Here is a 70893-nt window from a genome sequence, read left to right on the forward strand (position 1 = left end):
AGCACTCTTCTACACGGCAAGAGGAATCCATTGATGGATTGTTTAAGCTCTATTCCAGGCCTTCATATCGATGAGATTACTGGAACAGTTGGCCAGTCTCCCCGCCTGTGCCACAATCTCATACCTGCAGATCTGTATTGTTCCTATATTATTTATTATTGGCTATATCTATATATGATTGTACTGCATTTTGTGCCTTAATCTAGCTGATGTTCTGTGTTTTTTCTTTAAGAATTGCCCATATTACAAGAGTTAAGATTTTACCTCTTCATCAGGTCAAGCAGCAAGAGAATTTGCATGGGGAAGCACATCCTCCGTGTTTCAGATGTGCGCGGCAGTTTCTCCTCTCCTTGTTTGACAGAGGGTGATGCAACAATGGGACACATTTGAAAAATGTGACCAGACATTTCTCAAACTGATGAAATAAATACCACCGGTAAAATGCTTGTTCGAAAATAACCATTGTAATAATGAATATTGCAAATCAGTAACGGGTATCAAGGACCCCTTCTGACAAAATGAAATGTAAACTATTTTCATTCTTCTTCTCCCTCCGCAGGTCTCTGTCTGTGTCTGAATTCTCCATGTCTCCGTGCGCTGGCTGTCTGTCTGAATTCTCCCTGTCTCCGTGCGCTGGCTGTCTGTGTCTGAATTCTCCCTGTCTCCGTGCGCTGGCTGTCTGTGGATGACAGCTCACACTGAGCTCCAGACAGCGCTGCTAATCTCCTGCACCGCCCGGGGCATCACTGCTTCTCACCTCTACAGGTCTGAGCTCACGCTCTCTCATCATCTGGAGACAGTTACTATTCACCCCCTGTGGCCACTCACCCGAAAGCGCCCGTATATCATTACTGCACTGTGTGGAGAAGTGACCAAACCACAACTACCAGAGCTGCAAACATCTCTAAAAGCAAAACAGACCCAGGTCCTTATTCATAAAGAATCTGTGTGCTAATCTGTGATAGGGTTTCCTCTGACTCTATGCTGTGCCTATCCATAATTAATTAAAACCTAGACTTAGATTCCAACTGAGACTGTATAAATACAGTCCTACGCACTATAACCTGGGCCCTTATCAGCCTAGCACCCAATTACCCCACACTAGTGAGTGAACACTGATCTTGTGTAATGTTGCTCTTACATCCATTATGGGTATTGACCATGAGTAGATAACAATCATGTAAGGTAATATTGCTCACGGATCATTGCTTGCCACTGTGTGAACATTAATACCCAAAGAGCTAATATAATGCCATATATAGATCTAAATGAGATAATGTGCACATTTATACGATAAACATACTTTTCCATTCAGGATAATGGCAGTAATATACTATACTGGAACAATTACTGTTGTTTGCTAAAATTTTATACCTGTCTTTTTCAGTTTAATGCACAACCACTGTATAATTGCCTGTGTTATGTCTTCTTCCACTATACATTGTATTAAATGCATTTTACCAGGATGGCCCTGCATGTGCTCTGGTCTGTCTGCTAATTAAAAAACAACAATTAGGCTGTCTGTGCATTGTGGGTGTAAAGATGTTACGAAAAATAGGTCATGAAAAATCCCATTATGCAAGCAGCGACATTAAACCACCCAGTTCATTAGCTTAATTATGGCTTGTTGGCCTTCTCCTCCCCCCCCACACAAACACATCATAATCAGGCAGACCATCTGGATTGATCCCTGACTCAGTCCATGAACCCCCTACTTGCCGGGAACAATAAATCTCTCATTGATCAATGAAACAACCAACTGCATTGTTGCTTACATATTTAATTTGACATCATTCAGTTTAACGTGCAGCACGGACATCGATTAACATCAGCGAGAGCTCAGAACTTATGGGGCCTTTTTTGCTGCGCAATCAAATGGAAAACCGCCCACCACTCGCAGAGGAAAAGCGGTCCAAGCGTTCCCACCTTGTCACAGCGACGGATTCGGGTGCCCGGCCCGATCCTGCTGAAACAACCCACACAGCACCCAGGTCCAGTTTATCTTTGCAAGGCACCAAAAACTGTCTGCCTCTTAAAACAACAGCCAAGCAGGGGCACAGAAGGAAAAAGTAATCACACAGCCATCCATGAAATTGAAAAGCTCTGGGTCTATTGTTTAGGCTTTATTCCTCTCAAGTGGAATGTGTGCATCTTTTTTCCCTTATAGAGGAAGGAATGCTTTTAAAAAAACACGGCCAAAGCACACAGCAGTCTCAGTGCATTACATGGCTGGTAGTTCTGTTGTGACCTTGTCGACCTCGCTCTCTTCACAGGAAGGATGAGCGTCCTCTCCACGTCAACGATAAAATCATTTACGATGTTGCCGTGGGACTACTTCATGTTCTGGAATTTTCAACTCGCGATCAATGAGAAGTAACCGATACCTATAAAATATGCACATGATTTAGTTTTATCACTGTTGTGTTTGTGGGTGCGCGTGCTCGTGCTGGCCTGGCCTCAAGATGGCTGATCTGAGGATGAGGCATACTCTGGCCTGCAGTCTGTTTTCCTCTTCAACCTTCCTGGCCTCATCAGCAAGGTCACTTATCTGCATCAGTTAAAACCAAAATGGCAGCTTTCGTCAAATGGCCAACAAAGTTCTCACAAAGCTCCCGGAATTCCTTCTCCATATGTCTGCCAGTTGTGGAATTTCAGGAACAAGAAATTCATTTGAAAAATAAATTCATATGGCCTCAAATGTAGAGCTGAACATATGAAATTCCCCTCATTTGCAATGTCTACAAATATCTGCAGTTGCAGCCATGTTCATGCCAATTCAGCAAAGTGTAGAGATCCACCGTTCTCCTCCAAAACATACAATGTTGTCAGCTAACGTCTGCCTTGTATGCACACGGTTGACAATTCGATCCCAGGTGTTCGATGTCCCGAAGAACCAAACCAGTCACCTCTTTCAAAAGCCTAAAATGCACACGTGAATTCCAACAGGTTACTTTCCTGAAGATGTAACCAATCTTCAACACTCCAAAGAAACTGTCGACAAATAAATTCTATCTCCAGACACTTTTTTAATTTGAATAAATTTCCAGCTCTGTTTAGGTTTACAGGTTACATATTACAGAAGGGTGCCTGTTGTGCCCATTAACAGATACAAAATTAATTTGTATCTGTTAATGGAGCTTCTGTGACAGGGTGTTATGAATTCTGCAAATGTTCTACCCATCCCTGTACATGTGATTCCTTTTGTTTATTTCCCTTGAAAGGTTCCCAGGGATTTTATTTCAGAAATATAAGCAATTCCTGGAAATCTGAAGAATTTACTTAAACAAACTTACAAAAATAAAATAAAGCTACATTTCCACTTAACCAGACGCTATCTATCCATCCAGACAGTTTCTAAATATCCACCCTGATATAGATGACAGCAATAGTGCCAACATTTGTGGGCCTCAAAATGCCAAAAAGTCACATTTGAAAAGCTCAACAGCAATGCCTCTTTCCAAATGTAGTAATAATACTCACAAAAGTCCACAGACCTTGTTATGCGTAGTTTCATCAGAAAATACTTTATAGTACGCCAACTGTGTATATCCTTGCACAGTCTCAACCAAAGCATGCAGTGGCAACATTTTTAAGACAATGTTTTAAAACAATGAATTTTTGGTGCTTTGCTCATCAGGGTGATCTGTAGTGGATATAGAGAAAACTCATTTACTCTCTGCAAAACTATCTGGATGGCTAGATAGAAATCCGGGTAAGTGGAAATATTGCTTTATTTTATTTCTGTAGGAACTGTCCCTTTAAATATTGATGCCAGTTGAAGGACAATAAAATGTTCTCTTTATAATTCAGAGCAGGGATATGCATTATAGCGATCGCATTCATCAGGCAGGGTGACGTTGCTAGGAGGTGTCCCGCAGCCGTATCCATGAGCCTCACCCTTTAATGATGAGGTAATAGCATTGCTTTGTGGATTGGGAGACCGGGGCTTGGTTGCATCATCTGGCACATCGGTGTCAGAGCGGGCTGTGCTGGTGTGAGTTAGAGCACAGGGGAGCACTCAGTCAGAGGGGAGGGCAGTGGAGCAACCAGACGGGGTGATGTCACAAGGAAGAACACAGCAGGCTCATTTTCCACCTCTCCAAGGTGACTGGCCTTTGGGCAACGAGGGAACATTACAGTGCTGCAGTGTAAACTCTTCAGCTGCTCGAGAATTCCCTCCTCGCCACTCTGCTGCATATGAACCTTTCCTCACTTTCCAGGTTTGCAAAGTAGGCCTAAATCATTTATATTATTTATATAAGCTTCGTATGTGGCATAGTGCATTGCCACTTTTTGAATTATCTTCACTGAGGAACTGTACAATCAATTTTTTTTTTCAGCTTAAATAATTTTTAAAGGCCACAATATAACAATTGTATTTTCTCAAATTTACAAGAAATTTATTTGAAAAATAATATGAGTAATTTGGATGCAAAGCAGCCTATGTGCTTTATAAATATGATAGAGGAGGAGTTCTGACTGGCATATCTGCTGGATGTTAATTTCAGCCCACAGGGTAATCACACTACTGCTTGAGTAAAATGTAAATGCCATGGTCCTTGCGCAAGAGACATCGTGGTATACAAAGGACCAATGTGAAATCCTCCTGTAATGCAGGAAAAACTTAAAATCTCTTAAAAATGTTATTTGTTTTCTTTGGTTGTTTATGTAAAACATAATTATTTAAAAATATGATTTTTATTGCATGGGGTCTCAAATGTTGTGTAAAGATTTAAGACCTGCATTGTGACCGAAGATGTTTTTATGCAGATTTTTAGCTGCAACTGCACACTCCCATTAAAAGGTCCCTATATGCAACAATTATACATATTATAATATATTGTCTACAGAAAACGCGGATAAATTTGATATATTTGCACAGTACGCTGTGCAGAGCACTGTGCGTAGCAATTTTAAGTTCAAAGCTGCAAGTTATAACTGGCTATTTCTCGCATCAATCACAGCATCCTCACGAATAAATGTTCAGCGATAAAGAAAAGGCAGCTGAAAATCGATTGGTCGCTGTGTCTCTCGCCGAGCCCTCTAACTGGTTCGTTCAGCCTCCCCCGTCTCGCACTGTCTCGCGGTAGCGGAGTGCTTCAGGAGGCACGGCTGTGCTCGATGCGCTGTGTTGTTTCTGTCTGAAGTTGAGCAGTGCATTTCTTGAGGTGGCTGTAAGATAGCTAACGTTAGGGAATAAACGCATATACTGTGTCCCAAGGCCTCGCAGTATCCCAGAATATTCCTCGTAGAATCCGAAGAGGACATCATCTGTTTGCTATACAGGTGGGTGGAAGGCATTGGTTTTTTAAAATGACAAATATCATTTAATTACCCCTTCTCACAGCAAGGGCTCGCTAGCTAGCTAACAGGCTAACTACAGTGTATTGCATTGGACAGGGCTAGAACATTAATAGCTAGCAAGCTAGCCAGTCAACATTGTGTCCAAACGCTTATATTTGACACGTAGCTAGCTTGCAGACTGTCTTTCTACGGAATCAGTTAGGCTAGCGACTTTCTTGGCAAGCCATCAAGTTGAAGACATTAAACGGGTGCTCGTTCGTTGAATCATTCTAGTTTGCTTGCTCGCTAGCTTCGTGTCTCTGGGATGATGTGCCACGAAGCTAACCAGCTATTTAGCTAACTTAGCTAGCTCACCGTTATATTTCATGCTGTGTAGCAAGCGAGCGTGATGTTTACATTTACTTAGAGTGGCTTGTTAGATAGCTGGCTGTGCACCTCCAGAGAACTGCTTTTCTGCTCAGTGTAGAATTCCCGTGCATTAATTTCGCAAGCGGCAGACCAACCAACCGGGTAGTTTTGTACTCCTACTAACATCGAGGTGCTCGTGTTCACCCAACCTTCTCCTGCCTCTGTAACTGGACTTTTATTGCAACCACAGAAGTAAGTGTCTTGTACCTACCTCGTGCGATCCACAATTCAGTGAGTTCGTCAGTATTGTTTTTGCATTCTTCTTCAGTGAGTGTTTGCTGTGTGCATCATGGGATTTGGGTAGTTAGCTGACAGTATTGGCACAGCATGATTCTGAATTCCAATCCAGCACTGCTACGCACAGGTACTGTTGATCTGACCTCCAGTAGAGACGGATCGGCGTTGTCCTTGTTTTTATCGCTGAATGTGATTCGTGTATGAAATATTTTGGCCTCATCTTTTCTATTTTGATGTACCGGCGTAGGTGTAATAAACGTATTGTGTAAATTCTTATCCTCACGTAGGTCCTGCGGCACGAATTGGTCCGAGTGATCGCTTGTACACGAACCTTAAATCCGCACAGATGTTACTTGCTACGTTACCACATCATGTATTCGGGGTGATGCATGGTTTTGATTGGCGGTGGTCTGGCATGATTGTACTTTTTATATCCTCATAATCTGTTTCTGTTGTCATTATTTGCCAAGTTTATCCATTCTGCCCAATAACTCTTGAACACCGGGAATGCCATATATGGGCTCGTTTCTTCAGCCGTCCATGGAGGAATTTTACTAATCTAGGTAAAGTACAGGTTGTCTTTTGCAAGCTTTACTTACCCAAGTCGCGCACGCCAAGCTGCAGTGGTTCAGTTCCTTTCCGGGAATAGTGCAGTGGCCTGTGTGCTGTGTTGATTTTTAATGTAAAAAAAAAAGCTATGATCCGGCTTTGGCAATCTGCTATCGAAGTGAAAGTTATTTATGCGTGTCCTTCCAAACCCTATTTACCCCCCACACCCCACACTTTAATGAACATCCTTTTTATTATCCCATGTATTTTATTACTCCCTCACAAAAATAGATCCTCTTTTTCCAGTGGCAGATATTTTGTGCGTATACTATAATCGAAGATAGAGGAGAGAAATTGATCAGTTGGTTTGGTCTTGCTTGAATGACAAAGATCAATAAGCGTCTCAATAAAACAATCAATTCCTTCTAAATAGTCTTTGAACAAAACCTTCAGAGTGCAGCTTTTAATGCTAAAATGGACTCCGATAACGACCTGAAATTCCAGCCCTGTGAGCGAGCGTGCCCGTGAGTGCGCGCTCGCTTTCCAGCTGTAGCCTTGACTGTCTGGCTGTGTCTTCTGTTCCAATAAAGCCTGCCTGTGTTCTGCACATTAAACAGTGCAAGCCGTGACTGGTTTGCCCTTCATTTGTGCATGGTTCGCATAGTTTCATTTCTTTTTTTCGGCAGGTTAAATTATGTGTCTAAGAAATTGAAAAGGTTACGTCTGACTGTTCGCAGTGTGGGCTCTGCTTTGTTCGCGCAATCTCGCCCTGGCTCCGGGGGCAGCGCCGCGCCTCGCGTAGGTGGGCAAAGCTGGCTCTCGTCCTGCCCGCTCTGAGCGGGTTTTATCTCCGGGCTTTAGCGCGGATCAGCCACATCTGGTCGGCAGCGTTTACCAGCGCCGGAGCCTGCTTTTCAGCTGGCAACAGCCGCAGCGGAGCGACAAACTCGCGTCAGAAGGAGGGGTTCAGAGCGGCTCGGCCAGTGAAAAGCTTCCTCAACACCAGCGACTTGTTATATCACCTATTCATACCTATCTGCTGTTGCCTGTAATGTGTACCAGTTACCAAAAAACCCCCCCAAAAACATGAAAGAAAATCGGTGGTGTGTCAGTGCAAGGTCCTGTTTCAGATAAGCCTATGGGGACAGATAAGGAATTGAGATTGTCCTCATGATCTCTTAAGCAGTGTATTATTAGTTTAAGCACCCTGTTGAGACTTTAATTATCTAGGAAGCACGCTAAATGTCAGGGGGTTCATAACATTTAAATAATGGTTCAGGCAGGCTTTCTTTCTCTTTTTGGCTCACTTCATTGGCAAACACAGACATTGTTATACAATTAAAACTGGCAATGTCAAATGGCCGCAATGTTGTAGTTGTATCATGTCTCTAACACAGGCAAGGCTGTAATATGATATTAAAATATACAGTACAAATTGACCAGAGTATTTTTCAAAAAGTGCTAAGTATCAACAAGACTGCTTTCTTGGGTCCTTCATAATGTGAATGTGTGTTAACCCACGGCAAAGACCCCATGCTGTACCAAGGCCAGCTCTTTCTGTTGCCATCAGCAACACTGAGGCACACTGGGTATGGTAAATGGTTGGCATTTATATAGCGCCTTTATCTAAAGCGCTGTACAATTGATGCTTCTCATTCACCCATTCATACACACACTCACACACCGACGGCGATTGGCTGCCATGCAAGGCGCCGACCAGCTCGTCAGGAGCATTTGGGAGTTAGGTGTCTTGCTCAGGGACACTTCAACACAGCCCGGGTGGGGGATTGAACCGGCAACCCTCCGACTGCCAGACGACTGCTCTTACTGCCTGAGCCATGTCGCCCCATATGTCTCCCAGCCCTTCCTTCATGATGACATTAAATTCTCGGGTTTATTTCTGGCTTCATATGTTGTAAAACTTTTGAATCGGCTCCCCCTTCCTCCCTCAGAAATGAATAACAAGCGCTGCTTTCATGTGAAAGAGTGTCTCATAACTATGAGTAATATGTCAGTTAAGGAGCAGGCTTTTTAAATATGAGTGATTATTTAAGTCCCACTGCTAATTAGAAGCAGGCGGTTGCTTCTGTGCGCATGAAAGTGCTTCCTAAGGATTAATTAGTTAATTTTATGAGTTTTAGCACATAGATAAAGTTACATGAGTCAGTAGGTGTTGCTTGCTTTTTGAGTGGTTGTTGAGTGCTCTGCGGTTTCTTCCCCCAGTGAGTCACTTGAGGCATTCAGGATAGTTCCTCTAGGGGCTACGCTACTAAACAAACTATCTGCATTATTTAATGTGTGACCTGATTTATCTCTAGAGCTTATATATACCCCCTTCTCTCTCTCTCTCTCTCTCTCTCTCTCTCTCCCGCTCTCTCCCTCTCTCTCCCTCTCTCCCTCCCTCCCTCCCTCTCTCTCTCTCTCTCTCCCTCCTTCTCTCCCTCTCTCTCTCTTTCTCTCTCTCTCTCTCTCCCCCTCTCTCTCTCCCTCTCTCCCTCCCTCTCTCTCGTCTCAGGAGCCCTCGTGTCCCTCCGCTCCCCGTCCTCACTTGGGCAGCGCACGCCCCCCGTTAGCGACAGCTCCCGTTGCCTTGGCGATGGGCTTTAAGTCGAGGTGGCCTTAAATTCTCACCTCAGACACGTTCGGGTATTGTCTGGCTGAAATCTCCCGGCCGGTATCCGGGGAGAAGATCAGCCGGCTCGGTGACTGTGGCGCGGCCCTTCCTCCGCATCGGCTGGGCCGCAGCGCGGTTAGCGGGATCCGCTGCGGATTACCGTCGCCCGCCCCTCTGGGACCGGCGGCCAGCGGGGGCCAGCGGGGGCGCTTGTGTCTCTCCCGGCGCAGGTCTGTCAGCCTCCTCCAGCCCTACGCTCAGGGCCCGGGCGGCTCGGTGTTATCTCCCCCCGTGCGCTCCCTGGGGCGGGGGTCCCCGTGCGGCGGGGCGTGACCACGCCGGGGCGCACGCGGAGCGAGAGTGCGTCAGCGTGGAGCTCCGTCCTCCAGGGTCGCCCCCTCAGACGCGCGGGGAGAGCGGGCCCCGTCTCCCAAAAGTGACCGCGAATCCCGGCTCTGCTGCCCGTCAGAATATCTTTTCATTGTGAATAACATCTTAAACTTTAATGTGAATGTGTTTTTGGGGAACTGCAGTGTTATTAAAATGGAGGATTTGAATTAAGTGATATATTTGAAAGTTGCAGCGTATAAGCACAGATTGTACTGAATGTTTTTGAGGCTGCATTCATACAGCTTTTAAATATTACAGTGGAGGGTTACCTTGGGAGCCCTTCAGAGCTCAGTGAAACGATGGCCTTGCAGCTCTGCTGACTGCGTTCGGTCACTGTTTCCTGTTTTTAATTGTGAGTCTGGAGAGGGAATGTGAGCTGGGCTCCGGCCACAGAGTTCCTGCTTATAGTTTCTGCACTCGTGGAGCAGAGGGAGGGCGTGAACTTCCTGTTTGAACCGTGCGAAGAAGTCCCATCACTGCAGTTCAAAGACAACTCTGGGTACTCTGGAATTCATGCAGTACATATTCCCACAATCACTGTCAGCGCACTCCAGGGAGGCGCAGGGGAAAGGCCCCAAAGTGTTTGTCTTGTCTTGTTATTTGTTGGTTGGTTGTTGGTTGAAATTACAGTACACATTCCCACAATCAGTGTCGTACCACTCCACAGAGGCACAGGGGGAAGGCCCCAAAGTGTTTGTCTTGTCTTATTTGTTTGTTGTGTGGATATATTTCCACAACCACAGTGTTTATTTTACTTCTGTATTCTTTTATCTACAATGTGTTGTCGTTATAATTCTTTGTAATTGGCTCAGTGTAAAGTACTCTGAGCTACATTCTGTCTATTAAAGGTGCTATCTAAATAAGGCTTATTATTATTATTATTATTTTCTCACTTTGTGCCTTTACGTCTTTTGATGGAAAGGCCGTTAAACCTGGGTGTGTTTTTAATGACTTTCTTCGCGGTGGCCCCTGCTTTGGCTCCGCTACAGGCCGGTCAGTGTGGTGGCAGCAGCGGGATTATGGGAAGTGCCTCGGCCGTGGCCCAGGAGGCAGATGGTCCGCTCCGTGCTGCTTATCCCCCGCCTCTGACCAGGAAATCCTCTTTAAATTGCTTTTTACCTCGCCCCTGAACCTGGCGCTGGAGTGGCCGTGCGGCCCCTCGGCCCTGATAGACTGCCTGTGGAAGTGGACAGGTGTCCAACGCTCCGGCCACCGCACCAGGCTGGGGAGCCGTGTCAGGTTTTTTTGGACGGCCGTCGAACACCGCCCGCCGCGTTCTCCGCATCCCCGGCACACGACGGAGTGGGAGTCTCGTGAGATTGGTACTGAACAACAGCAGTTCCATTGGTCATAACATAACATAGCATAGCATAACATAACGGCGAGAACAGGCTAGTCAACCAAGCAGTGCTCGCCTTTTCCTACCCCTACCCACACACAATGGCATGACGTGAAGAATACTCGACGTTTTCCGACCACTAAAGTGTACCAAGTACTTGGGTGTTCCAAGTTGGCCTCGATGGATGCTGGACATAGGATGCCTGTTCTGTTTCTTAAATGTTTGTTTGAGATGCTGGGCCGTCTCATGTGGTCATTTCATTCCTCTAGACTGTCTGCTGTCTGCTGTTATCACGTCTGTGTGCCAGCGTAATGAATCGTGCTGCACATTCGGTGGTAATAGTGTGTATTTCGTTTGATAGCGATGCCACATCTGAAGTTCCTTTGGGACAGATGAAGTGATTATATTCTAATGAATGTTAAACGGTAGGTTAACTGAGCAGGGAGTTTTTGATCTAAATGCAACTGCTTTTGTGCCACAAAGAGAGGCCGTTTTCTTCTAATCATTTTTAATAACCTCCTTCTGTATTCTGTTACATGGTAACACAAGGCACACGCAATCATAAGCTGTCATGAGTATTTGGGAGGAAAATGGAATGTGCATTTTTAAAACCGTTTTAACACTTGAGTGATCCGCATTTGATATTAATGAGGGTATTGTGCATAGTCGGATGGAAAATTGTTCAGGGAAGCGACAGTTTTAAAAAGGTGCATGGGCGCCACCATTGGTGACTAGACCAAGTCTACGGTACATGGGTGAATCCACTCTGGGTTAGAAAAGGGGAATATTCACACATTATGCATGGAAGGAGTGTACAAGTCACCATTCTAGGTGTGTTACTTGTACACTTGTCCAAATTTCGGTGTCTTATTTTTGGTTTTCTCAATAATGTTTATAAATTAAATTGTGACATCTATAGACCGGATGTAACTTCACCAGGTTTGTGACATGCAATATGACTTCAGCCCAAAATGATTTTATAGAATCATTAGGAATGCTGGTTAGGTTCTGTGCAGGCAAGCTGGAATTGTAAATGGACTGTGTCGTATCCCTTATGAGCACCAATAATCAGTATTGCAGACACCTGTGTGATGAGAGGGTGTTTTTGGCACATTAAGAATTTTTGCTGCATCATCTTCAGCTTTGAGCTTCACGTGCTGCAACAGACAAAAATCTAGTCTCTTACATAACGTCTCCAGCAAGAACTCCCTTTCTCCTGGCTCTTTTCATTAGACCAAGAGCACAGGAGAGAGAGGGAAAGAAAGAGAGAGGGAGGGCGAGAGAGCTGTGGAAGACAATGGGAAAACAGGCTATTGACGGAGCTAAAAATACGGACAAATGGCGAAAATGAAAAAGCTTATTGAGGCGTGGCGGGAACATGAGCGCCTATTCCGTTTGGCTGCTGGCGGAAACGCAAACGCAGGAAACGGGCGACGGCGCGGGTATGGGAGCCGGCCGTCAGCCTGACGGAAGCGCGCTGGCCTCGGGTCCCGGGGCTGTGCAGGGCCGCAGCGCTGACCGGTACCCGCCGCCATATGGCTCTTATTATTGCCAAGTCCTGAGGTGGTCACACGCTGCGACCCCCGACTGCTGGGCTCCTGCCGTTCCAGCCCCGCGCTCACTCCGCCGCATGCTCCGCCATTTTAATGTCCCGCGCTTCCGCCCGAGAGACCCGCGGGGTTTAATTCCACCCTCGTTCCTCCCCGTTTCTCCCGGCCGCGTTCGTAATCTCGCTGCCGCGGCCCCCGGTCTGCGAGCGACGCGCGCTCTCGTCCGGGAAACGGCTGCTCCTGTCGGCCATTGCGGCTCTCCCCTCCGCGGCCCTCCATTTCGGCTCAGACTGCCACGCGTTGGAGGACTGCGCTCCGCGCGGAGGCCGGCGCACGGGCGGGAGCTGGCAGTGTCGTCCTCCTGTCCTTGTGCCTGGTTTGGCAGGATGGGGTATCTGTTGGGCGCCGCGTCCCACTGACTGGGTTTAATTATTTGCGCAGCACTTATAATGAATGTCAGGCTGTTCATGGAGGGCCGTGTGAGTGCCGGCTTTCTGTCCAACTCTCTAATTGGCCCGAGTCAACTATTCATGTAGATGCACGGTACATCGTGTCCCCGAATGCACCGCGGCGAAATACTGACTGTGAAACCCTTTAAGAAAGTGCTGGAAGAAGTACTCATTTCACAAAGCAAAGGCAGAGACTGGGAGCGAAACCCAGCATGCACGTCTCCCTCTGGGGTTTGAGTTTTACATTCCTGAAATGAAACGTGGCTCGCTCATCTGCCTGGGCTAATATAGTACAGACCGATATCTCAATGAAACGTAGCGCACTCATCTGCCTGGGCTAATGTAGTACAGACCGATATCTCAATGAAACGTAGCGCACTCATCTGCCTGGGCTAATATAGTACAGACCGATATCTCAATGAAACTTAGCTCACTCATCTGCTCTGGGCTAATGTAGGACAGACCGATATCTCAATGAAACTTAGCTCACTCATCTGCTCTGGGCTCATTTAGTACAGACCAATATCTCAATTAAACTTAGTATCCAATGCATACAAGTGAGCTAATAGACTAGTATCAAAGTGAAACATAGCTCACTTGTATGCATTGGGTAATATACTAACAGACTAATTTCTCAGTGAAATGTAGCTCACTTGAATGCATTGGGTAATACACTAACAGACTAAAATCGAATGAAAGATAGATCACTTGTATGCACTGGGTAATACACTAACAGACTGATATCTGAATGAGAGATAGATCACTTGTATGCACTGGGTAATACACTAACAGATAAGCAGTAGCTTGGCAGAAAGTGACCCAGGGGTGACATAATCCTGTCTTGACCACTGATGCGGAACACACTTGCTAACCGAGAATCCATGCATGTATTTTAATTGGCTGGCACGGCCGGGTCTGTGCCAGTCTGTCGATTCCCGGTGTAATGAGGTCAGCCTCGTGCCGCGTACGCAGACACCACGCAACACGTGCTGAAACCCGCGCTGTTTTAGCACAATAAGGCCCGTTTGTGTAGCCGGCTGTAATTTGAGAACGCATCACCATAAACAGTGATGGATATGCCTGCTGGAGCACATGTGGTTCCCCCCCCCCGCCCCCTCCGCCTTCGTCTGCTCATCCTCTCCCTGTTTTTCCTGGCAGGCCGGCGGAGCAGAACCGGGCCGGCTCGGAGGATCCGAACGGACGTTTTCAGGAGCCCATTCCCACCGCCGGCCTGGTGTTGTTGAAGGTGAGGGCTTGCTAAATGTGTTTTTCCAGACGAGCACCTGGTGCTCTGGGTCAGCCTGCGAAGGGGGGACCCTCACGGGGAATACAGACCTTTCCCCCGCGCCAGCGCCAGGCAGGAGCCAAATGGCAGCAGAGTGATTAGCTGCCTCGCTCCCCGCTCTGAGAAAATGAATTAATTGCCTCGCAGGAAATGATTGCGTGTTGTTTGCTTGGCGCCCCGGCGCCCGTCTTCTCAGCTGTCTGTTTTTTTCAGTTTATTTCTTTGTCTGAAAAACGCGGAGAGGAGACAATGCGCCGTGAGATTTAGGAAAGGCTGCGGAGGATATTCTCTTCAAAGCTCGAACGCGCCGTTTCCAATCCTGTCCAAGTCCCCCGGTGGGTTGCCAGCTCTGCTCCCGCCGCCTCTCCTCTCATCCTGAAGCGTCTCCGCCGCCCGTCTCCCACGGCGACTCGCTCCGGGCCTGCTCCACGCCCCCTCGCTGCGATTGGCCGCGGAGGAAGGCCCGCGTCTTCAGCGGTTGAAATCGGATCGCCGGCTTTCTGGTCATCTGGTATTTTATTACGAGCTAGCCGCTGAAGAAGAACCGGCGTTAGCTGATAGCTACCGTTATTGGACCGAAGGCTGAAACGAATACGAGCAGACGCTCTAAAAACGTCCGAGCCGCTTCCATTCGCCGATTCTTTGAAAAGAATCCCGGTCGTATAAGTGCGTAATTATTCATTTCGTTTTTTTTAACCGCAGAAGGAAAAAGCTGAATACTGTTGCCGGCTGAAAAGAACAACAAAATGACCTATTCCTTGTTTGGTGCCGTTTCAAATTATTATGGAGAGTGTTTATTTTAATTTTAATGTGATGCAGCAGCCCTGCCGAGGCTGTGAAGACGCCTCCCTTTCATGTTCGGGCCCGATAAGGGCGGCATTAGTCTGAAGATGAGGCAGCACTTTTCACGGACCGCGCTTTGCATCGAAAACCCGAAAGCAGCTCAAGGATTCGCTCCGGGTGAAGGCCGTATGAAAATCTGATTGAAACGCCTCATTTGAATTCCGGCCGGATTTTGGATAAAACCCAACCCGCCATCCCTCTCTCACACAGACACAGGCACAGGCGCAGACACACACACACGCTAAAATGAACAAATTAAACGCTGTCAAATGATAATTAGGAGGTCAGCTCTGATGCGTGCGTATTAAAAAGAGTGAATCTCGCACCTGTGATGTTTTTGAAGACTCTCCTCTGGTGTTAGCTGTTGTTACAGCGTTGGGGACCGTGGAGAGGGCAGAGCGGAGCTTTAATTAAGATGTGTGTGATATTTCTGAGGGCTAATTACAGCGCAGGGTGCCGGGGAGCAGGGGGAGATCTGACTCTGATCTCCGGTGAGGAGAGGTGTCGAGCGCGAAGCGGAGAGAGCGGGATCTGGAGAGTAAATTAGCCCTCCCCGCTCTCTGATGGCGAGGCCTATTTTTAATACGGCGATGGTGGCGGTAATGAGCATCTAAAGCCCCGTTAGAGAGGGGAAGCGCTGGGGGGGGGGGTTAGCGGCTGGCTGGTTGGCGTGGTAACGCAGGCTGGCTGTCGTCCCTGCGGTCCTGGTCTTTGATAGCCCCCTGACCCCCGCGCCGACCCCTGCCGAATCGCTCCCAAATCTCTGGAGCTGACTGCTGTTCTCCTTTTATCTCTCTCTGTCTCCCGCTCCTTTCCTCCTCCTCCCCCCCTCTCTCTCTCTCTCTCTCTCTCCATTTGTCTTTCTCTTCCTCCCTCTCTCCCCCACCCCTGCATCTCCCTCTCTCTGTTTCTCTGGGTTGGAGGCTCATCTTCGCTTGGGCCTCCCTCTCACTCCACCTGTGTCCCTCCTGCAAGGGCCGGGCCCCGGCCCCTAAAGAGAGAGAGGTTACCAGCGGCCCAGTCCGGTCGCCCGCGGGGGTCCAAACGGGCACGAGCGCGCGGTAACATTCCTCAGTTTTTCGCGGGAGTGCCGAACAGGCGCCGCAGACAGAAGGCTCTAATGGATGGGAGGCATGCGGGATCGATACAGCACAGCAGCCGGTCGAGGTTTATGGTGCCCGTCACACCACTAATCAATGCACAGCCAGTGTAGCGGGGCTCTGCTGGGCAGCGGGGGGGGGTTCAGCCCGGCTTTGTGGAGTTCAACAGTTTCATCACGCAGGTTTTGTAGGTTGACTTGAGGTCAGGGAGTTTAAGTGCGGTGTCACTCCCTTTGTTGTGCAGATTTAGGGGTGTGCTGGGGCTTGTTTAATTGCGCATCTGCCTCGCACGCTCTTCCGCGGGGACAGATGGAGCCAGCGCCGTGGCTGGCTCTGAGTGACTGTCTCAGTCACTCCGTTTCAGCAGCGGAGGCCTGGAGTCTCTCACGGACATGAAGGGCCGGGGACTCGCCGCGGGTTTTGAGCCGCCGCGATTACCTCGCCGAGCCGAAGGCCTCTCTCTCTCGCTCAAAGCACCCGGCTCCACTATATACCCCCCCGTGAGCTCCCCTAGCAACCACAGCTGGCCAATCGGCAGCCCTGCAGGCCGGCTCCCCGTCCCCGCTGCGGGGTGCGGAGGTTTATCCCGGCTGATTCTGGAGCCGGCTTCTCTCCGTCTGCGCGGCGCGGTAGCTTAGGAGACTAACACCGCCCGCGTTCTGGGGCTGGGATGTGTCGGCTTCTGTAAGAGACGCCTGTATTACGACCCAGCCGTCTGGCTGTGGAATGCACGGCGCCGTCGGCGGTATCGGAAAGCCTGCCGATTTGGCCCGGGCGCCCGTCTTTACCTGGGGGGCCCGCGGAGGCCTCCCCTCAGCTCCCGGGGTGCGCGCCGCGGGGGCGGTCGGGCTGCGGTCTCGGCCTCCGCTCTCCCACGCTGGGCTCTGCTGAAAGAGCGGGGCGGCCTGCGAGTCAAACGGAGCCCGGAGCCGCGGCGATGAGTAATCTCCACAGCCCCCTCTTCCCTGCTCTCCATTCATGTCTGCCTGCCTTTCTGACGGCTGCTCGCACCGCGGCGCGGCCTGCCGCAGTGCTGGGGAGGCTCGTCTGCACGGGGGCGCCTGGCGGAGGTCTGTGGGGCCTGGGCTGTCTGCCGTAAAGACCCGCGCGTTTGCATATGGAAAAGACACGTCTGCTGCCGACAGGCTCTTTCAGTTTCGCATTGATGTGGCTCTCTGTGTCTCTCCCTCTGTGTCTCTCCCTCTGTGTCTCTCCCTCTGTGTCTCTCCATTTGTGTCTCTCTGTGTGTCTCTCTCTCTGTCTGTCTCTCACTCTCTATCTCAGTGTCTCTGTCTCTCTATCTCAGTGTCTCTGTCTCTCTATCTCAGTGTCTCTGTCTCTCTATCTCAGTGTCTCTGTCTCTCTCTGTGTTTCTCTCTTTCTGTCTCTCTCTCTCTCTCTGTCTCTCACCCTCTCACCCTCTCACCCTCTCACCCTCTCACCCTCTCACCCTCTCTCCCTCCCTCCCTCCCTCTCTCTCTCCCTCCCTCCCTCTCTCTCTCTCTCTCTCTCCCCCTCTCTCCCTCCCTCCCTCTCTCTCCCCCTCTCTCCCCCTCTCTCCCTCCCTCTCTCTCCCTCTCCCTCTCCCTCTCTCCCTCTCCCTCTCCCTCTCTCCCTCTCCCTCTCCCTCTCCCTCTCCCTCTCCCTCTCTCTCTCTCTCTCTCTCTCTCTCTCTCTCTCTCTCTCTCTCTCTGAGAGTACCATCGCTCCTCACAGCAGAACGTCTGGGGAGGGAGGGGTGGATGTGTGGACAAAAATCCTCCTAATTGCTGTGTCTACAAATGTTTATCTGGTGATTAAACACTCCGCTTTCTCCGATTCAATAAATATACGCTGTAATAATAATCCTTTAACACCGTGCCGATTCAACAGCGAGGCTGCGTCAGTGTAGGAACCGGGCATCTGTCCGTGCGGCCCCGCAGAACGCGTAAAGAACGAGGTCACGTGGCGTTCACAGCCCTCCCTCTCGCTCGATCACCTCAGCGCTGCGCACCTTCAGCACCGCGGGGCCCATGCCAGGTGCGAACCCTCGCAGCAGACAGTCACCGTTGTGTCACTTCCTGTTAGTCAGGGCTTGGGTCTGATAGCCTGCAGTGTCTGACTGCAGGGGATCGGGGTCTGTGGCTATTCATAGGGCTGTGTGACTGTGTGTGTGACTGTGTGTGTGTGTGTGTGTGTGTGTGTGACTGTGTGCGTGTGCTTGCTGTGTCATTCGGAGTGCTGTGTGGTTGGAGCGGACACGTGCGAGCGCACTTTGGCACATGTACACATTGGCGCGTATACACACATTCAGATAAACACATGCACTATTGCATGCATGTACACGTACACATATACACGTGCACGCCGACACACACAAATGCACACACACACACGCATTCAAACACACACACACACACACGCATTGAAACACACACAAATACACACATGCTCGTACACACACGTATACACACACACACACACACACACATGCACACACACACACACACACATTCAGACATGCACACATGCACACACACATTCTCACACGGGGCGGTTGGGTTGTGGCTGGGTTGCGGTCTTTCAGACATGTGCACACACATGCACACACACACACACACACACACACACACACACAAAGGGCTCTTCAGATAAGCCTGAAAACAGAGTCTGTATTTGTCCACAGCACTTGGTGACAAAGGCACATTCTCTGCATGTCATCATCATCCTGAGCCCTTCAGTAGAAACACAATAACAGAGTCTGTGAGAGATGTGCTAACAGAAGCTTGCCAAGGCTCTCTGATGCACAACAGGCCTTCCACAGCACAGCCACAGACTGGCTGGGCATGCAGTGTGCGATACAGACACCGACATCTTCAGCACTGAAAGTGTGAGGTAGCTAGCTGATGGGGTAATGGAAGTGATGTGGTTCAGTTCATATGTATGCAGGTACATGTCCTCTGTGTGTTGAGTGCAGATGTTTCATAACTTTAGGTCTCTCACACATTTATTGTGTGTTTGTGGGGTGGAGGGGGGGGGTAATGGAGTCAGCCCCCCCCCCCCCCTTTTACCCGCACACTTTGTCTGAAGCCCACCTGTCGAGCTCCAGGGCTCTCCTCTCCTCTCGTCTCTTTTCCCCTCTCCTCCTCTCCTCCTCTCCTGGAGCTGCAGCCAGGGACGGATGTTGTTTAAAAACAGCCCGGCTGTCCCCTGGATGGATTGGCAGTGTTTGGGGCGAGCGAGGGGAAAACAAACGCGCACCAGGCCCGCCGGCGCTGTGCTACAAGCTGCCTGTTCGGAGGGAGGCGTCACTCAGGGGCCGGGGGGACGGAAACAAACGCGACGTTCTCTGTGACGAGCGCGTGACGGGGGCTGCCTGCGCGTCTCCCGCGCCCTCGCCCTGCCCGGGAGGGGGGGGGGGGGGGGGGGGACACCTGCCGCTGCTTTAGACGCCCGCCTGCGACCGCCAGATAAGTGTCCTGACCTTCAGCCGCTCGGGCGGGAAGAGGCCGTCGCCGTGAGATTATCACAACATTTCCAACCGTCTGCTCGCAGCGCACGGAAAAACACCACCTCCCCCGGACGCGTCGGCTGACTTAAACACCCCCCGAGTTTAAAATTGTATAATGTTTACTGGCGCACGAGTCTCGCGTGGGGGGAGTGCAGGTGAGTGCGGAGAGGAAATGTCGGCGTAGGAAGGAGCGCTTCTCTCTCAAAACAAACCTGGAAATTCCAGTCATAGCAACAGCTAATGTAGTGGCAGTTGGGTTGACTGGTAGCATGTGCTACAAATGGCGCTACCTGTGAGACACCTGCACCACGGCTCGGTCTACAACGCCCCCGATAGAGCTACCCGAGCTCTTGAGTAACTGCATCGGTTGTGCTTTACCTGACATCACATGGCAGAGCGACGTACAACAAAGAGCACACCCATAACCTGGGACAAGTGCGCTGAAAGACCTTCGAGGGAAGAACAGTTTCAAGTGCTGAGAACACATGAAGTACCTGGATCAGGTTTGGGATACTTGAGGAGAGGTCTGGGACTGCTGTTGTGGCCCATGGTCTCTCCATGGTCTGCTGTTAAATTATCCCCAATACAGTACCTGTATGAGCTGTTCTGCCTCGACCGAGGAACCAGTATGTTTGGGTATTACAAATTTGGAGATGAAAATTGGGGTGCGATAATCGTTTAAAACGACTGTAATGACCTGACAGGCAAGGTTTTCAGGGTGGTGTGATGTAATGAGACGCGTGTGGGCCTGTCTCTCTCCCTCCCTCTCTCTCCCTCCCTCTCTCTTTCGGCTGCCTGAAAGGCTCTCTCCCCGCCGTTGTCTCGGACTGATATCTCGCTTAATCATTTTAATAATCGTCTTTACCGGCTGCAGCCCTGAGTTCCGCTCAAACGACGAGGGTCTTAATGTCGTTTAGCGGCCTCTCCCTCCTCTCCCACCGCCCCGAGCCGAACGTACACCCCATTACTCCCGCAAATCGCCTTACAATTCCGCTTTTCCCAAAAGAGGGGGGGGTGGGCCTCGTCTTTGAGGGAGGACGTTTCCCGTCTGGCATGCGGGCAGAGAACGTAGGCAGATAGCACGTCTCCTCTTCCAGGGATAGCTAGTTTCACGCTGAGTAATTTGACTCCTCAACCTACAATTTGCTAAATTGTTAATAATTATCCCATTGCCTCCGGTTTCATCATTCTAATTTGTTCTACTAGAGTTTTGAGCCATCCCCAAGCATCAGGTTGATGGACATAAATTGGCCACTTAGGGACACCACTGGTCGCTTGTTTACAAGGACATTGCATAGTTTGACAGCGAAATTTACCGAGCCCCGGTTGTTTCAGAGTTTTTCCGGAGAGATGTAGGTGTTTTTTTTTTTCTTCTGCATGTCCGCTCGGTTAGCTCCAGGTAGAAATTCAATTTCAAGTTGAGGAACTGCTATGTGGCCTGTTGTGTGGAAAATAGTCCCCATCTTTCAGGCGAGTCAGTTGGAAGTTTTTATGTGTTTCTGCTGCCGCGCTTACTTGGCCGGAGTGGGTGGCTCAATTGGCGGTTAACAGGGGGGAAACCGGCCCAGAGCGGTGTTCTGCTGCTATCATCTCAACAGCAGACATGCAAACACTTAATCCTGTGTGTGTGTGTGTGTGTGTGTGTGTGCGCGGGCACTGTTGAATGTTTCCTTTTCATGTCATTTGGCTGACGCTTTTATCCAAAGTGACTTTCAGTTGATTAGACTAAGCAGGAGACAATCCTCCCCCGGAGCAATGTGGGGTTAAGGGCCTTGCTCAAGGGCCCAACGGCTGTGTGGATCAAACCGCCAGCCTTGCGGGTCCCAGTCATGTACCTTAACCACGGTAATAAATAAACTGTGGTTTATTTGCCTTTTTTGTTACATAAGAAGTAGCCATGCATTAATATCTGAAGTAGACTTCCATTTGCTAGAAAACCCTGCCACTAAAAACTAAGTGGCAAACTTAAAAAAGTTTAGTACTTAGGGGGGCAGCCATCTTGCAAGCTCTGTCGTGACATCTTCTGAATGGCTTGCGTCGGCTACTCAAGCTATTATTATTGTGAGACTGCTGAAGTTCAAGCAGCTCTTACCAACTGCTTCCTCTCTCCTTTACAGCTATCTGGCTGATGGTGGCCTGCTGGTAGATCAGCCAATAACATATCCTGTGTAGATCAACCATTAACACACACTCAAGCACAAGCACAAGCACATGCTTCGGTTCTTGCACACAAACACGCACACACACGCTCACACGCACATACACCGTCGCACTCTCTGACACTGGCACATGTACACATACATGCACATGCACACACACGCGCGTCTCTCTCACACACACACGCACTAGCACACATTCTCTCTCATGCTCTCTCTCACACACACACACACACACACACACACACACACACACTCACTATCTCTCACGCTCTCGCACACACGCACACGCACACACTCTCACGCGAATGCGCACACACACACACACACCTACACAGCTTTGCGGTGGGATGGCTCCTCTCTCTGCACTGAAGCACTGGGCCTAACCCCTCCGCAGGCCGTGCAGTGGTGCAGAACCGCCCAGAACCGCCCGGCCCAGTGCAGATAATGCAGCCCTCCGCTTTGTCCAGGGGATCCATCCTAAATTTATAGGATTTCTCCCTTTCCGGTGGAAAATGATTCAGATTTCTTACCCTTCCCGTCTCCTCTAAACCGGAGAGGACTTTGAAAGCTTGGCTCAGGGACAGACAGTGTTGGAGAGACGGTTTCCCGGGCCGTCTGCGTTCCAGGGCGCGCTTTGATGTCTGTGTTTGCCGTCAGAGGGGGGCCGCAGAAGAGGGGTCCGGTGTGGATTGGAATCCGGGAACTCTTTTTTTCCCCCTCAGAAGCGCGTCGTCTGTGTGAACTAGGCCGGCTTCGGATAAAAGCCGTAAAAGTGAAGGATCGGTTTCCCCGGCGCTCGAGACCGGCTCTCCGCGCCGCGCATGCTAACCCTTTAAAGAAGCGCCGTGTGTTCCGGTGCCGCCGAGAGGAGCCGCCGGTGTTTTCTGCGGCGGCTCCTCCAGGGTCTCCGCCGCGGTGCAGAGACGCACCGTGGGGTTTGAGAGAATAAAGCTGTTTCTCACGCCGGCCCGGCAGGGCCCCGTGCCGCTGCAGAACTCTCGCCCGTAGGCTCGGGGTGTTAGCACGCCGTGCGGATGTGTGACGTGTCGAAGTGCGGAAAGGCGGCGGAGCCGTTCGGCGGAGCCGTTTGGGGAAAAGAGGTGTGAGGTGCAGGGGTTGTTGCCAGGCACCGGTTCAACCAGGGCCCTGATAGAGGTGTGCCTCCACCAGTGTATTCTCTCTCTCTCACTCTTTCTCTCTTGCCATTTATTTTTCTTTCCGTCTCTCTCTCTCTCTCTGCCTTGTGTATCTTTCTCTGCCTCTTTAGCTCTGTCTTCTGTCTCTCAGTTCAATTAAATTCAGTTCAATTCAATTCGAATAAGCCTTATTGGCATGGTAAGGGTACATTTATATTGCCAAAGCATACACAGACATTACAAACAACACATAGGCGATATGAAATTGAACCACAATGAACATACAGAAGAAAAAAAATTAATCCTACTTCCACATCACATACAATTAGTAATTAACTATATATCTTTATTTGTTTTGCTTTTTTTATTCGCTGTCCCTCAGTTAGTGGCAAGTGGCAATATATTGTGCTGCCAAATCCGCACTCTCCCTCTCCCTCCCTCCCTCCCTCCCTCCCTCCAAACCTCCAGTGGTTTCAGTGTGCGCTCCACTCTCCCCTGCTTGGACACAGAGGCTCATGGGAAAGGGAAAAGTAAGAGGATCTCATACAGCATGACATCAGTGTCCCAGCCGTCTCTGCTCTCTGGAGCGATTCTGACGCAAGGCCAAGTCTAAAAGAGTGTTTCCTGCAGGCAGAGGGTGCGTGTAGCACGGGTAGAAAGGCTTTTGGGTAATTATCAACCCCCCCCCCCCTTTTCTTATTCCCTTTTATCCCCCCTCCCTCTTCCTTATGAATATTTATGAGCTGCCATGAGACGTCCATCTCCGGGCTCGTTAGATGTAATCCTATGCCCTGAAAGCACAGCGCTAACTTTAGTCAGCGTCTTTAGCCGGCATCGGCCGGGGACGCTTGCGAGAAGCCCAACAAGCATCTCTTTCATTTATTTTTTTACATTTCTGTGCTTATTTTATCTATCTTTGTTGGACTCTGTCCCCGTGTGAGCATTTGCATTTGTGTTGGTGTGCTGTTAGCCGCGGCGCGACCCGTTAGCGCTCTCCATATGCCGCCTCCTCGCCGCGCTCCCGCTGTTTCTGTGAATCCGCCGGCCGAGCCGGGCGGCCCGAAGCCTTCCCTGCGGAGCTCCCTCCCCCTCCCTCTCCCTCGCTCGTACGCTCAGCGTTTACGCTCTGAACCAAACTCCTCTCCTCTCCGCGACGTGTGGGCCGACAGACCAAATCGCCGTCACACCGATTATGAAAATGGGAGTCCTGTTTATAAGTGGTTCTTGGACGCTTCGCGGTAGACCGTAACCGATAGCCGTGGCTAGCTGAGTGCCTCTATTCAGCGCGGTCTTGAGTTGGGCGGTTGTTCAGTGGCAGGGGTCTGTAGGAATTGAGATTTAAATGGTGCTTATAATAATGCTAACTGCTACTAGAGGGGGGCGCTCAATCAATGGCTGACTGGACCAAATAACTACTTTGTCTCTCTCAGCAGTGTGCTTTTTCTCCAGCTATTCAAGTGGGTCTTTGCTGTACACACGCACACACGTTCACACAAGCACACACACACACACACAGCACACAGGCTCACATGCGAACAAGCACACACACAGGCTCACATGCGAACAAGCGCACACACAGGCTCACATGCAAAGATACACGTGTTCACACGCAAACATATACACACACACAGACTCACACATACACGCATGCACACAGAGCCACACAGGCTCACACACACACAGGCTCACACACACACACACACACACACACACACAGACTCACACATACATACACACACACACATATACACGTGCCCGCAGAGCCAGACATGTTCACACGCACACGCACATACACGTACACAGGCTCACACATACACACACACAGCCACACACATGGACATCCAGCCACACGCACACACCCACAAACAAATCACGCTGAAGCGCTTGATCAGTGTCAGATTGTGACTTTGAAGAGAGCGGGTAATGGGAAGGTTTTCATCATGGACTCTAAGTAGGCCATCAGCATGAATGGGGATATAAATCCATGTGCAAGTGTTATGTAAATTCCACATTTAACAGATCTAGCCAATTAAAATCCTGTCAGGCAGCATAGACATGTATGAAATGGATTGAGGACAAGGTTGGATAATGATTAATTTCTAGTCTGTTTATTCCGTTCTACTTATCGTAGCTCTGCGAGTGGTTTCGTCAGAGGGCAGGATTTTGGCACTTTCCCCTCTCCTCCCCCCCCCTCTTTTTCTCAGACTGTTTTCAGTGGCGCTGCAGGGGTAAGAAGTCCGTTCAGAGAGGGGCCAAATCCGCCCCGCTTCGCGTACGAGCACGGATAACATCCCGCGGTTCTCCGCATTTTCAAATCAACAAAAACGGAAAAAAAATAAAGAAAATAATAACATTAAGGGCTGAGGGATCGTTCGCCGGATTCAGATCATTACCTGCCTCCATTGCCTGTTCCATTAGCTGGGGAGAAATGCGCTCATACGCTGGGATGCAGAATTTAAATGATCTATCGCGCATAATGTGGAGGAGGGTGGGGAAAAGGGTTTAACCGGAGGGCCTGTAATAAAGACGGAGCGGAATATGAAGTTTTTTTGTGTTGGTGCAGTCGGATGAGCGAGCCCGCTAACTCGCAGTACGTCACTGTGCTAATGTTCCTCAGCCCTTTCTCCTTCACTGCGTCCCGATGCCCGAAGAGTGCATCCTCGTCTCCTCTCGTCTCCTCTCGTCTCCTCCTCCCCGTTCTTCCAGATAGGAGAAGGAGAGGAGTGGAGGAAAGGAGGATGCCTTTCTCGAGTATTGGGCCCCTGAAGGAGAGTATACCCCCCGTTATGGACGTGGCTTTAGGATTGGCGTCGGGCTGGTAGTCAGTCGGACAGGCCTGCTCTGAAGCTCCGCGCCATTAGTGGCCTGTCTCTTCCTCTCCCCCTTCCCAGAAGCCCCGGGGGCGTGCGTGTTGGGAAATGGCTCCTGTGTGGCTGGAGCGCGGTAACGACAGCGCCTGCAGGACTGTCTCTTGAGGAGATGGGCTGTAGCTCTCAGTGTTTCTCTGAGAAGTCCTTCAGCTGAGCCTCTCTCCACCTCTCAGTTCTGCCTCAGAGAGTGAGGAATGGAGAGGACAGGGGGAGCCACTCGCTCTGCACCCACTGTCAGGTACATCAGCGTCTGAGACCGACAGCCTCTCTCTCTCTCTCTCTCTCTCTCTCTCTCTCTCTCTCTCTCTCTCTCTCTCTCTCTCTCTCTCTCTCTCTCTCTCCTGCCCTCACTCTCCCTCTCTCTCTCTCTCTCTCTCTCTGTCTCTCTCTGTCTCTCTCTCTCTGTCTCTCTCTCTCTCTCTCTCTCTCTCTGTCCCCCCTCTATCTCCCTCTTCTTCTCTCTCTCTCTCCCTCTTCTCTCTCTCTCTCTCTCTCTCCCTCTTCTTCTCTCTCTCTCCCTCTCCTCCTCTCTCCCTCCCTCTGTCTCTCTCCATCCCTCCTTCTCTCTCCCTCCCCCCTCTCTCTCTCTGTTTCGCCCTCTCTCTCCCTCCCCCTCACTCTCTCCCTCTCCTTCTCCCTCTCTCTCCCCCTCTCTCTCCCTCTCTCCCCCTCCCCCTCCATCTCTCCCTCCCTCTCGGCCACAGTGCTGCCCTTCTCCTGGCTTTGCCGGAGTCTTCACCGGCAGGCTACAGGACGCCGTCAGGGGAGCGCTAAATACGAGTCATAATCTCTTTAAGCAGGTTATGTCATCGCTCTTTTTCACTGTTTGTTTTTAGTTCCTCCACTTTACGCCAGCGCCATTTTTCAGACGACAACAGACAGGTCCCGGCCCCGGAGGATCCCTTACTGTGGCTTTTCCCGGGATCGGCTCGGCTCCGTTTCAAAGGCTCCGGGGTTTTTTATCCTTTCGGCAGTTTGTTTTCCTCGGTCACAGACGGCGGAACGTTCCGGCGTGCTCTCTGAATTAAAATAGTTGTGGGTCTCAGGCAGAGTTGTCTGACTGGAAGGGTGCGGTGAGAGGTGACGGTCAGGGAGATGGCGCTCGTGTTTGGAATGAGAAGGGGAGCGGATTAGTGGACGTCAGCGCTGCGCGGCTCGCTGCTCGAGTCGTGAGCCGCCTGTCGATGAGCGTCCTGTCCTGTCCTGTCCTGTCCTGGCTCGTTAACGACCACCCCTCCCTGCCCCAAAATGTAATTGCATGGCATCATATCGAAGGAAGTGCTTTGATTGGTGGAGGTCATCACCCTCACAGGAAGCTATTTATCTGCAGGGTAAGAGAAATTGGGGCGATCACAGGACCGTGTAATCAGGTCTGTGACCTGTTCTAGTAACGGTGCTGGTGGCTTCAAGTTCAAATCTCAACTGAAGAGTACTTAAGAGTAGTGAAGAGTAGTTGAGATTTGAACTTGAAGCCACCACTACCGTTACTAGAACAGTGACAGTTACTGGTGCATTGTACCTAACCTGTGAGGATTTTAGCCCTTTAATGTCCTCACCAAGAAAATGTGCTCTACCAAACAGTCGAGCAGAACATTAAAGGATTGGAGACATTACAGTTTAACTGGACAGTAAGTTTATGAAGTATAAGTTACTCCTGTTAAGGGCATCTCCGGAGCACAGGGATGATGTAATGTTGGTGCTCAGGCTTACTGTAACGGCGGGGCCTGTGTGAGAGCAGGTGCCGGGGTGGGGGCCCTTTCCCAGGCTCTACCCCCCCCCCCCCCCCCCCGGCTCTTTGTCCGGGCCGCGGCGTGGTTGGCGTCAGCGCCTCAGAGCCCCGCGCTCCGTGGCTCCTCCCTGGAGGAGGTGAGGAGTGAGGAGTGAGGAGCAGAGGGGGAGGGGAGCTCAGAGCTCGACAGAGTCTCGCTGCAGCAGCACTGTCTCTCTGAGCCTTGCCAGACCCGCGCCTCCCGTCTCCCGCCTTCGACCGCCATCCAACCCGAGCTCAGGCGCCTGCCCCCCGCCAGGTAAGCGCCTGCAGCCCCCCCCGGCCCTGCTTCCTCGGTCTCCGGGAAACCGGCACCTTCCGTCTACCCAGCGGGGGGGGGGCGGTTGAGGGTTTGTCGATCGCGGTAGGAAAGGCCTCTGTTTTCGGCGCGGGTGAGCAAGGTTGTTTTCAGGTCAACGTGCCGGGGTAGGGTAGAGTCAGGCGCGGTGGATTTTGAGCGTCTGCGGTCGTCTTCGCCCCTGTGCTACTGTCTCTCTGTCTTCCCTCACTGTCTCTCTGACTGTCCTGTCCTCTCCTCGTCCTCTCTCAGCCGTGTCCACGGCGCCAGTCCTCCAGACGGGGAGAGAAGCGTTCTCCTATCCCTGTGCTTTTGCTCATTTTGACAGTGCGGAAGGCAAAAGGGCACCAGGGTCCCCAGCGACGTTGTTTTTCGTTTCTTTCCCAAACTTCTCACTTCCCTGTGAGGGCCGCTTCGCCCGGGCCCCAGGGAGGGTGCGGGGGACCCGGGGGGTAGGCTGGGTGTAATCCTCCGGGGAGAGCCATGGAGAATGCGCATTCTCAGGGAGCGTGGAAACGTTGGGCGGGGGAAATGTATGCAAAGCCTGGGAGAAAGCGGCCCGTATTTACAGACTCTATTCCTGAGCGCTTCTGACAGCCGCGACGCATCTCTCCGGCTGCGATGGGGCCGGTTAATGGCCGCTTTGTTCATTAAGTGGAGCATCCACTGAGGAGATTACCGCTGCCCGTCAGCACGGGACAGGGGACGACGGCTCTGCTCTGGAACGCCCCCCCCCCAAAGGGTCGCAGTGCTGGGGGGGTTAGGCTTAGGGTTCTGGAACATTCCCTCCACAGTGTTGTAGTGCTGTGGGGGTTAGGCTTAGGGTTCTGGAACATTCCCTCCACAGTGTTGTAGTGCTGTGAGGGTTAGGGTTTGGGTTCTGGAACATTCCCTCCACAGGGTCACAGTGCTGTGGGGGTTATGGTTCTGGAACATTCCCTCCACAGGGTCACAGTGCTGTGGGGGTTATGGTTCTGGAACATTCCCTCCACAGGGTCGCAGTGCTGTGGGGGTTATGGTTCTGGAACATTCCCTCCACAGGGTCGCAGTGCTGTGGGGGTTATGGTTCTGGAACATTCCCTCCACAGGGTCGCAGTGCTGTGGGGGTTATGGTTCTGGAACATTCCCTCCACAGGGTCGCAGTGCTGAGTGGCTACAGGTCCAGCTGCTTTGTGGGGCCACATAGTAGATACTGAAGGCTTTCCTCCCTGAGTTCCCCAAATTTAAAAGGGTGGAGTAATGGTGCCAAGAGCACTGGATTTCACTACAGTACCGGTAGCTATACCCACCCCTGACTGCATTAGTGTTTTACTGCAGAATGAATTGGTTGATTTTGACACACTTTCTGTGAGTCTGTGTGTATGTGCGTGCTGCTCTGTGGTGTAAAAGGCGTGCTCCTCTCAAGCGCGCACGTGCGTGTGACAGTCGTCGGCATAGAGACGCCCGGCTGGAGCGTTCCGGCGGCAGCGATCCTGACGGATCGTGATAAATCGGGAATGAGAGGAATTCTATTTCCCTTTCAAGTGCGCATCCATTATTTATCCTGTAATATTTAATGCAGAATGGAAATTAGCCTGTTAGCAGCCGCGCGCGTATCCGTCTCTGTTTGCCTGATATAGATGTGCTGCTTAGCTCGTCTCTGCGGAGTGCGTTTGAACTTCCAGCTCCTGCCGTCCTCCGCGGACGCGGTTTGCTTTTCCTTATGTCCCACGGTGTGTGAGCTCATAATTATTTGTTTACATTTCATGTGCTGACGGTGCGCGTGTTATTCATAGCACACGATTACCTTAAAAATGGTGGAATACCCGCATTCCTGCTGGGTTAGCTCTTTGGGGGCTTTAGCCAAACCGGCTCGAGCGGTGTTTTAATGAAAGCGGTTAGCATTTCTGTGCATCTCTCCTGTCTGGTCATTTGTCAGCCTGTGACTGCAGAATTATACCCACAGCTGGCCGGGATGTTTAATAAAACTCTGTCCAAAAGGAAAGCTATTGCCTCATGCTCCTCCGCTGCCTGTGCAGAGCTGAGGGAGAGCGGGGTGTTCTCTGTAATTGGATGCATGGAGGGTTTCAGACGCGAGACCGACACTGAAGAAGGTACAGGTTCAAATCATTTCATGTCATGAGAGAAATCCCAGTGGAGTGTCAGGAGCCAGAGAAATGACAGGCTGCGGAACAATGTGCCTGTGTGTAGTGCCTGTACGGTGAAGTGTGTGTGTGTGTGTGTGTGTGTGTGTGTGTGTGTGTGTGTGTGTGTGTCTGTGTGTCTGTGTGTGTCTGTGTGTGTGTCTGTGTGTGTGTCTGTGTCTGTGTGTGTGTCTGTGTCTGTGTGTGTGTGTGTGTGTGTGTGTGTGTGTGTGTGTGTGTGTGCAGAAAAGGCAGGATGGAATCTGTGTGAATCTCACAGTGAAGCAGAGTCCTTTAGAAGCTTCTCTTGATCTGCAAAGGCCACCAGGGATTTTACTCTCAATATCAACTGCAGCCTTTGAGCTGTGTGTGCATATGTGTGTATGTGTGTATCCCTATATGCAGCTCTGTGTAAGATGCAGACACGTGCGCTATGTGTCTGGTCCATATGTGCCCATAACACTTGCGCTCACATGTAATTTGACAGATGCTGTTATAACTATAGCCACATACACACAGACTCATGCACGCACACACACACACACACACGCATACATTCACGCACACACACACATACATAGGCACACACGTGCCCACACACACACACACACACACACACACACACACACACACACACATAGGCACTCCCGTGTATACACACACATATTGCCCTGTGTATGTAGGTCAGTCCCTCAGTGACCCAGCTGTTGACCAGACTGACCTGGCTCCCACAGGTAGAGCCATTGGTGGCCTGTGCTCAAATTTTCCTGTAGTTTTGTTTTAATGTTTTGATGTCTCATACCGAAGGCACATACACCTGTGTTAGGATTTGGGCAGATTGTTCCTCAGTGTGACCAGTGGACCAAGCCATTGCAGTGGAGCACTAGGATATCTTCGCCGATGTATTTTATCCGAGCCCTTCCGCCTCCCTCATGAAACAGCATTACTGAGTTAGCCGGACGATTGCGCCGAGTAACCCTCTCAAATCTGGAACATGGACTGGAGTAAATAAAAAGTTTTGTTCCACGTTTTTACTCTGCAGTTAAACAGCTAGCTCTGCAATCCTTCTTCCTCACACAGCCCCTGTGTGTCCCTGGAGTGCTGCTCTTCCCACCGCTACAACTGCAGCAGGTGCACACATCCGCCCTGCCATGGCTCCACCTCCACCATGGCTCTGCACGGCCCCGCCTCCATTTTGGCTCTACTTTCCCGCTCCCCCCTGCACATCTACGGTTCTGCATCAGTCTAATTTCTGCGTGTCTTTGCCTCACCTTGTCTGATCGGTGTCTCGCTGCTTCACGAGGCACTCAAGGTACAGAAAGTACTCATCCCACCCACCCCCCACCCCCCACCCCCCCGTAACCTAGAAACCAGCTCGGTCCCCACGGGAAGGAAGAAACTCGTTTGGAACCTGACGCCTTGCGAGATCAATTAAAGGCAGCTGGGGGAAGCGGATAATGGCGTATGTTATTACCGCCTGAGCTCCGCGTGCTCTCTCTCCCTCTCTCTCCCTCTCTCTCCTTCCTCCCCTCTTCCCCTGCTTTTGTAATAAAGCGTTCAGTGTAGACAGGAGCTAAGTCACCGCTAAGTGTTTGCTGCCGCAGTGCCAAGGCTGGTACAATGGCGGCAATAAAGCAGTCATGTAAATAAAAGCTGCTTCGGGTGTAAAAAGCGCGGGGTCAGGAGGGCCCCCCTGGCCGAGAGAGACGAACGGGGAGTTAACGGGCTCCGCGCGTTTCCTGCTGAATTAGACATTCTGCAGAGTGCGACGCGGCGTCCGTGCGCATGGCTGCACTATCTACAGCACCCAGATCCCCCAGCCTGCACATCTCCCCGTCAGCCAATCAGGGCCCGTGCCCCCACCTCTTCAGCCAATGCTGTGGCTCTCCTTTTTTTTTGGAGGTGACATTATGTTTCTTCTTTTTCACATTCGCCCCAGTTACTCCGCGTTTTGGCTCGCCCCGCTCACCTTTGTTGGCCTGTGGGCCCGTTCCATCGCTGCAGTCCTCTTGTCAGTTTGGGCGGGGGTGTGCTGGCTGCTACTAACTACCAGCTACACTGCAGGAGCGATGCTGCTGGGGCGGCATCACAGGCAGATATCTAACCCCATTGGCTAAAGCACGGGGTTGGGAGTTACCCTGCCAACCAACACGTTCCCCTCCTCTTTGACCCTATCCAAACTTCTGTATTTGTCTCCACCACGGAGCTCTGCTGGAATGGTATGGGTTAGAATACCGCACTGTTTAATAATTCGCTGAACTGGACATAGTGCCCGAAAGCATAAAAATTGTTTAGTATCCTCGGGCAGACCTTGAGGCCCTCCAAACTCCGTGGCCCCTGAGACTGTGGAGACAGAGCTCTGGTGCAGTCGCAGGCTGGTGCTGCTTTCTGGCCCCCGATTCCAGCGCGTGATGGAAACCAGGCCGGCCGTGGCGCTAATCGCTTGTAGCATTCTTTCCTAAGGTCAGCGGGCACTCGAGCGCGTCTGAAGAGCGGATAAAGCGCCTTCGCCGCGCCTCGCATTCCTCGCCGCCGCCTCCGCGTTAACGCCGGCCCGGGCTCGCCTCCGACCGAGCGCTCTCCGCTTTTTCATAACGGCTAATTTAAGCGCTCCGTCGATACGTCCGTTTCATTAAGAGCCGGACGGCCTCCCCGCGCGGCTGATTTAGCGCTGTCGCTAACGGGCCCTGCCGCGGTGCCGGGTGCGCGGGAGCGCCTGGATTAACGGCGCCGGGAGGCGGCCGCGCCGCTGCCCCCTGATGGATCGTCAGTGCGCTAACGACCCTGCGGCACGGCGAGAGTAAACTCGCCCGGCAATTACAAATATGTATTCCTCTCCCCCGCGCCATTTATGGCCGCTCACGCCCTACAAATCAATCGCCTATTGATGTATAAATGTAATTTGCTCCCGGTCGGAGCGCATTACGGCGATAATTTTTTATTTTTCGCCCGCGAAGTTTCGCCACGGAATAAGCAGCTCCCGTCGGGGGCCATCCGTGGATCATCATTTTCCGGGGGAAAGAAAGGCGCTCGTTAAACATGGTAACTTTTAATGGCCTCAATCCGCGGGCTGATCAATTTCCCTGTGAACACCCCGCCATTAGCCCCAGCCCCTCCGTCGGACAGTCGGGAGTCGTGATGTCACTGCTGGGAGGCAATCATCTCGCTGAAAGGAAGGTAATATTTACAAATTAAGGGATCCCTGCAGTAAAGAAGCGATGAAGTTGATTGGCTAACCGCCTTGAGAAACGGCGCTGTTTTATAACTCATTAGCTGGGGGTAGACAAAAGCATCTCGGACGGCGGCAATCCTGTGCATCCTTCCCTTGAAAGAAGCTCTTCCGCCAAGTTTCCGGGGCTCCTAGGTAACGCAGTTTTGTGTTAACGTTACTGGACCGATCGGTCAGGGTGTAAACTCAGCCCTTTTTTTCTTCCTGTTAACGGTCTCTTTGTGACGCTGGGCGCTCTGGCGGAGCCGGGCTGAATTGCCTGCTGAATTGCCTGCTGAATGGCCTGCTGAATGCTGGTTTTATTGTGGAAGTGTTTCAGACACGCTCGGTGGTATCAGGAGTGCAGTTGTGAAGGTTCTCGCTGCCGTGTTCACGGAGCGGTGCTTTATCCTCCGGTCCGCTCTGATTAAGCCTCCTGCACTGCCGTTTTCAGGCTGAAGCTATGAAAGGAGTGTCTGTGGTCTGATCGTTGATTATTATCTGGCCGATAATGAAATAATTTTCACAGATCTGCCCTTTAGAGGGAGGGTTACGGTGCAGATTTCAGACCTCGAAAAGGTTACCTGAAACTTCATAGACCTTAAAGCCAATTTCTGGAATCTTCACCTGAGCTCGGAGAATATCAAGTGGGTCTCACAGCTGAGGTTGCTGTCTGACTCCTGCTTTCTTGGGTAATTGAGGACAGTGTGGATTTAGACACGGAGCAGGGATGATCACATCCCCATCCTCCAGGGCTGAGAACGGCTGGTTTTCCACCCTCCCTTTACCTGGGGGTCAGGTGTGAAGACTGTCTGGCCAATCAGTAGCACTAATTACTCCGTTAATTACCCGGGAGAAAAGAAAACCAGTGCTAGATTCGGATTTGAGGGCCAGATTTGATCATCCCTGATGTATGGAGAATGGCTTGAGGTGTGTATTTGCAGCAGCAGTAAGGGGGGGGTGGTAAAGTACATGTGTTTCTATGGATATGAGGTTGCAGGTTCATACCCCAGTTTACAGTTCACTGTTGTACCCTTGAGAAGGGCACTTATCCTGGGCTGCCTCTGTGAATTTCCTGCTGTATAAAATGCACAGCTTGTGAAAAAAAAAAGCTAATGCTAATGGTGTTTGCCAAGCAGAAAAATCATGTCAATACTGTGTTGTAATCAAAACATAAACTGTTCGCAATATTTGTAAACAGGATATTTTTGGCACGGTGGTAAGTTCTGGATTGGACCGACGCGGCGCCTCGGTTGGGGAGGGTGTGTAGGGAGAGTTGCCGTGGTAACGCTGAGCCCCTTCTCCGTTGCAGGTGGGGGAGACGGCCTGATGAACTAGAGCCGCAGGCACCGTGGGGCTGTTCGGGCGCTCTGGCCACAATGAGCCTCCTGTCACACGCCTTCTGTTGAATGGGTTCAGGTGAGTCCCCCCCGCATCGCCTGGACCGAGGTGAAGTTCTGTAGAGAGTATGCCATTGCTGGGGTTGACTCTGCAGTCACAACTGGCAGCATTGTCCCTCTAAAGGACAGCGAGATGTCTGTGGGGAGATAGATAGATAGATTAATATAGATGGGTATAGAGATAGATAGATAGAGATATAGAGGTAGATAGATAGATAGGTAGATAGATAGATAGATAGATAGATAGATAGATAGATAGATAGATAGGTAGATTGATAGATAGGTAGATTGATAGTTAGGTAGATTGATAGATAGGTAGATAGATAGATAGGTAGATATAGAGATAGATAGATATCGGTAGATATAGAGATAGATAGATATCGGTAGATATAGAGATAGATAGATATAGATATAAAGATAGATAGGTAGATATAGAGATTGATAGATATAGATAAATATATAGATAGGTAGATATAGAGATAGATATATAGATATAGAGATATAGTGATAGATATGTAGATATAGAGATAGATATAGATATAGAGATATAGAGATAGATATGTAGATATAAAGATAGATAGATATAGATATAGAGATAGATAGGTAGCTATAGAGATAGATAGATATAGATGAATATATAGATAGGTAGATAGGTAGATATAGAGATAGATATATAGATATAGAGATATAGTGATAGATATGTAGATATAGAGATAGATATAGAGATAGATATGTAGATATAAAGATAGATATAGATATAGAGATAGATAGGTAGCTATAGAGATAGATAGATATAGATGAATATATAGATAGGTAGATAGGTAGATATAGAGATAGATATATAGATATAGAGATAGATAGGTATAGATAAATAGATAGATAGGTAGATATAGAGATAGATATATAGATATAGAGATATAGAGATAGATAGGTAGATATAGAGATAGATAGATAGCGATAGAAAAATGTAATTGTCACAGATGAACCTTAATTTAGGATGTGTTGGCCTGTAATGGGAAGGCTAGACCCTTCGGAGTGGAAACATGGGGTCCTGCAGGCTTCATCACAGCTGCCCCTCAGGGGGTCCTGCTCTGAACCGCAGGACCAGCTCACCCTTCCCCTTAACGCCCGGGCCAGGGCGCACGCCATCGCCTCCACGGCCTGTCAGCCCCTACCGCACCTCCTCCGTTTTCCTGTCCTCCCCCGTGAGTGTTCTCTGTCTGCGGCGTGCGGCCGTTAGTGGCCGCTTCGTTTGCGGAGGGGGTAACGATCCCTGTGAGAAGTGTTTACATTTTTGTGCCTCCATCCCCGCTGTCTCTGCAGTTCATTACCAGGGAGTGTAATCCACCGCCAGAGCTTTCTACCGCTGGCGCGCTAAAGGTCTTTTTCCTAATAACCTGCCTAATCCCTCTGGGAAAGGCATGAATTGGATGAGAGTATTAACTCCAAGGCAATTTCCTCTATTGGCTGGCAGTTAGCAAAGATAAATAAACAATGTCACACAGAGGCGTTGTAATAGGAAGAACTTTTTTGTGCGCGGCGAAACAAATTAGCCGCATTTACGAAATTGTGTTTGTTCTGCGCGGCCCTAAATGGCACGTTTGCTAAATGGGTAATGGAACAATTAAAGAATAACAGATACATTTCCACCAAAGATAATGATGAAAATGCAGGGGGACATGCAGCCGGGGGCTGAGGGGCAGAGCTGTGGTAATATGGAGGGGGGGGGCGGGTGTTATTGGGAGGGGGGTATGAATAAACAGAGGGCCCCCAGGGGCCTGTAAGTTGAGCACATGAGCCCTGCCCGTCCCCTGTACGTACGTGCCTGGGGAGAATGGACTCTGGGAGCTGCCCAAAACAGGCACCTTTTATTCAGGATGCCTTCGTTCGGGGTCCAGTGTCGAATTTATCTATTTATTTATTTATTTCATTTTTTTTTTTATTTGGCTGTGCTTCATGTTTGGCAGATTGAATGAATATTTCATCGGCAGTAAACAAAGCATTGCAGCTTCTGCCTGGCCTCCTTTCCGAGAGGGGAGTTCAGGGAGGGAGGGAGGGGGAGCGTGTGTGTGTGTGTGTGTGTGTGTGTGTGTGTGTGTGTGTGTGTGTGTGTGTGTGTGTGTGTGTGTGTGTGTGTGTGTGTGTGTGTGTGTGTGTGTGTGTGTGTGTGTGTGTGTGTGTGTGTGTGTGTGTGTGTGTGTGTGTGTTTGTGTGTGTATGCTTGTGTGCTTGTGTATGCTTGTGAGTGTGTATGTGCATGCCACTGCCGTGTTTCTGTGTGCGTTTTCGTGCGCTTGTGTTTGCGTGTGTGTCTGTGTGTGTCTGTGTGTGTCTGTGTCTGTGTCTGTGTCTGTGTCTGTGTCTGTGTCTGTGTGTGTGTTCGTGCGTGCGAGTCTGTATGTGTGTGCGTGCGTGCGATTCTGTGTTTGTGTTTGTGCATGCGTGCGAGTCTGTGTTTGTGTGTGTGTGTGTGTGTGTGTGTGTGTTCGTGCGTGCGAGTCTGTTTGTGTGTGCATGCGCGCGAGTCTGTGTTTGTGTGTGTGCATGCGTGCGAGTCTGTGTTTGTGTGTGTGCATGCGTGCGAGTCTGTGTTTGTGTGTGTGTGTGCGTGTGTGCGAGTCTGTGTTTGTGTATGTGTGTGCGTGCGTGCGAGTCTGTGTTTGTGTGTGTGTGTGCGTGTGTGCGAGTCTGTGTTTGTGTATGTGTGTGCGTGCGTGCGAGTCTGTGTTTGTGTGTGTGTGTGCGTGCAAGCATTGTGTGGTTTCAGTTCCATTGTCCATGTCCTCAAAGTTCCAGCATCATGGATTAAGTTGCATTGGATTCCTCTATCACAATATACAACAACAACCAAGTTACAATTGGTATAACGTTACATTTCAATTCTTCAAGTAAAGTGTCATTTCCTTTGGTAACCGCCTTTGACACATTGACAATGTATGAAATGGGCCCTCCTTGTGTTACAGAGTGAAAGCAAGGTAAGCAGTTTTAACTTCCTCATCTCCAAAACTGCACTTTTCTCTGGTGCGCCGTGTGAATTCTCAGGAGGCTGTTTGTGTAGCAGCAGGGGCGCGGGGCACAGAGAGTGAGACGGCGTGTTTTTCCGCAGCGCTTGACAGTTGGAGGTTGGGAGTTTGTCGAGTGGCGGATGCGGGGGGGGGGGGTGGGAGGCGTTCGCCGGGCGGCGTCTGCGGTTCCGCTGACTGACCCTGCGTGTCGCTCCGCGTTCCGCTCGACGGAGCGTGCTCGGGAACGTCGTGCGGGCGAGCCGTCATTACTCTTCCCTGTCAGACCCCCCCCTCCTCCCCCGACGCCACGGCCCTGTTTGTGCCGTCCAAGAAACGTTTTACCGTTTAATAACCAAACCCAGCTGCGGAGGACCTCCTCGCGTAAACAACCTGATGATTATGTCGGGAACGTCCGTGTTTTCCCGACCGGCGTTCCCGGCGAAGGGGCGGGGAGACGCAGGGGGAAGACGCCTCTCCCCGCCCGGGCTGCATGACAGAGCTGAACCTCCGACGCTGTCAAATGCCAGAGCCTGACTCCAGACTTCCCAGCTGCTCCCCGTTTTATTTCGCCATTCCATTAATCTCCCGCCTATTAGTAACAGTTGATGAGATAAGTAAACTAATCCAAAGGGCTCCAAATGAGTTTTCTCGTAAGCGGCTCGAGCAAAATGTCATCGGCTCCCCTCTCGCTTAACCACGGAAGAAGAAGAAGGTTTGGGGTGGGGCGGGGTGTGGTGTGGGAAGGGGGAGGGACTGGGGTGTCTCAGCAGAGGCTAAAAGTTGAAATCTCGCTAATGAGATAATGGGCGGATCAAGGCGGTGGCCTTTGATGAGTTGGGATGTGCTTTCATCCCAACTCCCTTATCTCCCCACCAGCATACCGAGGAACAAAAAAACCTCCAGGATTTGTACATTCCAGTAAGACCCATCAAAGTTTCGCTCCCTTCTCTCACTGATCGGGCTGGCTGGGATCTGGGCCCGTTTCCTCCTCCCTTAAGCATTTGGTCTAGTTGGTTCCACCCCATACTTATGTAGATTTGTCCCTGGGAGTTAATTCGCGGGCTGAGTTCATCCCGGCCTTGGCTCCGGGAGCGCTGGAATCTGAGATGGCCGCCGGTCTGGACGGCTGTTTCCTGAGCTGCGTGTCGGATTGCGATCTGAGTTTTGGGGGAAGGCGCTCTGGAGATCTGAAACATCTGTTGGCGCGCCCAGGGATTTCTGGGATGCGCGGAATTGCCACGGCTGCCTTAAGGGTTCATCCCGCGGCCTGGCGGCTGTCATCGAGGCCCGGGGGAAGAGTGATGTCATGGAGGGCCGGGGGACGAGCAGAATGAACAGACCCCCTGGGACTGCCCTCTCTCTGGGGGTCTCCGTGCTTTATGCACATTGAGATTTCAAACTGACCGTGTGAGCTTGAGCGTGTGTGTCTGTGTTCAGGGCAGTGTCTGTGTTCAGGGCAGTGTCTGTCTGTCTGTCTGTCTGTCTGTCTGTCTGTCTGTCTGTCTGTCTGTCTGTCTGTCTGTCTGTCTGTCTGTCTGTCTGTCTGTCTGTCTGTCTGTCTGTCTGTCTGTCTGTCTGTCTGTCTGTCTGTCTGTCTGTCTGTCTGTCTGTCTGTCTGTCTGTCTGTCTGTCTGTCTGTCTGTCTGTCTGTCTGTCTGTCTGTCTGTCTGTCTGTCTGTCTGTCTGTCTGTCTGTCTGTCTGTGTGTGTGTGTGTGTGTGTGTGTGTTCAGGGCTGTGTGTGTCTGTCTGTCTGTCTGTCTGTCTGTCTATCTGCCTGCCTGTCTGTGTGTGTGTGTGTGTGTGTGTGTGTGTGTTCAGGGCTGTGTGTGTCTGTCTGTCTGTCTGGTGTGTGTGGTGTGTGTGGTGTGTGTGGTGTGTGTTCAGGGCAGGGTGTGTGTGTTCAGGGCGTTCAGTAGTAAATCCCCATGTTGCTGCTGCAGAGGTGCAGTGTGTTTGTCAGGCCTTGTTATCAGCCGGCAGCAGCAGCTCTGCACAGAAAGCATCCTGTCAGATGGCAGTCTCTCTCCCTGCCTCCCCCTCTCTCTCTCTCTCTCTCTCTCTCTCTCTCTCTTTGGCAGCAGGTTCAGAGAGGGGGAAGAGGCCTTTTCCGGTGCCTGGAACCTTCGATCCAAACACCCTCCCTCCCTCCCTCCCTCCCACCCACTCCCTGCTGTTCAAGGAGCGCTCCCCCGACACTGCCGATATGACACCTGCACCCTCGCTCTCACCCCCCTCCCTCTCTCCCTCCCTCTGTACACGGTATCTGCACACGTAAAAGAAACGAGACAAAACAAGCTGTCACGTATCCACCGGCCCCTCTCACAGACGTGTGAAATTAGCCTCAATTACCTTGTTCTGTCTACCTAACATCGCATGACGGACATTAGAAATGGCCCCGTGCTTTAACTGCTGTTGCTGCGTGTGCCAGCCCAGTCGCCTGGATCCTGAACGGAGCGGGTATCGCTGTGGTCTGCCACCAGAAGTTTGGAGCCGGGGCCAGCAGGGTGTGGTTTATGGAGAGCAGAGGGGCTCAGACCCACTTCCAGCCAGACCTGGGTCAAATGCTTAATTGTTCTGTTATTTCACAGGTTCCAGTACAAGCTCAGTAAAGCGTGGAAAGGTATTTTATTTTAATTTTATTACGTATTTGACCCAGGTCTGGTTACAGTGTTGAGTTCACACTTCCCATTAAGTTGCATTTCATTACTGCCGTTTAGCAGATGCTCTTATGCAGACCAACTTTCACAATTGTCCTCCCCCCCCCCCCCTTTACCTGGCATCCATTTTTACAGCTGGAGATATACAGAAGCGGTTCAGATGACGTACCTCACTGAGGGTAAAATGGCGGCGTCCCAGTTCCGTACCCGCTACCCTGCCCTGGTCCCAGTTTTGGCAGTGCGTGAGTGCGCGTGAGTGCGCGTGAGTGCGCGTGAGTGAGCGTGAGTGAGCGTGAGTGAGCGTGAGTGAGCGTGAGTGAGCGTGAGTGCGCGTGAGTGCGCGTGAGTGCGCGTGAGTGCGCGTGAGTGCGCGTGAGTGCGCGTGAGTGAGCGTGAGTGAGCGTGAGTGAGCGTGAGTGCGCGTGAGTGCGCGTGAGTGCGCGTGAGTGCGCGGGAGTGCGCGGGAGTGCGCGGGAGTGCGCGGGAGTGCGCGGGAGTGCGCGGGAGTGCGCGGGAGTGCGCGGGAGTGAGCGTGAGTGCGCGTGAGTGAGCGTGAGTGCGGGAGTGCGCGTGAGAGCTGAGGCCCACAGTAAAAAGAGCCCCTTACAGAGTGAGCGGTGAGGCAGCAGGCTTATCTTTCACCCAGCAGTCACTCCTCCCCCCCACCGCTTCCCTCCGCCATCAGGAGATCCGTCTCCCTAATCTCTCATCTCTTCACACCGCTGACATATCCCCAAATATCAATAATACTTTTTTATGAAGCAATATTTCATGATATTGGGATCTGCCAAACTGCAGATAGCACTCGCTGCACTGGCGGGGGAAAGCAGAGAGAGAATTTCAATTGCTGTCACTTTCTCTTCTTTGCCGCCGAAATTCGAGTTAAATAAGTGTGTGTGTGTGTGTGTGTGTGTGTGTGTGTGTGTGTGTGTGTGTGTGTGTGTGTGTGTGTGTGTGTGTGTGTGTGTGTGTGTGTGTGTGTGTGTGTGTGTGTGTGTGTGTGTGTGTGTGTGTGTATTAGCATGCATGCCTGTGCTTGCGTGTGTGTGTACTCTGTGTTTATGTATACACTGTATCCAAACATACATGTGTTTGTATGTCTTGTACACACAGGAATGTAAGTTCGAAATGGCTCTGCAGTTTGCTCTTGAACTCTCCTCTAATTCTGTAGCAACTACCGCCATTTAATGGCGGTGTGTGGAAGGTGCTGAAGGATGCTGGGTAATTGGGGGGGGGCGCGGTATTTGTCATTTCCTGTGTGCTGATTTGAGAGGATGTGGGCCTTGGCTTCCTCTGGTTCTCCATGGGCTCCGCTCCCGCTCCCTCCAGGCCTGAATGGCGGTGCTTTTTGGGCGCAGCGTGGTGACTACATAAGGACACGCGATTACCCAGCGGGCTGCGCCGGAGCGGTGCTTCAGCAGGCTTTGCGCCCGCTAAGCCCTAAACTTTCCCCCGACTTTAGAGAACATCAGCAAACGGCCGCCCCCGCGGGAGAACAGCGCTCTCTCTCCGCTGACCTTTTCTAACCGGGCGGGTGCGAGGGGGGGGGGAGTGAGGGGAGAGCAGGGAGGTGATTATCCCCCTCTCGTCGTTACCGTTTCTGCACACCTAAGCTGCAATTAGCAGGGGAGTGGGAGCCCTGTTTGCCTATCGATTTTCCTGTACCTTTTTTTTCCTCCCCTCTTCCGCGGGATTAAATGCCAGCGAGCGTGATTGCCGGGGTCCGCTGGCTGTGCTGATTGGCACCGCTAACCGGCCCCCTCATTCCCGGCTCTCTCGCTCTCTCGCTCTCCCGGGCGCTCGACCTCGATTCCCCCGGCCGGGCGGGGGCTGCCGCAGTCCGGGCCGGAGGGGGGGGGGGGGGGGGGGAGACCCCGTCCAGGCCCCCGGCTCTGGACAGACCGTCCCTGTCCGCTAACGCACTAGCGCGGGGTTTAGTGGCGCACTAGCGCGGGGTTTAGCGGCACGCTAGCGTGGGTTTTAGCGGCGCGGGGTTTAGCGGCGCAGTTAGCGCGGGGTTTAGCGGCGCTGTAGCGCGGGGTTTAGCGGCGCAGTAGCGCGGGGTTTAGCGGCGCAGTAGCGCGGGGTTTAGCGGCGCACTAGCGCGGGGTTTAGCGGCGCACTAGCGCGGGGTTTAGCGGCGCACTAGCGCGGGGTTTAGCGGCGCAGTAGCGCGGGGTTTAGCGGCGCACTAGCGCGGGGTTTAGCGGCGCACTAGCGCGGGGTTTAGCGGCGCAGTAGCGCGGGGTTTAGCGGCGCACTAGCGCGGGGTTTAGCGGCGCACTAGCGCGGGGTTTAGCGGCGCAGTAGCGCGGGGTTTAGCGGCGCACTAGCGCGGGGTTTAGCGGCGCACTAGCGCGGGGTTTAGCGGCGCTGTAGCGCGGGGTTTAGCGGCGCTGTAGCGCGGGGTTTAGCGGCACTCTAGCGCGGGGTTTAGCGGCGCACTAGCGCGGGGTCTAGCGGCGCTGTAGCGCGAGGTTTAGCGGCGCTGTAGCGCGGGGTTTAGCGGCGCACTAGCGCGGGGTTTAGCGGCGCAGTAGCGCGGGGTTTAGCGGCGCACTAGCGCGGGGTTTAGCGGCGCAGTAGCGCGGGGTTTAGCGGCGCTGTAGCGCGAGGTTTAGCGGCGCACTACCGCGGGGTTTAGCGGCGCACTAGCGCGGGGTTTAGCGGCGCGCTAATGCCCGCTCCCGGCTCACTGGGCTCATCAGCGCAGGCAGCTCCCGGCTCACTGGGCTCATCAGCGCAGGCAGCTCCCGGCTCACTGGGCTCATCAGCGCAGGCAGCTCCCGGCTCTGGGGGGATGAGTGAGATGGGCAGGGGTGGCAGACGCCCCCGGCCGTGAGCGCTGCCTTTATTGCTTTTCCCGTCACCGTTAACATGCAGATTAATATTAATATTAGCTTAGCGAGGAGAGCTGCTGCCTATCCCTGAATTTGGGCTTCTTTTGTGGTGGAGGAGGAGGAGGAGGAAATGTACCAGACACAAAATCTGCAGCTCTGATACTGTGTCTTCTGCTGCCTGTCTGGATTTCTTTCTGCAGTGAGCTGTCTCAGTAATTTTGGTCTGTCTCGCTTCTATTTATATATGTATACTCTTATATATTCATTGCAAAATGCTTTATTATATGCATACAGTATATGTGGCCAAAGTATAATATGCAAGCAGTCTCAAATAGAAGAACAGAATGTAATTATTAAAAACATTTGGCTATTTAAATGTTCTTTCTCTTGGCCTCTCTCTCTGTCTCTTGGTATCTCTCTCTTTCTCTCTCTCCCTCCCTCTCTCACACCCTCCCTCTCCCTGTACCCCTCCCTTTCTTTCCCCCTTCCCTCTGTCTCTGTCTCTGTCTCTGTCTCTGTCTCTGTCTCTGTCTCTGTCTCTCTCCCTCTCTCCCTCTGGTGTGTGTTCAGTCAGGTGACCTGTGTGCCTGTGTGTGTGTGTGTGCAGGTCAGCAGTGAGGATGCGTTGCCTAGCGGCCCGGGTCAACTACAAGACCCTGATCGTGATCTGCGCGCTGTTCACCCTGATCACGGTGCTGCTGTGGAACCGCTGCTCCAGCGACACGGCGCTGCGCTTCCCGCCGCGCGCCCAGCCGCCCGGCCCGGCCGCCGCCACGCCCGCCAACCCCCAGCAGCCGCAGCCGCCCGAGCCCCCGCCCGTGGCCGGGGGCCCGAAGTACGAGGAGATCGACTGCCTCATCAACGACGACGCCACCATCAAGGGCCGGCGCGAGGGCGCCGACGTGTACCTGCCCTTCGGCTGGGTGGAGCGCTACTTCCAGGTGTACGGCAAGGTGGTGCAGTACGACGGCTACGACCGCTTCGAGTTCTCCCACAGCTACTCCAAGGTGTACGCGCAGCGGGAGCCCTACCACCCCGACGGCGTCTTCATGTCCTTCGAGGGCTACAACGTGGAGGTGCGCGACCGCGTCAAGTGCATCAGCGGAGTGGAAGGTGGGTGTGGCCCCGGGGCCCCCGTTTCTGCCGGGTGGGGCCTCTGCCGTAGGGGCCCCTGTGTGTGTGTGTGTGTTATACTGGATCCTGTCTTAGCCCTTTCAGTCCCAAGCCCAATATGACGTGGCTCCACCTAAATCCCAAGGAGTTATTAATAGGGGCTCAAAAGAATAGTATAGCAGTCATTTTGATCGGTTGAAAAGGCGTAAGGTCGAGTGCCTTATGGCGCTCTTGGGACTGGAAGTGTTAAAAGGCCGAGAGCTATAACTATAAACGATAAAGATGTGAGCATCCGCACTGATGAACAATAATGTTCTGTAAATCGTAAAGTGGCTATGTCATCTGCCATTTTGAATGTGAGGCCTTGTGAATTTGGATGGATTTTTATTGGCTGTCAGTGTTTTTGTTGTTCACACAGCTTGGGAAAAAAAAGCACTCTGAAAGTGATCCTAACGATATCATCGTTGTTGTTGGGATGTGGACTCCGCTATCCACTTGAGTTGGAACTATTTTTAAAACGACATATTAATAGCTATTGTTATGGTTCTTGGTGTGGACGGACCTTTATACCGTTTTGTGTTATACTGGTTCCTGTGAGTTCTACTGGTTCCTCTGTGTTATGCTAGTTCCCGTGTATAACATAGTTCCATATGCCACCATTTCCTATCATCGTTTTATCCATTTTATAGTTTGTTCTCTCCGACTGTAGACATCTGGTAGCTATCAGTCTCCGCCTGAAGGCAAACTGCATCCGTTGAGCACTTAGCGATTGCGTTTAATGCGCGGGGACCTGTCTTTGATACCGAATCGCGGTGCCCATTAATAGCAATTTGGCCTGACAGTCCGGAGGAGGATTTTCCTGGAAACAAAGCTAAAGTAATCCACCCCGCCGCCCCCCGGTGAATAATGCACTCTCAATTGACTTACATTAGGCAAATGAAAATGGGATTGATTCGGCAGATTACAAGACCTGATTGCGGTGACCCCAAATTTAATGGAACACCGTTTTCGGCTTGTACCTCCATAAGTCTTCCTCCGCCCCTGCGCGAGGAGGCGGTTGGCTGCCGGCTGAGGACGTGGGCCCGCGATTGGCCGGCCTCCTTTCCTCCTCTCTCCTCTCTGTGACGAACCCTCGCCGCCTCCCGCTCAGTCGCCGTCCCTCGGGCCCTGCTGATTGGCCGGCCTTTAAAGCGCTCTTTTTGTCTGGGCCGGGGCGGGGAGTCCTCGCGGGGTAATTGGGGCCCGGTGTTGTCAGCAGCGCTGTCAGCAGTGTCTCTGGCAGCGGCTTGGTGCACTTCAGTTCCTGGAAGTCAGCGGAGGCGCTGCCAAGCGCGTGGAGGAGTGCAGCTGTCCCTCCCCTCCTCCTTAACTCTTTCCCCTCCTTCTCCGCTCTCCATTCAAATCCCTCTTTCCCCTGCTGCTTTTTCTCTCTTTCTCTCACTATTCCATCTTTCTCTTACTCTCTTCCTTCTGTCTGTCCTTGCGTCTCCCTCCCTCCCTCCCTCTCTCCCTCTCTCTCCCCCTCCCTCCCTCAGTTCCATGCTGATGTCAGGCGGAGAGTTGCTGTGCGATACTTCCTGACCTTGCCTTTAAGCCGCGTTCGAGTCAGCAGCGTTCCGTAGCCAAATGTGATTAAGTGCGGATCTTTTCCCCCCAACCCCTCAGGACAAATAAATTACCCGGGCCTTAATTAAAGCCATTCTACCTTGTGCCTAATCCCATTACGGCCCGCCTCTGGCTGGCTGCAGGGCCGGCGCTGGGCTATTTATTTTCATTTTTGAGAGTGAATAGCGCTCTAGCTGCGCTGGCGTTTTCTTTGATGGCGCTGAATGAGAGCAATCAGGAGTATTTGTTTCTGAGGGGCTGTTGTAGTTTGCAGTGATCCTGGATTAATGGTAATGGATCCCCCCTTTTCGTACCAGCTCTCAGGACCGACATCTGCCGCGGAAGCGCCCCGGTTTTGTTTTGTTTCGTTTTGTTTCGAGCATTGTTCAATACGACTGCGAGCGTAATCGTTTGTTTTAGTTTCCGTCCGCCGGCCAGCTAATTATTTTGAACAATGCTCTAATTTGACTTGAGAGGGTTGAACATGGACGGGGCCTGTCCCTCCAGCCCGGTGGAGGAGCGGAGCGAGACGGGCGGGAAGAGGTGCTGATGGCACCGCCGCCCTCGTCCCCTCTAATTCGTTTCTGAATGTGATGAGCGGCCGGAATTGGATTTCCCCCTCCGCGCACGACGAGCACCCCTCCCCCCCTCCCCGTCCCGCCCCCCTCCACGGTAATGAATGAGAATCAGTCTCTGATGAACTCATTACTTATAGGAGCACTTTAAAAAATGAAATCCCGGCTGATCGATAACATCGAACGTGGCGTTTCTGCGGCCCGTCCCCCAAACCGTGCTGACACCACAGCGGGGCTGGGGTCTGTCCTGGGCTCCTGGGCTCCTGGGCTCCTGGGCTCCTGGGCTCCTGGGCTCTGACGGCCGGGCTGAGCAGAAAGCCCTGTCTGCTGAGGGCTGTCCCAGTCCCACCGGCCCTCGGGACCTTTGTCCTGATTTCAGCACTCCTGTAGGCCAGTTTGAATGAATTCAGTCCAGAGTTTACAGTTTACACTCATGCCCCCGTCCCACACTCATATAGTTGTGTTGTGGTCACCCTGCCGTTAGACGTGTGTTAACCTCAGTCTTCCTGCGGTGGGTAATTGGGTTAGGAGGCTGGGAGCTGAAGCCGTGTTGGGTAATTGGGTTAGGAGGCTGGGAGCTGAAGCTGTGTTGGGTAATTGGGTTAGGAGGCTGGGAGCTGAAGCTGTGTTGGGTAATTGGGTTAGGAGGCTGGGAGCTGAAGCTGTGTTGGGTAATTGGGTTAGGAGGTTGGGAGCTGAAGCCATGTTGGGTAATTGGGTTAGGAGGCTGTGAGCTGAAGCTGTGTTGGGTAATTGGGTTAGGAGGCTATGAGCTGAAGCTGTGTTGGGTAATTGGGTTAGGAGGCTGTGAGCTGAAGCTGTGTTGGGTAATTGGGTTAGGAGGCTATGAGCTGAAGCTGTGTTGGGTAATTGGGTTAGGAGGCTGGGAGTTGAAGCTGTGTTGGGTAATTGGGTTAGGAGGCTGTGAGCTGATGCTGTGTTGGGTAATTGGGTTAGGAGGCTGTGAGCTGAAGCTGTGTTGGGTAATTGGGTTAGGAGGCTGGGAGCTGAAGCTGTGTTGGGTTAGGAGGCTGTGAGCTGAAGCCGTGTTGGGTAATTGCGTTAGGAGGCTGTGAGCGGTGAGGGGCTGAAGCTCAGAAGACGTGACCCTGTTTAACTCCCTGCTCTAGAGTGACTGAGCTGTCAGAGACGCAGACAGCTGCGCGGTCTCTCTGCCGCCCGCTCTGACAAAAAGCGTAAAAGAAACGTCCTCACCTCCCCCACCCCCCTGCCTCTCAGAGTGCACTTAGTCACCCTGGAACTGTCCTGACTGACATTCAGCAATCTGCCACAGACTGTACTCCCTCAGACCAGTCTCTTCCTTCCTCTCCATGTGCCGGAGTGCGTCAGAGAGTACGGCATGCGGGGGTACCATTAAAGTTTCGCAGGTCGAAGTTAAACTTGACCTCTGTGCAAATGAGAAGGCAGTTAGCCGTTAATGACCACCAAGAACAAAGTGCCCCTGAATGACTTAAAAACTACAATTCTGCAGGTGAGAGCTCTTCTCATTACATTCAAAAACCATTCTGAAAAACTAGTTTAACTGTAGTTGCTCTCATGCCTTGCCTAAATGAGAACCTGTACAGTAATTTTACAGTTAGAAGCCTTTTAGCAGTTATCATATACAACATTTATGGTCTAGTAGATTTGCACAGTGGCTGAACTGATTAATATGCAGCATTGTAGTACTTATCCATTTACAGTGGATCTACGGGAACAGGCAAATTGTTTCATGATAATAATCGGTGACTAGCTAGCTAGAATAATGTCACAATAACTGCACAATAGTCATTATTATATGGAAAAGGAGCTTGCTTGCTTTTTTGTTTTCTTGGCTCTATTATCTATTATTCTTATCGGCTAGCTACAGCTAGGTTTGACATTTGTTTGAGTGATAGAATTTTTCAGGCGGATATCGGCTTCATGTTGCATTGTACCCCTAACAGTATGGGTTGTTATTATGTACAATCAGGGGTGTACCAGTCTGAGGCCCTATTAAATTAGGGGAATTTTTGTAGGGTTTTCCCAATATTGCGAAAATTGCTTTGTTGCCAGGGGGACCTGCATGCCCTTTACATTGTTCGGCAAAACGTCGTTCAGATCAAAACAAACAACCTGGAGAAATACACATTTTACAATGAAAACGGCGTACAAAAGCCTTATTCCAAGTCTCCAAAGTTCATAGGTTAAGCGAGATATCGTGGTACACTTTTGTGAAATTCGGTACATGCAGCCCGGTATCTTTTTAAGGAGATAATATTTGCCGTGTGTGATGAAGGGGATCCTGAGGATACCTTATCTGTGTCAAAGCAAAGCATATTTTACCACCCAATAAATTAGATGTGTTTCCTTTTACAGGGAATTGTGAGCCTCCATATCAGCGCTTAAATAGGGAAGTTTGTTCAAGTTTGTTAGCGCTTATCTAAGATGCTCTGCTTCTGTATTAACGGTTACTGAACGGGGTCCTTTTATTGCTGTTGCCAGGAAGACGTTAAATCACTATCTGGCCGAGCTGCAGCGAAGCGTTTGTCATCCTGCTTTGGAAGCGGTCGTTTGTAAGTTTGGTTGTTTTTCTCGCAGTGAGCGCAGTGGGGGAGGACGTCCCATGCCGGGACATTCCTGAGACTGATGGCATCTTCTATGCGTCTTGTGGGTCAGGCCCAGATGGTAAAGTGGGTTTTAGCAGCTATTTTTAACGGCGGACGTGTTCGTGGTGTTTGGTAAAACGCGCCTGCTCCAGATTTAGAATAATCCGTGCTGCGGTGTTCCTGTGCTCTCGTTTCCTGCTGGAGATGTTCGCCGTGTTCCTCTCCTCTCCTCGCTCTGCTCACACCTTTCTCCTCACAGCACCCCTCCGCACTCCTGACTGCGTCCTACATCCCTCTCTGCCTCTCTCTGTCCGATGCACCCCTCTCTCTTTCTCTAATTTACACATCCCTCCCTCCCTCTCTCTGCCCCCCCACCCCTCCCTTTCTCTGTCCTCCCACCCCTCCCTTTCTCTGTCCTACACATCCCTCCCTCCCTCTCTCTGTCCTAAGCATCCCTATCTCCCTCTCTGCTCCCCCACCTCTCACTCTCTCTCACCCTCTCTCTCCTCCCACCCCTCTCTCTCTCTATCCTACACCTCCCTCTCTCCCCTTCTCTCCCTCTCCACCCCTCCCTCTCTCTCCCTCCCCTCTATACCCCTCGTTCTCTCCTCCCAGTGTGTGTCCTGTGTGTTATTGAGGCGCCGTGTCGGTCCACACAGCTGGGGAATGTTTAAAAGCTGACCTGCTCTCATTAGTGTGCAGGAGCACAAGACCCCAGCAGCTATCCCATCACCCCTCCCCAGTAAATGCCCAAACATTTACATGCAGGTGTCCTCAGGTGAACTTTATTTGCTCTGCATTTGTTTATCCAGGTTTGCACAACTCCCACCTAATCTAGATATTTCCAGAGCTTACCTGCACAGGGTTATTTTTACTTCAGGGTACTTCAGTTCATTTTTATTTGTGCTGCTTTTTGCAGAGACACAAAGACATTTTACAGAGGAAACGGAAAAAAGAAATTGGAGCGAAAAACCAGACCTGAACTCCCAAAAAACTCCCTAATGGGAAGAAACCTTGGGAGGAGCCCAGCGATGGCTGCTGCAGTGTAGTAAACATTGAATGAACGGTCAGAGGAATGTACTGATAGATCTATCAGCGCAAATGCGTTGTGCAGGTCTGCAGTATTTAACTAGCTGCTGAGATAGACCGTCCAAGTAAAGAAGTATATTCAGATGCAGTGGGTGATGCATCTTGGCCTCCATTTTGTAGCAGGTCATACCCGGACAGGGCTGGAGCCGTTGTGAATTCAGGGCAGGGGAAAGGCACAAGCTCCAGGGATGCAGACGGAAGGTTAGGCACAGTTATAATTATGAGATGAACTGTTGCATATGATTGGAGAAGCCCCTGGGTGCCGTGCTGTGGCAGCATATTTAGAATCTGTGAAGAAGAGGGGTGTACACAACCGTGTGAGTGGACCTACAGCACCCCAACACAGCACAGCACGGCACCCCAACACAGCACAACAGCACAGCACAGCACCCCAACACAGCATAGCACAGCACAGCACCCCAACACAGCATAGCACAGCACAGCACCCCAACACAGCATAGCAGAGCACAGCACCCCAACACAGCATAGCACAGCACAGCACCCCAACACAGCACAGCACAGCACCCCAACACAGCATGGCACAGCACAGCACCCCAACACAGCATAGCACAGTACCCCAACACAGCATGGCACAGCACAGCACCCCAACACAGCATAGCACAGTACAGCACAGCACCCCAACACAGCATAGCACAGTACAGCACAGCACCCCAACACAGCATAGCACAGCACCCCCAACACAGCACAGCACCCCAACACAGCACAACAGCACAGCACAGCTAGCCAGAGTGTTGAAAAAGTGCTTTCATGTCACTTATTATTCTGTGTGAGTGTTGCACAGGTCTCCCAAAGCAGTCTGCTGGTGGGTGTTCTCGCAGTTATGCAGACTTTACTTTTCTTGCTTTGCTCAGTTCAGTTCCTCTGTGGCTTTATGTCCTAGGTGTATATGATTGAGTAGAAAAGTTTCTTATAACAAGAGATTCCTGTTTTTCGTCTGTGTGTGTGTGTGTGTGTGTGTCTGTGTGTATGTCTATGTCTGTGTGTCGGTGTGTCTGTGTGCATGTGTGTGTGCGTCTGTGTGTGCACGTCTGTGTGTGTGTGTGTGTGTGTGTGTGTGTCTGTGTGTATGTCTATGTCTGTGTGTCGGTGTGTCTGTGTGCATGTGTGTGTGCGTCTGTGTGTGCGTGTGTGTGTGTGTGTGTGTGTGTGTGTGTCTGTGTGTATGTCTATGTCTGTGTGTCGGTGTGTCTGTGTGCATGTGTGTGTGCGTCTGTGTGTGCACGTCTGTGTGTGTGTGTGTGTGTGTGTGTCTGTGTGTATGTCTATGTCTGTGTGTCGGTGTGTCTGTGTGCATGTGTGTGTGCGTCTGTGTGTGCGTGTGTGTGCGTGTGTGTGCGTGTGTGTGTGTGTGTGTGTGTGTGTGTGTGTGTGTGTCTGCGTGTGTCTGTGTGGGTGTGTGGCTATGTGTGTGTGCGTGTAAGAGAGAGAGGCAGATAAAGCCCTTCATCTGCAGATGTGTGTTCAGGCAGAAAGACTCAGCGGAGGTTGAATGTGGAGTACTGACCCATTAGCGCCGGGCCCCCTGAGCAGTGTGTGTGTGCAGGGGCCATTGTGAGCAGGAGGAGCACGGGGGCGCATTGAGGAGGCGCGCAGCTATTGCCGCTCTCCTCCTCCCTCAGCTGAGCGGCTGAATGGGCCGGTGACAAAGCCCGTCTCTTGCTTTCCCGCACCGTGGATCTCTGCCCTTCGGCAGGAAGAGGAAACCATCTGAGAGGTCGCAGGGGGTCTGTCCCCATGGACTTGTATTTAATTCCTCTATAAAAGCGTGGCCGCCCACCCCCCTCCATCCAAAGTTTGGAAGCCATTCTTGGCAAAGAAAAACAGCCTCACCCTCATTAGAGATGGTGCTGCCTTCCTCCCGGGGCCTGCATTGTGGGAGATGTAGTTCAGCGGGAGATAAAGAAACGTGTGGGCTTTTAATTGAAAGTGCCACTCCGGCGTGGTCGGGAGAAAGACGGAGATGTGAGAATTAGGAGTCAATGCAATTCAGCAGGAGCTGGATGTCGGCAGAATCTTTTTCATCATTTTTGAGTGATCATTCATTATTCGGGGAGGGGGGGGATGAGGCGGGCAGTAATGGAAAATTGAAGAATTGCTTTTCAAGTCATCTTGCGAGCGACAGCCAAGCTTTTGCATCACTGTCGACCCGGATCAATCGTCCAGCCTGGCAGGTTAATGCAGGGCACCTTTCTTTATTTATTTTTTTAATACGTTTCTTTGGTGTCGGGTGTGGGGACTGTGAACTCGGGGGTTGTGAGACGCGTGTTAGCCGGGCCGGTCTCAGGGAAAGAGGCGATGCAAATTTCAGCTTGTCTGACGCCGTCCTCGGGAAGTGAGCTTATCCTTGTCGTTCTCTCGGGAGAAAGCGAAATCTATTTACGGGCGGACGTTTTCGCCTCTGGAGCACCTTGACACATCCTCCTTTGAATGTGGATCCTTGTAAAAGATAAAAATATTAAAAAAGGAAGGTGACTGTTGGTGGAGAGCCCTGCGCTCGACTGTTTTTGAGTATGAAGGCCAAACGGTACTACAGGAGAAAGCTAGCACTTACCATTGGAGTGCCTTATTAACCTTTATTAACCAGGTAAAGTCTCATTGAGATGGAAAAAATCTCATTTACAAGAGAGACCTGGCCATGAGCCAGCACAAAACAAATACACTTTCAAGGTTTAGGCACAAAGATAATTTTCAATGCTGCAATACTCTATGTCATTTATAACAGAAACAAATGATGATAGAACATATGTTCTCCAAAATTAGAAGATGACTTGGTGGTAACCTGAAGAACCCTGACCCACATCAGACCACACCAGCCCACGTGTCCTGCCCCCACGGGGCCCCAGTAACTGAACCAGTGTAGACCAGGCCGGGGCCCGCGGCGGCTCGGTCTGAAGGCCCGTCCTGGGCTCCCGGCGAGAGCCTGCTCTGAATGAGCCGTTTGGGGGCTCCCAGCAGTGTAGCAGCTTTATTTAAGTCGTGCGCAGAGTTAATCAGTCTTACCGCCGTAATCGTTCTCTGTCCTGGAGCTCGGCAGGTCTGTTTGCTTTCCCCGCTCTGGCTCAAGCTGTTTTCAGAATGTAGACTGCAGTAACGCTGCGGTTCTGAATTAAAGATGGAAATAAACCTGAAACCACACGCATGTGTTTGGAAGTGGCATGATCTTAAAGCTTACGCCAGCTTTTTTTATGCTGTTTCCATGACTGTTTGACTGTTTGACTGTTTGACTGTTTGACTGTTTGACTGTTTGGACTGTTGGACTGTTGGACTGTTTGACTGTTTGACTGTTTGACTGTTTGACTGTTTGACTGTTGGACTGTTGGACTGTTGGACTGTTGGACTGTTGGACTGTTGGACTGTTGGACTGTTGGACTGTTGGACTGCTGGGCCCGACTCAGCACCTCTGTGTGCTGCGGGAGTTTCAGGTGCCGTTTTGCGTGTCCCGCAGGTGTGCCCCTGTCCACGCAGTGGGGCCCCCAGGGCTACTTCTACGCCATCCAGATCGCTCAGTACGGCCTCAGCCACTACAGCAAGAACCTGACGGAGCGGCCGCCCCACGTGGAGCTGTACGACACGGCCGAGGAGCGGGACAGCCGGCCCAGCGCCTGGGTCGTCCCCAAGGGCTGCTCGCTCTCCCGCGCCCACGACAAGACCCGGCACACCGCCGTGCGCCAGTTCAGCGCCCCAGGTACCGCCTCCTCTTCCTTCCTCCCGCGCCCAACCGCCGTCCCCGAATCGTCTCCTGAGGTTTCCGTGGCTCACAACTCGCACGCCGTTTATTTGTTTTGGTACGAAGAAGCATTCGGCTATCGCGCGGGATATAAACGTAGAAACGCAGGGCTTTTTGTTTGAAAATGTAATTAAGGCGGTTTTCCATCCGCCCCTGGCACGCGTACGCGCGTTGCTGTTAATAATACAGCGGTGCGCTTTCGCCCCTGCCGATCGATGCCCATTAGCATTAGCCCGTCCTTCCGGAAGCCTCCGGAGCGATTGCTGTCGCCACCTAGGCGGCGGTCTCCGCGGAGCGAGGCGTAGAGAGCTGGCCCCGGCTCCGGCTCCAGTCCCGCTCGGAAGCGCCGGAGCTGGGATGGGATCTCTTATGTATTCCCTACTCATCCTTTATTGATGGCAGAGTAATCACAGGGCCACAGCACAAATCCACTTACTCCCAGGATTGCCTTAAGTAATGGATTTATGAGTGCATTAAACAGCACTAGAGCCGGGCAGCCAGACTGCCTGCTCCCAGCACACTGGCACTCTCCTGCTTTCTCGCAAATCGACCAAAGATCATTCTTCTCCGCCCCCCTTCCCCCCCTCCCCCGCCCTGTTGCAATGTGCGCGCGCGGAGGCTCACCCGGGGGCTGTGGAATGTGGCCGGGCGGGTATAGAGGCTGGAGAACAGCACAAACAGCAGGTGCAGCGCGCCGTAGAGGTCAGAGGAAAACGCAAACAGCAGGTGTAGCACGGCGAAGAGGTCAGAGAAAAACGCAAACAGCTGGTGCAGCACGGCGTAGAGGTCAGAGAAAAACGCAAACAGCAGGTGTAGCTTGGTATAGAGGCTGGAGAACAGCACAAACAGCAGGTGCAGCACGCCGTAGAGGTCAGAGAAAAACGCAAACAGCAGGTGTAGCACGGCGTAGAGGTCAGAGAAAAACGCAAACAGCAGGTGTAGCACGGCGTAGAGGTCAGAGAAAAACGCAAACAGCAGGTGTAGCACGGCGTAGAGGTCAGAGAAAAACGCAAACAGCAGGTGTAGCATGGCGTAGAGGTCAGAGAAAAACGCAAACAGCAGGTGTAGCACGGCGTAGAGGTCAGAGAAAAACGCAAACAGCAGGTGTAGCACGGCGTAGAGGTCGGAGAAAAACGCAAACAGCAGGTGTAGCACGGCGTAGAGGTCGGAGAAAAACGCAAACAGCAGGTGTAGCACGGCGTAGAGGTCAGAGAAAAACGCAAACAGCAGGTGCAGCACGGCGTAGAGGTCGGAGAAAAACGCAAACAGCAGGTGTAGCACGGCGTAGAGGTCAGAGAAAAACGCAAACAGCAGGTGTAGCACGGCGTAGAGGTCAGAGAAAAACGCAAACAGCAGGTGTAGCACGGCGTAGAGGTCAGAGAAAAACGCAAACAGCAGGTGTAGCTTGGTGTGGGGGTGGGCGTAGAGGTCAGAGAAAAACGCAAACAGCAGGTGTAGCAGGGTGTAGAGGTCAGAGAAAAGCGCAAACAGGTGTAGCAGGCTGTAGGCGGGGGTATAGAGGAGGAGTGGGTGCCGTATACCCTGTCTACCTGGGATGGAGGAGACAGTAATGTGTTCAGATTGGGCTGAGTGACAGACGCGCTGTTTCCCAGCAGCTCTCTGTGGAAAACGCCTCCATCACGCTTTCTTTCTCTCGCTGTCAGCTACATTCAAAAGACCTTCTGAAATGCAAACAAGTAAATGTTTCTAAAGCACAGAAATTTGTGTGGAAAAACAGCAGTCGCGTAAAATATACAAAATTTGGTTTTCTTTGTATAGTTTACAAGGGAGGATAAACAACTCAATGATGTCTTTTTCTGTCTGCCTCGTTTGTGCTCACTCTCTCACTCTCATTATCTCTCTATTTCTCTCTCTCTATTTCTCTCGCTCGTTCGCTCTCTCTCTGTTTTCCCTGCACATACAGACGAGTGTTTCTCTCTAATTAACCTCAGTGTTGAGTGACACGTCTAAACTGGGCTGCTCAGTGGGCGGTCCTTCAGAAGCACACATCTGAGCCCAAGGAAGGGAGAGAGAGAGAGAGAGAGAGAGATAGAGGGAACAAACGAGAGGAGCGCATCCACACCCCCACCCCCCCTCTATTTGAATCAGGTTACAGAGAGAAGTTTAACAAACATCTGCCTGTCTTCTTGTCTCCACAGAGAACTCTGAGGGCATCTCCCTGCCGCTGGGCAACTCCAAGGACTTCATCATCTCCTTCGACCTGAAGTTCACGTCCAACGGGAGCGTGTCGGTGGTGCTGGAGACCACGGAGAAGAGCCCGCCCTTCGTCATCCACTACGTCACCAGCTCTCAGCTCATCGCCTTCCGGGACCGCGACATCACCTACGGCCTGGGCCCCCGCACCGCCTGGAGCACGGTCACGCGCGACCTGGTGACCGACCTGCGCAAGGGCGTGGGCCTGTCCAACACCAAGGCGGTCAAGGCCACCAAGATCATGCCCCGCCGCGTGGTCAAGCTGGTCCTGCGCGGGCGCGGCTTCCTGGACAACGTCACCATCTCCACCACCGCCCACACGGCCGCCTTCTTCGCCGCCAGCGACTGGCTGCTGCGGAACCAGGACGAGAGGGGCGGCTGGCCCATCATGGTCACCCGCAAGCTGGGCGAGGGCTTCCGGGCGCTGGAGCCGGGCTGGTACTCCGCCATGGCGCAGGGCCAGGCCATGTCCACGCTGGTGCGGGCCTACCTGCTCACCCGCGACCCCGTGTACCTCAACGCCGCCCTGCGGGCCACCGGGCCCTACCGCCTGCCCTCGGAGCAGCACGGCGTCAAGGCGGTGTTCATGAACAAGCACGACTGGTACGAGGAGTACCCCACCACGCCCAGCTCGTTCGTGCTCAACGGCTTCATCTACTCGCTCATCGGCCTGTACGACCTGGCGGAGACGGCCGGGGACAAGCTGGGCCGCGAGGCGGGCGTGCTCTTCAGCCGCGGCATGGAGTCGCTCAAGGCCATGCTGCCGCTCTACGACACGGGCTCCGGAACCATCTACGACCTGCGCCACTTCATGCTGGGCACGGCCCCCAACCTGGCGCGCTGGGACTACCACACCACCCACATCAACCAGCTGCAGCTGCTGGCGTCCATCGACAACGCGCCCGTCTTCAGGGACTTCGTCAAGCGCTGGAAGACCTACCTGAAGGGCGGGAGGGCCAAGCACAACTAGAGCCCCCCCCCCCGCCCCCCCGGGCTGTGGGCAGGACAGAGCCGCGCGCGGGACAGCAGGGCGGTGGGGCAAATGGAGGGGAGGGGGGGGGGGGGGGTCTGGGAATGCAGTCGGTTTGAGTTCAGCAGCACAGACTGAGAGAGGGCTCACTCAACTCAGCCACCCTCCCCCACATACATTTCAGAGTGTAATATCGGCTATTGGCTTCCTTTGAGCGAGTAGGTGTAATGAACTGCAACTGTGGTTTCAGGGCGTGTATGTGTGTGTGTGCGAGTGTGTGTGTGTCTGTGTGGGTGTGTGTCTGCGGGACGCTGGACTGTGTGACTATGTCCAGTGTTGTACTTAAGCAGAAATGTGACGGGAGACTGCCAGGTGGGTTTACAGAGTACGGACAGGCCACCATCCTTTCAGTCTCTTCTTACATCCCACACTCTTACTTCATCTTTTATTTCGTAACCATCCTGTTCGTCTCGGTGTCTACGGGGCAGGTGAGTGGGCGTGGTGTAAACCTGCACCGTAACCACCATGAAAATTGTTCAGGACTGAGAATCCCACCCAAAGAAGCGAGTGAAAATGATGTGTTTTTGTCTTGGTCGGTTGAGACGGTAGCTCTTTTCGACAGCCCCGGGCTTTGACAGCCGTGCGTGTGTTAAGGTGCTAGCCTGGCCAGTAGTTGCGGTATGCGGTGTTAAGCATCTGTTGGCCTCTCACTGTTGCTAATCTCACAGCACGAGGCCGCCCTTCACTGAGCCCGCATCACTGCCAGGACGGCCGGGAGAGGTCTGCTGTCCTCCCGTGAGCGGAGCAGGGTGCGGTTCAGCCCGTCTGGGCTGAGCGAGGCAGCGCTCGCCCTCTGGAATGTCCAAAAAGCAAGTTTTGAGTATCGCTCCCTGGGGCTTTGGGCGCGTTTTCTGCCCAGCGACCCGCTAGCCCGGACTCCGGAGTGATTGGCCGTGGGCCGCTGAGGGCGAGCGGGCGCACGTTCGGTGGCAGGGGGACAGGCGTGTGATTGGCTGCGTGGTCACCACGCTGTTGCTTGAATTTTTAAGGGTTTTATTTGTTTAGTCTAATGGACCTCTCAGACCAGCCTTCAACACTAACGGCCGTTTTCAAAGCAGTTTTGACTGGGCTATAAACGGTCACATTCCATCACAGCGAACAGTTAACCTCCCTAGTGTGTGCTCACCGTGTTTACTGCACATTTCCACATACCATTTGCCATTTCTGTTCAGTCAGGAGCCTCGCAAACCAACCCATGACCCCGCCCCTAAGGTGCATGGGACTTGGTGTTCTTGGCTGCTATGTAGGTCACAGGTAATCTTTGGTGAGACGGGTCTCTGAGACTACGCATTAGCACACCCGTCAGAGTGCCGCCAGCAGGAGAGCTGCCTCTCCTCCATGATGAAGGCAAATAAAAAATAAAAATTTGGGGAGGTGACGTGGGTGAGTAATATCAGAGCTGCCTGAGGGGTAAAGTAGAGGGTACATTTCCTGCCGTTCACTTGCTAAGCGTACATACTGGTCCACACACACACACACACACACACACACGCCAGGTTTTTTTTCTCATAATCCTCCTCTGCCTCGTGATTCAGTTGCAATCCAGGGAAAATAAGGGAAGTCTTTATTCTGTAAATGTGTGTTTGCAGTGGCTTTCCGAGGCTGCTTGTGCGCATTATTGTTGATTTTCTGCTGAAAGCATGTTCCAATGGGGTGCAGTCATAGGCTTGCGTAAACATTCTTTCTCGTCTATTTATTTTTCCCTTTCCTCCGCTGTGGACATTTATAGTTTTCGTCGAAATGGTTTCTTTCTCTTAATGAATCAGAACTCATCCCCAGAAATCCTCTGGCTCCGCGCCCAAACTGCAGACATATTTGTTGTGGGCGAAGTGGAGGAGGTGGGCAGTGGGGGGCGCCTTCCTAGCGTATCGCCAAGCACAAAGTAAACATCTTTAGCCGCTTAACGAGAACAGAGCCAGCAGAAAGCGCTTCTCAGCACATGCAGACCATTCACACCTGCCGCTAATGACGCCCGCAAGCTCTCATCCCTCTCCCTCTCCCTATCTCTGTCTCTCCCTCCCTCTCTCTCTCCCTCCCCCCTCTCCTTATCTCTGTCTCTCTCCCTACCTCTCTCTCTCCCTCCCTCCCTCTCTGTCTCTCTCTCCCTCTCTCTCTCCCTCCCTCCCTCTGTCTCTCTCTCCCTCCCTCTCTGTCTCTCTCTCCCTCCCTCTCTCTCTCCCTCCCTCTCTCTCTGTCCCTCTCTCTCCCTCCCTGTCTTTCTCTCTCCCTCCTTCTCTCTGTCTCTCCCTCTCTCTCTCTTCCCCTCTCTCACTCTCATGCTGTCTCACTGTCACTGGCTGTCTCTGCCAGCTGCTCTATCACCCCCCCCCCACTCACTCTTCTGTCTCTTTCTCCCTCTCTTGCTCTCTGTCTCTCTTGCTGTCTCTTCCCTTCTTTCTCTCACTCTGTCTCTTGCTCTCTGTCTCTCTCTCTCTCTCTCTCTCTCTCTCTCTCTCTCTCTCTCACCCAGCTGCTTGTGTGGGTTAAACCTCTTTAATCTCTGAGCTCTCCTATTGACAGATTAATGAAAGAGGAGCAGCCTCAGACCCACTCCTGATTCCTCCTGCTAATAGAGGGAGGAGAATACGTGGCAGTCAGCGGCTGGGCGCTCGTCGTCTCGGTAACGTGAGGTCTGCATTTTGCTCCAAGTGCTGGATTGGGATGGGGGGGGTCTATTCGGGATATCGCTCTGCGCGTAGGCATTAATAAGCATGTAGGGATTGATTGCACAGTGTTGCTAGGTGCTGGAATTAAATAAATGTTCAAAATGGTGTGTGCACTCTAGTGGGAGCGACTCCGTGTTTGGGTGCATACGTGGGACCCCACTACCCCGACTGGCTTTTGTTGAAGTGCAATGAACGAAGCGTGAGATGAATTTTAAGTTTTTTTTTTTGTTTTTTTGGGGGGGTAAATGTCTACATCGTCTCACCGGACACTGTAACTGATGACTGATCGTTAATACGCCGATAAGGTACTGTAAGTGTGACCAGCGCATGTACATCTTCGTGCCTGGTGCAAGAGAGTCAATGAAACCCAAAAAAAAGCCTCACCTTACAGAATATTTATTTAGCCCCATTATGACAGGACTCCCACTGTGCAGTACAGAAACTGCAATACATCTGAGCACTCTGACTGGTCCAGGAAACATGGTAATTGTAGTCCATTTCCGTGTTGTGACTACGGCACAAGCTGCATTGTGGTAGATGTAGTCTGTTCCAGGGCCTCAGTTTGGGGCTCTTTTGAACTTCCTGTCTGCAGAACAGCACACAACACAGTGAGGATGCCTTGGGAACGCTGGCATAGGCTCTGGCGTAGTCTCATAGACTTCATTTCATAAAACACTACTATGCACATACTCGCCACTACATGGGACTGAGAAAGCATTCATCTCCTAAAAGGGAAATGACAGTTCCCTGGTAGGGGACTGTACACCAATTCTCATTCGCTGTTCATACCAAAGTCTTGGTTATTCTGTTGTTTTATTGAAACTCACAAAGAATGAGAACCCAGCTCCATTGTTAGTGTGTCATTTGGATTTCCATAAAGAGCCTGCTATTATAAGATGTTGGATGGGAGATTTGCTAGATTTTTTTTTTTTTGGGGGAGGGGGGATGTGTGCTCTCTTGAGGAGGGATGAAAATCAGAGGGGGGGAAAACTGCCTTTTCAAAAATTTCAGTCTAGAAATTTAGATTCTGTAGCATAAATCGTTGGAAATCTAGTGAACAAAAGAGATTTTGTAATTCACAGCAGTCTATTTAAGGGGACGTGTGCAAACTGTACAAGTAGTCTTAGGATCCAGTAATATTTCAAAGGGAAAATAGGCTCTTAACAGCAGATCCCGATAGGGGTTGTGTTTTTTTTATCAACTGGTTTTTGCGTTTGTCTCAGTGATGAAATCATTAGCTTGGGGGCTAGCTGTTAGTGGGAGTTAACAGCACAGAAGCACAACTGATACCGTCATTGGTTGATATATATTTTCGTTTTGTTGTTTACTTTCTCGACAATGTGCAAGGCCTTCCCTCGAAAGCTGCTATTGTTCACGGTGTAATGAATAATTGTATGGGTCCTATATTTCTTTGTTTTCTCTGTCCAGTCTCCTGTAAATTCACATGTGCAGGTCCCGGCACATGCGACATATGCAATAAAGTGTGTACTGGGTTCCTGTCGCAGGGGAGGTCCAGGGAGGTTGTACAGACTTTGCAATCCAAGCACAAAGTGCACATGCTACCATTTTTTATGCAGAGAAAAAAAAAAGTGTTTATATAAAAGAGTCCAATCTTTGTGCTTACAATTGCTTTTTAAAGTCCTTAAATAAAGGCTTTTTTTTTCTTAAACTGGCGTGTTTGTCTTGCGACGAGGCGAGGCGGAGAGCGAGAGGCGCTCCCTAAATGTCGACCTTGTTTCACAAGCGCTCGCTCCGAGCTCCCCGCTGCGACTCCTCGTCTCGGGCTTAATCAGCCTTCCATTTTATTTTTCCAATTTCACTCTGATTTAATAAAAGATTCTCCCTCTCTCCCTCACACAGACAGACACACACACACACACACACACACACACACACACACACACACACACACTCCGCAGATAATGATGTCTCTAACGGATCCTGCAGCACGACGGGCAGTAAAACCCGCTGCAGCCTCTCAACCTCTCCTCTGCCGTTTTATACACTCCAGTCCCCTCCCGTCCACCGCTGCCTAATGCTACCTTTCCTCTGACAGTGAGTTTATCTCCCTGCCTTAATTAGCCACACAGGCTCCAGGCTTTATCCGTTTCATACCCTTTAAGCCCCGCTCTCTTCCTCCCCCCCGCCCCCCCCGGCCCCCGCGTCCGTCCGGAGATGGCTCCGATAGCGGCGGACGGATCTGCGGTGCGGTGGAAGAGGCGGGGGTGGGGGGGGGGGGGGTCTCTGGAGCGCTCCTCAGCGCCTGTCTGATCTGATTACCGCCCGCATGAACTGGGCCTCATTCAATTGGGCCCTGTCAGGAGCAGGTTGTCTGGAGGACAGGACGGCGGGCGCGGGGGGGGAGGAGGAGGGGGCGGCGGGCGGGCGGGGGGGGGGATCGATAGGGCAGGCACCGCTCGGCGTCCTCAACAAAGCACCGCCACCGCTCCCGCCCCGCCCGCCCGCCCGCCCACCCGCGCACCGACGGACGCGTCCTGCCTGCAGAAGGACCCGCTCCGAGCTCCAGACACCCTCCTCTGTTCCCCCTCTGTCTGCCCTCCAGGAAGAGCAGCCTTTCAGATGGGGCAGGCCCACCCCTGAGCCGGATAATTCCTTTAGTTTTGTTTTCTTTCAGAGGCGAATGATGGAAAGACCCCAGTGGTTGACGCTGATCGTGAACCACACAGGTCGGGGGCGCCTGTAGCCTAGGGGTTAAGGTGCTTGACTGGGAATTGGACGGTTTGTGGTTCAAGCCCCAGTGTGGCCACAATGAGATCAGCTGTTGGGCCCTTGGGCAAGGCCCTTAACCACACATTGCTCCATGGGGGATTGGCCCCTGCTTGGTCTTGCCACTAGATTAATAATTCATGTTAAAAAAACTGATCGCCTATGTTTACGGGGTTCCCCTGGGTGAGGAGAGCTTATGACATGGGCAGGGGCATCTGGGACTGTCTCTGTGCCAGTGGAATGTCACCTCCTGCCCTTGCTGCTGGACAGATTAGAACAAGGTTAAGATACTGGTCTTATTGTGGCAACACTGGGCCTTGAACCACCAAACCTGCCAGCCACACTGGGGCTTTAACCACCAATCTTCCAAGACCCAGTTAAGCACCCTAGCCACTTATGCAAAGTAACTATAATAATTCATATTCAATGTCTCGGTGGATCTATTTTTAGATTCTATATACAGTTGTGTTCAAAATAATAGCAGTGTGTTTAAAAACGTGAGTAAAGCTCAAAATCCTTATAATAGTTTTTATTTCGATGCATTGGGAACACTGCACATTATATCCTAAATCAAAACAAGAAAAATGTGTCAATGTTTTAATTACTTTACAGAAAATGAAGAAAAATGAATATTGGGCTGTTCAAAAAAAATAGCTGTGCCTGCATTTTTCTTTACAAACTCAAATATTTACTGTATAAACTGAAAAACTTCAGGATTTAGCATTCCTGTGAATCACTAAACTAATATTTAGTTGTATAACCACGGTTTCTGAGAACTGCTTCACATCCGTGTTGCATGGAATTGACCAACTTCTGGCACCTATGAACAGGTATTTCAGCCCAGGATGATTTGACAACATTCCACAATTCCTCTGCATTTCTTGGTTTTGCCTCAGAACTGCTTCATATCCGTGTTGCATGGAATTGACCAACTTCTGGCACCTATGAACAGGTATTTCAGCCCAGGATGATTTGACAACATTCCACAATTTTTTTTTTGATATTTTTTTAGGCCTTTTTCAGCTTTATTGGACAGTATATAGTATAGAGAGACAGGAAGAATGGGAGCGAGAGAGAGGGGAAGACATGCAACAAATGTCGGACGGTCGGATTCGAACCGCCGACGTCGCGGCTCGCAATGAGCAAGCGGTCAGTGCTCTACAGGCTGCGCCACCGAGACACCCCAGAAACATCCCCATGACATGATGCTTGCACCACCATGCTTCACTGTCTTCAGAGTGTACTGTGGCTTGAATTCAGTGTTTGGTGGTCGTCTGACAAACTGCCTGAGTCCCTTGGACCCAAAAAGAACAAGCTTACTTTCATCTGTCCACAAAATGTTTCTCCATTTCTCTTTAGGCCAGTTGATGTGTTCTTTGGCAAATTGTATCCTCTTCAGCACATGTATTTTTTTTAACAGTGGGACTTTGCGGGGGCTTCTTGCCGATAGATTAGCTTCACCCAGGCGTCTTCTAATTGTCACAGTACTCACCGGTAACTTCAGACTGTCTTTGATCTCCCTGGAGCTGATCATTGGCTGAGTCTTTGCCATTCTGGCTATTCTTCGATCCATTCAAATGGTAGTCTTTCGTTTTCTTCCACATCTCTCTGGTTTTGCTTTCCATTTTAAAGCATTGGAGATCATTTTAGCTGAGCAGCCTATTATTTTCTGCACTTCTTTATACGTTTTTCCCTCTCCAATCAACGTTTTAATCAAAGTACGCTGTTCTTTTGAACAATGTCTGGAACGACCCATTTTTCTGTTTTTCAGAGAGAAATGCATGCAAACGTGCTGGCTTCATCCTTAAATAAGGGCCACCTGATTCACACCTGTTTTTTCACAGAATGAATGACCTCACTAATTGAACTCCACACTGCTATTATTTTGAACACGCCTCTTTCAATTAATTATTCAATTACACAGACTCAGGAGCATGTGTATCATGAATGTTGGGTCTGTTGGTTTTCTATGACTCTACTACACCTACTGGTAAATTATTTGCCGTGTAGTAATATATTTTCTACCAAAAACAGTGATTGATCTGGTAAGTCATGTTGGACTGCTATTATTTTGAACACAACTGTATATGTATATGGTTAACACTTATACAGTACTGATTTTAAGTCAGAAAGAGTCAAACACAGAAGAGGGATTGTTTGTACCATTTACTGTGAACAGTACTGTGTACAGCCCAACTGTGAAGATTATTTCTTACCATCTAAGCACTTACCCGTCAGTCAAAAATGGAGGTAAAAATTTATGAGGCAGCCAAGAAGCAAACACGGTCCTGGGAATCCATCTTGCATAATTCTATGTGGTGTGCAAAATCTGCTCTTTACAAAAGCATAAAATGTTGTTAGCATACAGCTCTCAGACTATAATGCATCAGAAATTAGAAGTGGGACACATTCCTTCTTCCTGTGCTTGAAAATCAGATCCCTTCTGAACCTACCATGAAGGTAAGGGGAAAGAGACTCGGGGAAATATTGGCATCCTTGAATCCAAACAAATATCCATTATTCACTAGCCAAGCAAAGCCGGTTGACACCGTGAAGAGAGAAAGTTTCCTTCCCGGCTTTAGAAAGGTGTAGATTGAAGCGGCTGCTGGGAGATCAGTTGGAGCTCCTTCAAAGACTCCGGATGATCAAGACGGCTGGCAGCAGCAGAATGTGCTTGTGCGGGTACAGGGGAGTCTTTGCTGTCAGCTTCAAGGCTGGGGGAAGGCGGTAAACACACTAGGTAGCAGCACACAGGCCAGCTTGTGATGCCAGAACACTGTGTACTCTTGGGAGCCACTGAGAAAACTCTGGAAAAGTTATCGGTTTTGAAAAACTATTGCAGTGCTGCTGCCCCAATTCTGAAACACTCGTCTGTGATGAAATTACGGGAGGCCTGCGGTCCAGACCTGAATCGTGACTGTGTTAGTGATCACTGCCCTGCTGAAACAGCTCAGGCTAGGTTTTTAAAAAGCTGGTACCTGGTTGACCGGATAGAACAGCTGCATACTCAACATGGTTTGACCAGCTCGGTCTATGTTTTGAAACAGATGGTAGCTGCCATTTCCTGCTGGTTACAACTGGATTTTACAGCAGGGTGTGGTTACAAGCCCTGGCAGGAGATGGATAATTGGGCCTAGCAGCACCGAGAGACAGAGGAATTCTGTGGACGGGGTAATCCCTGCCTCATTGGCACTTAGCCTCTCCTGTGGTCGACCAGGCATTGGCAGTGTGTCTCCACCAGAGTACAGGAAGTGCGGTCTGACTGAGGATTCATCAGCAGTGGGACAGGTTTACTGTTTCCATTAAGAGAAAGGGTAAGAGATCCATTTGTTTGCGTAGCTGACCGTGTTCATCCTGCCCATCATTCAGAGCGGTTGTGCCTTCCGTTGCGATGCAGTGGCAGAGGTGAGCCTGCACTTCTTCACCAGCAGCTGTGTTAATGACCCCCCGCAGTCGACCTGCTCCCGTTGAACAGCACGCACTGAAAATTGATCAGCCATGAAAGGCTGGTTCTCGCTTCTCCTGAAGAAAAGCCCTATCAGTCTGAACACTTGTAACAGCAAAGCCCTGGCAAATAAGTTAAGCTGTCTCCAGGGCATGAAACTGCTGTGTCTCCACCCCCCCCCCTTCCCCACCCCCTGACTCATTGAGAGCTCCACTGCGGGATACAGTGTAGTAGGAGACTAGTGGTGCACTCTCATTAGGCACTAGAAACGGGGTCCCTCCACTGCGCTGTTTCCCCAGGGCCGGCCTGAACGCGGGGCTGTGAGTGCTGGGTATAAACATCTAATGAGCTCTTCATTAGCCAGGTTTGATTTGAGATAGCAATTCAACACCACCCTGGGCCCGTGATCATTTCACAGCAATGTTCTGTTGGTCTTTTGTAACAGGAAATTTGGTTTGCAGTTTCTTGAATGGTAAGTGGTCTGCATTTATATAGTGCCTTTATCCAAAGCACTGCTTCTCATTCACACAAACATACTCACACACCAACGGTGCGACTGTGCCATGCAAGGCACCAACCAGCTCTTCAGGAGCAATTGGGGATTAGGTGTCTCGCTCAGGGCTACTTCGACACACCCAGGGCGGGATCGAACTAGCAATCTGACTGCCAGTTGGCTGCTCTTACCTCCTGATCCAATGTCGCCATCTAAAGGTAAATGTATCTCACTTTAGTAATACGGATTAGTATTCAGTTTTTAAGAAATGCCATTGACAGCATTGACCTCAACTTTGTTGAACAGAAAGATATATGCCTCTTCCCTTCAGTGCAACTGCTTCTCCAACAACGAAGATATGTTTCACCCGACATAAGGTCAATAACATCGGTGAAGCCAAGTTTAGATCAGCATTCTGCACCTCGATATCTCCTATTTAATTACACACCAGTGAAGCCAATGAAACATCCACACAGTGTGAGAACAGGCTGTCTGCTGTTAAATAAGTACTGCTCATTTTTCACACAGATTAATAAAAAAAATAGTTCTGGGAATTTATGGAGGGGGCTGGCCATGCCAATTTAGATTTCCAGCCCCTTGGCCAAACCTGACCTTCTCCATGTAAGCCCCAGTCTAGTGACAACCCAAGAAACTCACGCAGAAGACTAAAATAAAGAACTTTGCCGTGCCCACGGCTTTCTCCCCGCTCCGGGAAGATTGGGCATGAGTCAGAGATTCTCCCGGCTCTTCCCGCGCGGTTGCGAGCGAGGATGAAAAGCTGGGCTGTTGGCACATCCGCCCGCAGTCTGGTGACAGCGACACGGAGCCCGCGGCGGCCGCGCCGCGGATTATTCTACAGCGGCGCGCTGCATTTCACCGTGCTGCCAGAGCGCCGTTGTCTCAGGCCTGCTTCCCCGCCCTGGAGTCTGCTTCTGTCGGGGATCGTTAACGGCACACTTCCCACCACTGACACCCAAGGAAGTTCCTCAGAGGAGCGCCGCGGCTGGAGGCTCCGTGAAGGAGATCAAGGGATCTTCGGCAGATTAGAGTCCCTGCCCATTTGGTCCAGCAATAGTTCCAGCAAATGTGATTGTCTGATTTACTGTATATATCATGAACTGTGTATTTTATATATTTAGATTTATTTTTAACTAAATAGCTACTTCTTTGATGCATAAGGGTCCTAGCTGAGGGGTTCTAAGACACAGGATGGTTATTTTTTGGGGATCTGAAGATTTATAGCTTTTTTTTCTAGTTTATTTCTCTTAGTAACAAGACTATAAATAATTTCTTGGATGGCATTCCATAGCTGATTCTTATTCATTTGCCCTCGGGTGAGAAAGACAGATTACATTCAAGGCAACTGAACAGAATGGCTTTGTTGTTCAACTGATTGATCCTTATAACGTCAGGAAGTACAAAAGCCACAATAAAAACAAAACAACTGAGTCGAGCTCAATAAACAGGCACCGCGGCCTTAAATTTTATACCAGCAGGACTTTATAAAAACCCCATCGGTGTCCATTACATTCATTTTAAATGTTTAATAGATAGCCTAGCCGCTGAGCGCAGACAGACCCAGACGGGCATTCAGTCAAATGCTCACTCACTGGTCCTGATTAATTGAGGAGGGACACGGCGCACACTGGGGTCCGCTCGGTTGAGAAATACAGATGTAGCGGGGACCTTAGACACAGGAGGGAGATGTCTCCGCCGGAATCTCTGTGATCTGCGCTGTACGGGAACGCGAGCTGAGACTCAACAGGCCGCCCGGAGGGGGAGTCTGACAGGGAGCGCTGTAATTAGAGGGGATCGGGAGTCAAACACAGCAGACAAGGAGAGACAGCCCTGACACATCCGCTCAGGGTGCTGATGTAGCTAACTTTAACTTTCCGTCAGCCACCTGGAATTTCTAGCAGGAGCGAAGTGACAGAAACCCAAGGCTTCTCGTTTCAGACGCCACAAAGTGTTCCTTGCGTCAGCTTCCTTCCCTTTTCCATTCTGATGGGGAGGTCTTACGCTCAGCAGACCTGCATCCTGAGGAAACAGGGCCCCTGATCACAAGAAAGATTTCAATGTTCGAAAAATAAAAACCTAATCTAAATCTTACCCACATCTTTAACGTCCAATTTTTTCCCAAATTAAACTGATGCCATTTTCATAGAGGACACTGGTCAACGATGTTTAACGCAAAATGTCATTTTAGGTGAATGTATGTCCCATAAAGCATTTTCATTTTCATAAAAAGCAAGTCCACACCCTGGCTAAGCTTTGGTTTATTTTGTAACACTGTCCTCTGGTGTCGGTTATAGGTAATGACAGCAAATAGTGTTTAAAACAGTGCCTACCTGTCAAGGGTATAAATACAGTAAGGTGCTTTCCCACCGAACTGAGATCAGGTACTGGGTCTAGGTGTTGCATCTCCTTTACTGTTGTCAGTTACAGAATTGGTTGTCTGAGGTGTGTAAATAGTAAAAGGGTTGATTTAAATGTAGTATTTGCACAGACATATCAGAAAAATAATTACACCTGTTCTTGCTGCGTTTCACTGGCTTCCAGTTTCTTTTAGAGTTTGTACCAACTTGAGCACTTAGATCATCCACAGTGGGCTTACTTAATGTATCTAAAGAAAGTGACTCAGTTGGCAATTTTAAAAAGCAGCTCAAAACCTTCCTCTTTAATTTGGATTTTAACTAATCTTTATCCTGTCCATTGATACCTATACACATTTTTATTTTGTCTTATAACATTTTTATTATACTTATTTATTTTACTTATTATTTCATACTATTTTATTCATGTTTTCATTTCAATATACATTGTTTTATTTTCTCTATTTTATTCTCCCTGTTTTCATGTTTTCATTTCAATATACATTGTTTTATTTTCTCTATTTTATTCTCTATACAGTGCTATTTCAGCTCAATAGTTCTGGGAGCGTTCCACTGAGGTGGCAGAATTGCGCAGAGGCAGCACAATGATGGGAGCAATAGTCCTGTATTGACGAGCACTGTCTGTTCATCACGCCTTGCTGATCCTGTGTCAACATGGTCAACACAGTCTGCTTCCTTTTGGGGTTCTGCAGAGAGGAACATTCATGTAAAATGCCACAAACATAATTTTTCATTTTTCAGGATGAGCATGAAAAATGTACAGAGAAACCAATTAGCTCCAGGGAAAGTATTAATAAAATATTACAATGCCTTTGATTAATTCATAATCACAAATACTGCCCACACAGTGAATTGAAAATAACAGTTGACACATAGAGGACCATTGTGTTTAATTGGTTTACCATTGAACAATTAACTGAGGGGAAGCCAGTAGACACGGTGGTGGATACGTTATGTCTTGTAGAAAACAACAAAGTATACATAAATTACACTATACGAAAGGCTACTTGGAGCCGGTTCGGTAAACGTTCTTTTTTAAATCATCATGGTGATTTACAGCACCAAGACAAAATAATTCCAATGTTGGTTGCATCAGCCATCTTTGATGACACGGCACCATAATGAATACTTTTGGGCTTTCTTAAACTATACTCATTTGTCACTTACAGTGACTGTAAAGGGGATGAAAAGAGCTGGAATAACTATAAATTATCACAGAGGGAAGTACGTATCCACTACACATCCACCAAATAGCTATTCAAAGTAATGTCAAGAACTGTAATAAAAACACATTTCAAGTCAAACATAAAATCTGTATTGAAAGAAGCGTCAGCATTGTGGAGGGGCGTGGTCAGGACCGCCTCACCACCTCACTTCCCTCCTCGACTCCCAAAATGTACCACCTACAAACAAATAAATATGTGACTAACGTGGCTACGTCTATTGAGAAACTAGAATCCACGCAGACAGGCCACGGTGACATACCTTTTATCTACGAGGCGACGGTGTTACCCTGCACCACCATGCCACCATAAAGCTCTGTCGACTTAAAATCACTTAATACAAATCGCATGACAATGGGAGGAGATACGAAATGAGACGAAAACATTTATTGGCCATTAGGTAAAGTCCTTCTGGATGTCAATAGGCCAGACTCGGACGCAATAAATTGAACTTCCATTGAACATCCCCACATAGGAATGGATGGAAATGTTTAGATTTATATAATTTGATATTGCAGTGCAATTGACTTCTCAAGACATACCACAATAACTCTATTCTATGCAGCCATTCATTGATTCATCTTTACAGTCGTTTAAATATTGTAAAAACAAGAGAATAGTATGTGATCAGAAAGAGGGTGTTGGTGTGAAGAAGCATAGGTATGCATGCAGTGGAGGCGAAATGTCGTCAAACCTGTTTTTGTCTCACGTATCAAGTCATACATTATTCCTATTTTTTACCTATTAGAAACATGATGTGTGTTCACTCCAGTGTTTTGAATTTCTCAGTCATTTTACAGACATTGAGCCTTTATGAAGCAGAAGAAGGGTTATGTGTGTAATGTGAGCTTGTGTATTTGTACCTTGGACTTGGACTTCAAATGCACACACCCACCCACACCCACACCCACACCCACACCCACACACATGCATACAACATAGATACATATAAACGCTCACT

General features: G+C 50.7%; 1 protein-coding gene across 2 annotated transcripts; it reads left to right on the forward strand.

Annotated features, from left to right (window-relative positions):
* The first annotated feature begins 5078 nt into the window (after positions 1–5078).
* LOC133111817 (D-glucuronyl C5-epimerase B) lies at positions 5079–56971 on the forward strand. 2 transcript variants are annotated; one of them, XM_061222416.1, is made up of 6 exons: positions 5079–5286; positions 13999–14086; positions 34433–34539; positions 43631–44136; positions 53460–53699; positions 55901–56971. In XM_061222416.1, the coding sequence occupies exons 4-6, from the start codon at positions 43644–43646 to the stop codon at positions 56923–56925; spliced, it is 1758 nt and encodes a 585-aa protein (XP_061078400.1). In that variant the 5' UTR covers positions 5079–5286; positions 13999–14086; positions 34433–34539; positions 43631–43643; the 3' UTR covers positions 56926–56971. The 2 variants fall into 2 exon arrangements, with proteins under 2 accessions (XP_061078400.1, XP_061078401.1); XM_061222417.1 differs by lacking the exon at positions 5079–5286 and adding an exon at positions 5739–5904.
* Positions 56972–70893: the final 13922 nt, after the last annotated feature.

Source organism: Conger conger, chromosome 15 (genome assembly GCF_963514075.1).
Source record: "Conger conger chromosome 15, fConCon1.1, whole genome shotgun sequence".
In the NCBI taxonomy this organism is placed as follows: domain Eukaryota; kingdom Metazoa; phylum Chordata; class Actinopteri; order Anguilliformes; family Congridae; genus Conger; species Conger conger.

Coding starts and splice junctions, on each gene's coding strand:
- LOC133111817 (XM_061222416.1), top strand. CDS start 43,644: ATGCGTTGCCTAGCGGCCCGGGTCAACTACAAGACCCTGATCGTGATC. Junction 44,137..53,459: donor GTGCATCAGCGGAGTGGAAG/GTGGGTGTGGCC, acceptor CGTGTCCCGCAG/GTGTGCCCCTGTCCACGCAG. Junction 53,700..55,900: donor GCGCCAGTTCAGCGCCCCAG/GTACCGCCTCCT, acceptor TTGTCTCCACAG/AGAACTCTGAGGGCATCTCC.